The sequence below is a fragment of the Antennarius striatus genome, chromosome 16 (genome assembly GCF_040054535.1).
Source record: "Antennarius striatus isolate MH-2024 chromosome 16, ASM4005453v1, whole genome shotgun sequence".
NCBI lineage: Eukaryota > Metazoa > Chordata > Actinopteri > Lophiiformes > Antennariidae > Antennarius > Antennarius striatus.
The window spans coordinates 5,380,861-5,438,238 of NC_090791.1; the positions used below are offsets into that span (position 1 = coordinate 5,380,861).

Genomic DNA, 57,378 nt, shown 5'->3' on the forward strand with positions numbered 1-57,378 from the left:
CTCTCTGCACTAATCTTGTTGTGTTTGCTTTGTGGGAAACAGTAGATAACAAAAGGAAGGAAATGACAGCAAAGGATGATAAAAATGCAATAAAGAAAACAAGTAGCCAGAAAAAAAAAATTGCAGGTTCCCGTTGTGTTGGACAATCGATGAGTCCCTGAGTTCTACGTCAAACTCTTCAGGTACCATTCAACAGTTCTCATGAAGGGTGACGTGGCCGTGAGCCAAAATTCATACGAACACACAGAAAAGAAAAGAAAAAAAAGAAGACATACAGCCTCCCCCTCGCTCTGCTTCCGCGTTGGATCGCTGCTCATGTTGTCCAACACCATTCCGCCTGGGAAAAGATCTCGGCTGTCAGCAACACTGACCCACCAGAGCCTCGTGTGAATCCTGTGAATCCCTCCACCCCCCCATCCCCCTTGAACGAAAGTCTGCTTGCTGGTGTGTCAAGCTTTAAACAATTCACTGTGAAGGTTCATTGAGTGGACTAGAAGAAAAGAGGGAATGTAAAGATGGAGCTTAGCAGCAGATAGTTAAGGGGTGGAAAAAAGCACCTAATTGGCTGCTGCAAGGGGGAACCAGAGAAATTATAGCTGCTGCATGACAGTGAGTCAGAATCAGGCAATTTGAGGTAAGGAAGAGGGGGAAAAAAGGAGAAGCAGTGGACGACAAATAGGAAATAGAGGAGGGTCCATCAGCAGAACTGTCTGGACCAAAGATATCATTAACCTTGAAGCAGTGTCTGTGGTTCACACAGAACAGCGCCCGAGGAGATAAAAGACGTCTGCATCACCTACATCTTCAATTCACAGACCTCTCCACCAGAAGTGTGTCATGATCATGTCAGGCTACCCTGGAATAGTACTTTGAGCTGTCAGGAATTATGGGATGGCTTCACACATGGCTATGACAAACACATGAGAGCCTGCCAGCAGAACAGCCTGGACCATAATTATTTAATACTTCATAAATTAAATAAATATATATATATAGAAATAAATTCTTTGAAATCGTGTGCATGATTTGTCCCTGTATCAGTCAGGGATGCTCCACACTGCAGCACACTTGGATCCCGTGGATTCTGGGGGTCCACGGGATCAATGTGTAACCAGAAATAAGGCTTTTATTCCATATCACTCATGGCTCGACCTCATGGCTACAGATAACACACACTATGGACTTTTGTGAGATTTTGCTTCTTTTGTGAGGTTTTCCCTGTTGGTCTGCATCTTGGGTTCCCACTCCCACTCAATCCACTCATTCCAGTCACCTGTGTTGCTACAGTCACCTGCTACCAATCTCTAATCAGGCTCCACCTATTTAAGCTCGGCACAGACCACAGTTTGCTGCTAGACTGTCAACAACTTCTCCGGTTTCTTGGACTTCTTAAAGAATTTACTTGTTTCCTGGATTAAATTAAATTAACTTAATTATTAAATTAATTAAATCAAATTCATGAGTTCAGTCATCTTCCTCTTTATGGGTTAACATAAGTTACAATTAAAAGATGGATTCCCCACTATGTTATAAGACCTCACTAGCTGTGAGGTCTAAAAATGTTCTTGTCAGTTGTTGCAGACAGGTTCATGTTAGTGACCTTTAGCTGTGCCAGCACATTGTTTAAGGTCTTGCATCTCTCTGCTAGCATCCCTCCGTCTCTGTCTTTCCCCGGCGCTTCTCTTGAATTCTATCCGCCTTTTCTTGCCTCTTAAAATCAATTGTTATTGATTTTCCAGCACTCTCTGGGGTGGAGTCAAAAGAAGGGACAAAGCAGATAAAACCACAGGCGAATTGCTAAAGTAACTCCACTGTACCGTGGGGACTCGATATTATCATGAGAGAGGAGTCAGATGTTGGTTCGACTCCATATAAAAGCTCTGGAGATGAAGAATGTGTGACATCCTCTTCTTACGAGGGAGGCACAAATGATTCCTGCAGTGGATCTCAGCCAAGCGTCGAGGGGCCGTCGTGTTTTATGATCTGAACCAGCAGACGTCTGAAACGTTCATGGCACTGGACAATGACGATTATAGTCTAACAGCTGCTTTAAGGTGATCAACCGACTGGAAGTCAGCTGGGCGGTGGGTGATGATGGGGATGATGATGACATCTGGACTATTCTACTGTTGTTAACAAAATATGCTTCCCAGACAATCTAGTTCTGCACAGTCCTTGTGTGTCATGAAGGAAAGCATTTGAACTGTAAGAGCCCAAAAGCAGTCACTGCCGTATAATTTTTGTACTTCCAACCAAACATCTTTTATAAGAATTGATAAAAGACTTTATGACTTCAACTGAATAAAGTTTTTTGTTTTTTTTTCATTTTATGCCATTTTACACTTACGCTGTATTGCACTTCAGAGAGAAAATACTGCATTAATTATTAGCTGTTGTCATTACTCAACATGTTGCTACATGTGAAGTTTAGTGAACACACTTTAATGCTTTTAAAGTTCACTTTGAATGCAGGTTTTACTTGTGATGGATTGTTCTGGCATTGCTTTATTACTAATTACATAAAGATGTGAGACATCTTTCATCATCACTGATTTACATGTAATAGCTTAAATTTATTAACAGGATGCAGCTTCAAAGGAAGTGATTTAAAGGCAGTGCTGCTCCGCTGATCACTTGCCATGTGCAATTTTCTATTTTGACAGTTTAAAGCTTAGGTTTATGAATAACTGTGAATCAGTTTGTCAACACTGCCGTTTAAAAGACAGTCCAGGAATATATGTGTTTGTGTAATAAATGACATTCCATCGCAGTTTCAGCCAAATCTAATATAACATGATGAGTAGACGCCTCTGGGTAGACACCCCTTCCTCACTACAGCGCCACCTACATTCTGTAGCTGGGAGACGATTGAAATAATAATCCTGCCCTGAAATTTAGAGCTGTTTGTGTGTTGCAGCCTTGAAGCCTCAGATAACACAGGGTATGCAGAGACAATGAGTGGCAGGGTTGTGTGTGGCATATAATTATATAAAAACACGTGGCCACAGTGCAACATCCGACAGTTAAAGATAACTGTGATGGACACACTGCAGGCTGCACTTGAGATAATAGGCTTATCTGACTTTTTTATCTGAAGCTATGAAACAACTTGTATGTTTCATGTTCATTTGACATCACCTGTTTCCAATACAACATGAGTGAGTCTCCAAAACAGTGGATACTACAGCTTCATCCCTTACTGTATATGGATTCTACTGTGAGATAGCTCCCTCTAGTGGCACAATGTCTTCATGCACACAAACAAAACAACACAAAGACAACACTGGAAACGTTTCAATATTTTTTAACCAGATTTTTCATTTTGCACTTGCATGGGTAAACCAACAAAGTATATACACGTTTGTTCTTTTGGAGCATTGAAAATGAAATTTAAAAAATCCAAAGTGCATACATGGCAATGAAAGAGAAATAAATTAACATAGAAGACTTGGACAATGCCTCAAGAATTTGACACGACTGAGTATCAGAACATGTGTATAAAAAAGGAAAAGATTTTTTTTTTTAAAAAGAAGAGGTAAATGTTGGAACAGAGGCCCTTCTTTGAAATGAAATACTACAGAGCTTCGGGCAGGTTTGGATAATGCAAGCGTCAATTACAATTTCATGAAGCTGATAAAGCAAGGGATACAAGAGGTCTTTCATAAAAAATAAATAAACAAAAAAACAATGAATGCAAAGAGGAAATGTGTCATCAAGCAAAGTGATATTATTTTCTGAACAGACTTTTTATTCATCAAAAAAAAAAAGCCAAATCATTCATGAGTTGGTTTCATTTAAGGCTTCTGAAAAGAATCTGTTTGTAGTGTTTACTTCCTCAAACACATCTGCCCCAAAACAATTCTACCCCAAACTTAGTATTTTTTGTTCTTAAACATTACAACACTTGCGACCAAACAGCTGCTCTGCAGTATCTACAGACGTGTTATTGTTTCAGTGGTTATTGAAAACGTTGATTCAGTGGTAAAATTCCTCCCCCAGTTTGTATGCAAAGGTAGAACAGTGAAAACGTCTGTGTCACACCAAAAACTCAATCCTGAAGAACTTCTGCCTTTATTCATTTAACTCTTGACTAGTAAAGAGTAGTGGTAGTGTTTGAAAGATGCATTGTGTTTGCTGCTTGTTTCAAATAAATAGAATTTAAAAAAAAAAAAAAAATCGTGACTGAAATGATGGAAGTGGGAAATATACTACAAAATGTATTACCTTAACATTAATATTTTAATTGCATTGCTTATTATATGCTGCACTATAAAACTACAAATTTCCTATCTTTCTTTATTGCATTTTTCCACTCACATATTCTTCCATGGCGGCACCATGGCAGCATTTATTGCATTTAGCTTTAGTATTCTTTATAGGACGTGCATTTATGCTTGAGATACATCACACCTTTGATGCCTCTGAGAACATTTCGACAATGGTACATGAAATGATCTCTCGGAATTTAATGGAAGGCTTTTTCACAATAAGTACGCACATAATACATGAGGCTATTTAGTCACCACAGAGATTATCGCATTCTTAGTGTTGTCTCCGCTGGTGTACAACAGTAATTGTTAAACATCACACAATAACAAAAAACAGACGATAACCTACCAGTTTGATAGGAGCACCCAGAGAACACAGATCAGCAGAATTAAAAAACTTATTGAGAAATAAAAAATATAAACAGTGAATGTTAAAAAAATGCTGAAATATGACACTAAATACATATTATATAGGAAATATTTTTAAAAGTAACCTTTTAAACTGTACAGATGATATTCTGTTATTTACAATTTCTAAATATTGGAATGTTGTGCAAATTAAGCAATGGGATATACACAGCTGAGGACTCTTGCATAGTTCATGAATACATGCAATAGGGTTTTCATGCAATACTGCATTCCTTAGTCATTCTCATATCTGTACAAGACAGGAAATAAAAGACAGACAATAACCACAGTGAAGATAGAAACCATGAAAACCTATACCGGTTCATTTTCTCTCACTTTTTACATTGATTTCTAAAATATGGTTTGAATGGATACATATTTGGTTAAATTATGTATTTCTATGGACTCAGGTGTCCTTCCGACCTTTTCAACCAGACATTTCTTTTCTTTTTTTTTACAATTTTCAGTTGAATGGGATCTGAATGGGATCCGTGAATCCGTGGATCTCTAAATGAATCCGTGGATCTCTAAATGAATCATTCAGAATGAATCTCCGAATGAATCCTGAATGAATCCGTGGATCTCTGAATGGGATCCGTGTTAAACCGCTAGAATGTTAGAAATGAAAATGAATAAACTAAAATGCTCATCAACAAACGGGAGAATGTTCCTGTGATGTAATGAAGGCCTAGTGTACTGTAGACCTTGAGCACACAACACAGTAGTGTAGATTACTGTACATGGTGGACAAGAACACAGCCATTGTGAATGAATGGAAAATGGTCGGAAAAGCAGATTTGGTTGGGAATTTCTCAAATGATTTGTTAACAGATAAGCAATTATACAGCACGGTACTGTCTGTACTGTGTGGAAACCCTATGAAGTGAAAAGTGGGGGCGTGACCTCCAAAACCACACAAAGCAAAAGCTAAAATGACATAAAAGTAGAAAAGAATATATCACCATATTTAAACAACACCAAGTTATTTCTATCCAGCAGAAACTTGAACACTTGAACGTTGGAAACCTTGGATAATCGGTTTCCTGTTGTTTCTACGCCCTTGTTCATGTTCTTAACAGGTGACCAAATAAAACATAAAATACAACTGAGTGATTTGACTGAAACGAACATGCAACTCTGTATGGCCTTGCTGCTCGTTTCTGCCTCATTGGATATAGAAAACTAAGTAGTGGCTTCAGAAGCTGCAGCTTAAACCTGGAGCATGCTACATAGAAATAACGGGAGAAAATATTGTACAATTCAAAAACAAGTTACTAATGCTTGGATTTCAATGCATAACCACATTCATTCCTTGGAAACATACATTATGCTGGTATCTAATGTGTGAATATTACAATACTTTGGGTGATTCCACAATGATAAAAGCTGACTGTTTTCAAACAAGACCAACGGGCATCACAAAAGCTTCAGTCACCATATCCTGCCAGTGCCTCCATTGTTTTACTAACTCGGTCTGACAGTTGGCATGATTCAGACCACACGTCCATCTCTGGGCTACAGCAGCTCAAAAACAGTACAAACAGTTCTCTGATGGACTAACTCGTTCATTATGAATGTTCTGTTTCAGCCCGATCCAGAGAGAAAAGGCAGGGCACCTTATTCTCCACCGAGGTGCAGAAATGATGGTAAGAGCTGCCGACACACGGCTTCTGCTTCACTCAAGTGTGTGGTCACAGTTTTTAACATCAGCATTTGAAAATGTGTTCATTTGAGAAACATCAGTGCCAGAAAAGCATCTGTTAAAGCACCATGAAGGAAGGAGGCCATTTCTTCAAATGACCCCTGAAACAGAGATGAATGTGATCTCTCTGCATTTCAAGGCTAAGGCCTGTTGATACGTGACGATATGTGTCTCACTTATGAACTGACATTACCAATGAAATCAGAGTGTGTATGTGTTTGTGTGTGTGTGTGTGTTCTGGGAAAAAGAAGACGACTTGATCTTCACAAAGTGCAACAATACAACATTCCTACTCAGTGATGCATACAGTAGTAGACTACAATGTTGCCAAAGGCAAGTACTGTATTTTTTTTTCCATGAACAGCATTGAAAGGCGCTTAAAATCATTTTCATCTTGCTCATAGAAAGAAAAAAAAGATTATATACTTTATACATACTGCAGGTGTGTGTGTGTGTGTGTGTGTGTGTGTGTGTGTGTGTGTGTGTGTGTGTGTGTGTGTGTGTGTGTGTGTGTGTGTGTGTGTGTGTGTGTGTGTGTTTATATACTGTGGTTTGAAGTCTTTCATTCCACAACCTGCCATCCCTTTGAGAAAGAAGTTGCAAAAATAAATGTCTTTCAAAAAACTACTATTAAACAAAAATACATCTTAACACATAGAAAAAAATGTCTGGATGTCTGTACCGATTAATGCTGTCATCTCAAATCCTTTTTTGTTTTGGTACAAGGCCTGCCGTCACCTGTGTTTCTATCATTTGTTCATAATGACTGAGTACCAATACATATTTTAACTAGTCTTTAGACAAGAAACACTCGTTCCAACCCTTCTGCCCAACGCAGGAGGTGCACAGAGAAAGTATTGATAGCTGCAGGCTTAATCGAGGATAACGACCACCGAAACCTAAACACAACTATTTTTGATTGAAACTCTTAACTATGTGTATGTGTGTGTGTGGGAGCACATCGACACTGTTTCAGTATTTGTACAGAGACCACTTTTGATGCTGTGATTCTGTTCAGGCTGCAGTGAAGTGGAAGATGCTTACAGTACGGCAGAGAGGTTTGAGCATCGATAGCATGGAGGAATCCATCAGTTTTAAGTGTTGCTCTAAATGGTTGCTGCATAAAAAAGATGGCGCTCCTCTACTTTCTTATATCCACGGATAGATGGCTGCATGTCAAATCCAGTATTTCCATGAAAATATTTTGACAGCAAACAAAATTTGAGGTTCGCAGAGATGAAAAGATATACCATCTTATTTAATCGATGTGGCATCTCGTCTGAACGAAAAATAATTGGGACTTCAAGATTCCAAAGGGGATTTCTGTCAACTGTCATGCAGACCTCCAACATGTACTATCAATGAAGGACACTCATGTACCCGAAAACATCTCTTATATCAATCATCCTGCATCCTACTTTCTACCAAAAAATCAAAGGTGTAATGGGAAAGAATACTGCTTTGAAAACTAGACTTGGTGACAGCCAAGAAAAGTTTTCTCAGCGCACTATTCAAATTTAGCTGCCGATATTCAAATCTCAAAGCCAAGACATGCATCTGATGCCTGTGTTAAAAAACAACATCAAACGATGTCTCCTTACAAACACATCTGGTGCCCACTGAAACTTAGGCACAAAGAAAATAGCTGCATCGTCTTGGTTCACTGTGTCATGGATGTATCATTGAGGTCTCTGTGTTGTACGTGCAGGAGATTGCATGCTTGATGAAAGCTTTCGGGAAGACGCCATCCTTTCCAGAGGCTTCTTCCCGTTTGCAGGAGATCTGAGACTTACTTCGGATGAGGAAGACTTGGATTTGCCGACGTTTAATAGAGTACGACTGAGAGAACTGGGGGGCTTGGAAGAGGCCTTCGGCTCAGACTTTGTCTCTCCTCCATGAGTCTCTATGCAAGCTTGCGAAGACATGGTGTCTCCCGTCTTTACCCTCTCACTGTCCTTCACCTGTCCATTCTGCTTGCAGGTCTTCTCTGAGGCCTTTTTGATTAGCATGGTGCTTTTCCCTAAATCAGCCGACCGGCGGCTTTCCCTTTGTCGGAGGGCGCTCTTGAAGAAAGACAAACCCTTTTCCTCGTGTTTGCTGCTATGTTGCAGGTCTCTGGTGGATACACTGGGTGACCTCAGGCTAGTGACAGAAGAGCTGCTGCTGGAGCTCCTTATTAATCTCCTCTCGGGCCGGGTGCTTTCCCCACCCTTAGACAGTGAAGATCGGGCTATCGAGCTGCCTCTTGGACTGTCGACCAGGGGGCTAGTGTGCATAGAATCTCTGCTGCAGCTCCTTTCTACTAACTTTTTCCGGCTGCTCATCGTGCTTTTCTCCGCGACACTGGTGTTCTTCTTTGTTATAGGTGAGGGTGAAGCCAAGGACTGAGGCGGAGAGCGGAGACATGGCTTGTGTTGTGGCGTTGCCTCCGAAGGTTTAGTTGCTTCCTTTGTTTTGGAGGGAGTTCCACTGGATATGGAGCTGCTCTTCTTTACAGTCTTTTCTTTAGTATTGCTCAGCTTTTTGCCTTTCACAGGTGTACTGGTAGATGTCTCAGAAGCAGTGGCCTTATGGGTGGAGTACAATCGTTTTTTAGATGTTTTCTCTTGCTCGACTTTGTTGGAAATCTTTGTGGAGCCTGTGCTTTCAACCTTTGAGCCAAATCCAATGCTGCTCTTACGTTTCTGATCTTTGGAGGGAGGGGTTTGGGCGGGAAGAATGTTTTGGTCTATAGCTGTGATCTGGTTGTTGTTTTCAGTTGGCTCGTTTTTGGAGCTCCTCTTATCCACTGGTGTGGAAGCCCTGGAGTACATCATGTCGACAAACTTTTTATTGTGGTCGTGGTCACCCAAGCTGCCCTCCATCATAGACAGGGGAGACCTGCTGCCAAAGTAGCGTTCGTGTCGACTGTAGCTGCCAAAACAGGACGTGGAAACTTTGTCGTCCGAGGCTTCTCCGATCCTCTCCAGAGGAGGAGAACATCGAGAGTCGAGGGAGAAACGTGAGGGTGAGTTGGACCGCATATGAAGTTTTGCAGAGAGAGACCAGGAAGGCTTGATCCCGCTGTCACTGAAGGCCAAAGGGCTGCTGATCGATGACCTGGAGGACAAGCTCTGATGCTGAATGCTCCTCACAAATGGACGGACAGAGAACCCTCCTAGAAACAACAAAACATCTTCAAGATCCATTCTTATACGAAATCCTAGAAACAACAAAACATCTTCAAGATCCATTCTTATACGAAGGGCATTTCAAGTGCTGCTGGAAAATCAGAATCAATCCAACTAGAACAATAAAGATCATTATCATGCACTGCAGCATAAAATGCCTGGGAAAAAAAAGACAAACGGTATGAGTACACTGCAATAAAAGCCCGCATCGCCTCACCATCATCTTCACTGCGCTCTCCTGGAAACTCGACCGACTCCGCCAGCGATGCCAGAGAGGTACGTCTGGATGAGGCACCAGAGGCTAAGCTAGCAGGCCTGCTGCCAGGTAGCCTGTTGATCCAGTGGTCACACAGGGATGAACTGGTGGAACCTGTGGAAAAGACATAAAAAGGTTTGTATATGAAAAACATTCCCACAGATTGACTTGTGTTGTAGATAAACTCACAGCATCAACAGGCTAACATGGTTGCTGTTAGGACTGTAACATGTGTATTCTGTTTCCACACTTGGAATCCTCAGTGTTGCATTGTTGGTTGTTTTTTCTGCATTACAACACCTTCACCACAGTATGACACACTGAATATTAGACAAACAAATGGAAACAAATACCAACCAGCTACAGAGCTATTGGCCGACCAGGAGGGAATAACTGTCCTCCGTTGGTAGAAGAGAATGTAGGCCATCTGCTGACACACATCATCATCGGACACCGGTGAAACTTCACTGTCATCGAAACAGTACCACTGACCATCGATGGAGTTCTTACAGTAGGCTGCGAGTGCAAAGCAAAGGAGAATGGATGGATGATCTCACGACCGCGCTCCAATTTTCATATACAGTATAATCCCTAAACTAGGACACTCTTTGATATTCTTACCTGTGTAATGGCCTCCGTGCATGTTCCCATGGTGGTTGCAAACAGCATACAGGTCATACAGGTAGTCATCTGGGTTTCTACCCAGGCCATACGGCCGTCTCCATGGTGACCAATGTGATGGTAAACTCCAGCTGCTCTGGCTTCTCTTCACCACATGAGGTGCCATATCCATGCCCATCAGCGGAAACCGGACCATGTTCTGCATCTTTACTCGCCGGTCCCCCTCCTAAAATGATACAATCGGACCTGATCTGAACTCCAGCCTTCTGAACCACTTCAGTCTACAGTACTAATGGTGATATTACCCATTTTCAGACACAAATATAGAGTGTGTTTGTACTTCATGAAAATAGAGTTACTGTATATATTTGTTTCTGCAAAATGGAAAAAAAACAACAGGAATTTTTAACAAACCACTTTAAATTATCTGGAAATAATGGATCATTCTGCAAATATGGAATAAGCCAAGCATGTTTGTGAGTGAAAGACTTCCCAAAGTCTTACAGTCCAGTTTTTTTTAGCCACTAGCACAAACAGTTCATTTAGAGTCCAGTTGACTCGGTTTCAGCATGAGGCGACTACTCTGGTGACACATAAATTAACACAATCTGAGTCAAGCTGCCACATCTCAAATATCTCTCCTCCACCAAAATGCCAAAAACACTGGCAGTTCAGAGCTGGGGGGTCGCCCACTAGCGACAATCCTTCAACTAGAATAACATTAATAACTGAAATGAGAGCCAGAAGTGCTTTCCCATTAAGTAGCTGCTAACACTCAACAAAGTGACGACTACATACGGTGATGGTGATGCTAAAGAAATATATCATACAGGCTTTATAACAGTTACTGAGGAATTCTCACTGTTTGGCAAGTCAATGCAAGATCAATGGTAAATACCACCTAAGGCCCACTTAGTCAAACTGTAGTCAGCTGTAGCATGCTTTAGAAAATATCATGAAATCTTTCCAAATAACTAACTGAAAAAATAAGGGTCGCCTTTTTTCCCAATAGTTTCTACTTACGTTATCATGACATCAAAACGTGAGTCTGATACTAGAATCAGCGCCTCAGGACTGACCTCTGACCACAGACATCTCATCATTTCATCTTTTATTCCAGGGGAATGTCTCTGCCAAATTCACCTCGGGGAGTTGAGATAGAACACTCAAGTGAAAGAGATCAATATGAGGGCATTTGGGGCAACATGAAACAAAAGGTCACTAATGTAAAACAAACCCTCGATACTAAAGCATTTTGTAGTTTTGGCATCATTTTCTTTTACTCTAATAATTTAGCTACATTTTTCATCGTCCATCTGATAAAACAAATTGTTTATTTAAGGTACGTAATGTCATAATCTACGGGTTTACATAAATTAGACTTGTGTCTGAATCGAGAAGAAATTTGTCGGAATGTTCGTGTGGGTTCACAAGAATGACTCTTGCAATAGTGGCTGTGACAGCAGGGACATAAAAAGTGTTGGTTTGGTTTTAAATACCTGTCTGAACCTCTTGAGATGCAGTATGAGGACGTCAGGCAGCGTCCACAGACTGAGCTTAATGCGGCCCTGCTGCAGCTGCTTGCAGTGGGGACAGCGCCAGGCATCATCTGGGGCCAGCTGAAACACACATAGCACCAATCAAAGACAATCTCCAACCAACTGGCATCACGCAGGATGAGCTTTTTTTCCTCTCCCTATTATCCTCCAAGGCAAGCACAGGCGATTCAAACCACAATGTAAATGTTCATCGGTCCCAGGAATTTCTAGTTTATTCCAAACATAACTTTAGGAGTCAAATACACAGCAAAACCGCAGAGTGGCAGGTTTCTGAACTTCAGCACAAGAATGATAAACAGACGAGACAAATGTTAAAATACATACAGTATCTGGCAAAGCAAAGGACTTATTTTATATACTTAAATTACAGACTGTGGAATAATCGACCCTGTGTGTGTGTGTGTGTGTGTGTGTGTGTGTGTGTGTGTGTGTGTGTGTGTGTGTGTGTGTGTGTGTGTGTGTGTGTGTGTGTGTGTGTGTGTGTGTGTGTGTGTGTGTGTGTGTGTGTGTGTGTGTGTGTGTGTGTGTGTTTTTTCTGTATGCCTGCAGCAGCTCAAGGTGCTGTCACCATGTTACCTGCTCCTCCTTTGTGTAGAGCTGAAAGCACTGAGCGAGGGTGCAGGCCTGGGGCTGATGATGCTGCTCCCTGTGCAGATACACACTTTCAGCATCAGGAATGTATTCCTCTTCAGTGTGTCCAAACAGGCTGCAGGGAATATGAAACACAATCATCCATTTATTCAGCAACAATGGGATATTTCACGGGAGTTAATGCAGCTGTTGTACATATTACAGTGGCACAATACTTAGGACAGTAATAATAAATTATATTTAAAATGCTGCAGTTTTTTCCTTAAAGAACAACCTATTAATTTGCTTAAAGGAGACAATAAGAGCAGAAAGACTGAAACCACAAAAGTTCAAATATTAGTTGGTTGAACAAATGTATTTTACAAAATACAAATATGCAAATAATATGGTCATAAGCAGGGAAAAAAAGCAGGAGGGATAGAGGTATCCAAATAGGTGTAGTCCTGCAAAACAACCCTTGTTAAATTGAGAATGTTGCTGAACTTGATCAGAAGTCAGTTACAGCTGCAATTTTACTGAAACGTTGCCTCTCCTTTTAACTGTAAAACATTGCACTGAGCTTAAATGTCAAGGCGAAATGATGTGTGGAAATGGCATTCAACAGAATTACAGTAATTAAATTTTTGCCATTTATGAGGAAAGTTGCGAAAATGAGATGCTTAACCCCCATCTTCCAAAGGAATAGCTGTGATTGATCAAATGGAATTTGATGCATGCATGCAACAGTTGTGCAACCAATCTTGCTTTTCAAAACCTATGAAATTATTTCAAATTAGTCCAAATAAGATGTTTAAATTACTACAAATTACATGATTACATGTACTAGACTGCATATTTTCATAGGTCTTTTTATAGGTAATTTTTACTCACTAGTCCTTTGTCTCCTTGTCCCACTCAACCACAATCTTCACATGTGGTGGCCCCCCTTGTCCACAGGACTTGTATGCTCTGCAGTACGGATGAGATGTAAGCAGGTGTCATTCATAAATGACTTGAAAGTCAATGCAGGCTGGTGTGAAAACAGTTCTTCTGGAAGCTTTTTGACACATTTTCCCATTCAGTGACATATAATTCAAAGACGTGGTGAGTTAGAGGATGGGTTCATCCATCATATCACAAATATAAAATCACTTACTCTTCTAGAGGTTGCAGTGCACATAACAATTAAAAGCTGTAATATCAGTACATGTTACTCAATTGCAGCGACGGTAAAAACAAGTTTGGTTCCATTGTGATTGCTGCATCTGTAAGGAGCATCACTGTTGTGACTTGTTATGTTGTTGTGAACTTCAGTTGGCAAAAGTCAAAGCAGCATTTTATCACATAGCCTAAGTCATGTAAGGGCATGTCACCTGATGGGAAGAACACAGCCTATTGCATACAGCTGTGGGGAGAAGATTAAAGGGTGAGGTGAATGTAATTTTTATTTCTCCCATCACCAAAGATCAGAACTGTCTTCACCTTTGCATACTTGTGTTTGCTTTGATTTCAGCTGAGATTACAGTTAACTTTCACTAAAGTAAATACATCTGCCTTCAAACAGCCAAACCTCCCTTGCTGGAAAAAGAAAGTGGTGCTCCAGTCAATGCCAGGCTTTTTGTCACTGGCTTTTTTAATCATAGTATACTATACACACATTTGTCTATGAAAATCACAAAATTACATCTTGTGGAAAAGCATGAAACAGAATCCTGTTGAAGAAGTAAGGAGGTACTGTACTAAACAGCAGATCTGACCTGTCCACAGTTGGGTGACACAGTGGTCGCTCGTCCTGGGGGAGGAGGTAGGTGATGCCAACAACACCGACCACCCGGAGACTGAATGGTCCAACCTACACAGAGACAACACAGTCAAAGCTACTGTAAGACAGTAGACCAAGTACATTTTCACCACTAGTGAATTCACCCTCCTGCAAGATAAGAAGAACTGTCCTTGAGCAAGACTTTGGGTTTCTGGTGGAATGAAAAGGATTTAACACTAACAAAGGTTTATCTACAAAAGGAGCCATCACACATTGAAGAGAAATAATTTCAGTCTTTGAGAGGCAAAAAAAATTTTTTTTGTGTGTGTGTGTGAAACAAAAGACGGTATTTTAAAATGTGCATTTCCCAGCAGCCCTTTAAAAATCAACTGATGTGTCGGTTTGTAATGTGAAAGAAAAGCTGCTTGCTCTTCTTACCTGAATGTAGACCCCAGGCCTCAAAAGATAACGCATCTTCTCCAGGATCTCCTTCTGTAGAGTGTCCCATGTCACAGTGCGGTCCATGTACAGCACAAAAGGCAGGCCAAATCTGAAACAACATCATACACGGGGCATTTGATAACTTTTATGAGACAATTTTAAACACTTTAATACTCCTCGAATCAAAAACTAATTGCCTAATGTTTTTAGAATGAATAGACCTTTAATTGTTGAAAAACTCAGACGACAGACGTACCTCTTTCCTTGGTGGCCACTGCAAGCTCTGTTGCACACCAGGAGGATAATTTTTTCAGGTCCCATGTTTTTATTGGGTGACGAGGTTAAAGGAGTCATAGCCCCCTGCATGAAAGATGGCGTCCTGGTGATTTCTGTCCCGTACTTCAAGTTGTTGTGATTCAGATTTGCCAGAAGACTTCCTGTGAAGCATAGTCTGTAAATTCTTCTCTGATGATAATGTGGAGTCATACAGCTGAAGATCTACACAAAAAAGAAGGGCTTACCTCTTTTTGTGCGTATGTTTTCCAGCTTGAAGGTCTCCGGTGTTTCAAATGCAAATATGGAATCACTTTCTTGAATGATGTCGAGATCATCGTCGTCGTCACAGAATGAACGATGAAAACCATCATAGTACATTTCTGTCAAAACAAACTGTAAGAAGATAATAAGCACATTTAAAATTTAAATAGTGTCTATTGTCCTTTAATGTTTTTATACTGTTACTGAGAAATACAAGTCATCTCAATACCGCCACTTATCAAGCTTTAGTCCTTTTTTGCACTTGAGTTTTATACTTGCTCACTCTCTGGTTTTCAAAGGAGAGATCTGAGCCTGGACGTTGTATAACCTAAGTCTGACTGTGTCAGACCCTGAGAATATAAGAGACAGGAATAGCACCTGGTCCATTGGGATCTTGGTCTCACGTGACACAGCATCTCTGAGGCGATAGACGGTGCTGTTGAGGGGAACAGCAACTCCAATCCTCATACAGTGAGAGTACTTCCCCTGGTAGACCACTGTCACATATAAGGGCCTGAAAAACAGTTCAAAACTTGACTACACATAGTTTTGTTTTCCTAGAACATACATATTACACAGATATTATAATTTCCTACGTCATACTTTGTGAAAAAGAATTATACAATGCAACATAGTGAACATAGTGGTATTGTGTTTTTTGGTTTGCTGCTTTCTTCATTTGAGAGCATATTAGATATTGCTCTACCTATTTGCTGTTCTTCCACTATCTCACACCTACCCACTTCTACATACTACTAACCCACCAGGTTACATTCCCTACTCTGCACCCACGCCAGGATATTTGCTTCAGGGTCACATCAACTTGTAAAAACACAGTCTGAGCTTCAGTGACAGTTAACTCACTCATAGTGGAATTTGCCAAGAGGTTTGAAATGAAAGAACACAGAATGTCTGACAAAGGCTCGTGACATATTTTCACTAGTTACACATCCATTTTAATGGTGTGATTAGTGTTTACAGCTTGTTAACCACAATTATTTGGCCACAAAAACACAAATACCTATCAATTAGGCACTATTCCGATCATTTTGTCACACAACTCAAGAGAGACTGACTCACCGTGTGTGGGGGAGAGGTATCGGTAAGGAGATGCAAAGGAAGGGATCAAATGTATTGCTTTGCTTTTGGCAATGTGGGCAAGTGAGGGAAGACCTGTTGGCAAAATAAATAAATAAATACATACACACATACCTTCATGGAGGAAGATCATGTGAACATCCTTCAAAAGAGACAAGAGATTTTTATGATCACACCTGTACTGAGCCTGAAAGAGCTCCTGCACAAACGAACCCGCAGAGAGGGGAGGAGATGGCCCCTCTATGCTTTGGTCGTCTACTTCAATAGGGGGCTGAAAAAACACAAAACACAGATTTAAATTTCTACATAATAAATTGCTGAGGTTTATCAGCTATTGGGAAAGCCATCATGCACGTTGGTTGCATTGTGATTGCAGTTACTTTACAAGATGCAAAAAGTGACATAATTTTAAAAGCCTATAACAGAGTAATAAAATACTGTTCAATTTTCAGCTTTCATAACTCAAAAAAACTGTATGATAAATAAGTTGTTACAATTCGGTAACTGAACAAACGAAAACAACATACATTCGGTGATTCATACAAAATAAAATTTTGTAACATTAATGAAATTCAATAATTTGACCCATCACGAGAATTTTATACACATTATGAAAAAATACACTCAATGTAATGTATAACTATTGAACTATAACTATAGAAATCCTGTCCTCATTTATCTGTAAGTTCACCTTTATAGCAGGCCTGCTGTTGACTGTATTGAGGTCCTCGTGCACTCTGTCTAGGAGCCACAGTAGAAACTCTTGAGCATCATGTTGAGCATTCCCTTTAAACTGGATGGCATTTTTTGAAACAGCATTCTGCAACAAATGTTTCACCATCAAAATCTAAACACTCTTCATTTGTTGGCCATTAGGTTTCATTAACTACAGATCTATAACAGAACGTGTGATGGTATTTTCTGCATGCAAAACCAACTTTGACAGGCATTGCATTACCAGGATCGATTATGCTTTTACCTTAAAATCCCTGCTGTGCTGGGGGGTATACTCGAATGTCCATAAAGCCCGGACAAGTCCTGACAGTTGCTCTGTAACCTCTCCCTTGGCCAGAGGACCTCTCTTCTGCAGATATAAGCCATTTGTCTTTGGTTTCTCTTCATCCTGCTCCTTGTCTTTATAGTGCTCTAAAACCAGGTACTCAGCAAAGAGTTCGGTATTACTGAGACACTGCAGAATGGCATTCATGAAGCAGGTGTTACCGTGGTTTTTGAGACCTGACACTCCAGGAACTCTTTCTCCAGAGAGGAAACCTTCAAGGTCTCCATCATCTATGGGCACATCTTTGCTTCCAGATTTAAAGGTGGAAAACCCTCCATCATCTTTGTCATCCTCTGTTTGCACTTCAGATCCAAAGTGAGATAGAGCTGTTAGTGTCCTCAGGACTCTGCTCATAAAACTCCCCACAGAGCGCACAGAACCTCGCCTGAACAGCTTTTTGCCGAAGCCGGACTTCTTGTCCTTGGCTGCGGCTTTGCAAGACATGATCCCGCCTTTACACAGACGTTCAGTTCAAACAGATATGTTGTGAAGAACGACCGCCAGCTCACTGCCTGCCATCTGCTGCTCCATCTCAAATCGCCTAGCCAGCGATAACGCTAAAAAGTTAGCATTAAAGCGTTCAGTGCATTGAGCACTGAGTGTTTCAGCTGACATTAGCTAATGCTACTATGATTCTAGGGTGTCCCATTCTGTGCATGCAGCTGTATGCGGTTAATTACTCTAGTCATAAAACGTTAGCTACTCTTGCAGCATTTCTTTGCCTGCAGTAATGTCGGAAGGCAAATCGTGTAATGACTAAGTGTACCATAAACGTATACTCAGGTTAGTCGTTTCCTCATGCAACTTGCTCCACATTTATCGTACTCTTGCGGTATTCTGCCCCGCAGTAACGAATCAGCATCGTCGATGCTAAGAGTCAGGCTAGCAGTATTAGCTAAATTAGCTCATGCTGGCGCTAGCTACAATAACAAGAGAAGAGCAGCAGAAAACGCAACACTCCTTTTCGGTGGCAAGTACCTATCCAGAAGAAACTGGTGGTCCGCCATGGGATGCAGAAAGTGTCAGTCACAGCAGAGGTTGTAGGGAGGATTGCTTAACGTCATATTTGTCTCACAGTTGGAGGAACATTCGAGTAAGATATCAAATAGAATCGTTAGACGACTTCTTCTTCTTCTACTACTTTTCTTTCTTCTTCTTCGTCTTTTCCTTCTTCTTCTTCTTTATGTTTTTTGCACTGATTTTCTTTGTTTACCTCCCTCTACTGGACTGGAGTCAAAGGACCATGTTTGTTTTCTTATTATACAGTATTATATAACTGTATTACACTGGACTTCCAACCTCGCCACAACCTCCTGCTCCCACCACGACGGAGACCGTCATCACTGCAGACCTGGTGACGACAACGCTGAGGAGGCTCCGTCCCTACAAGGCGACTGGACCAGATAAGGTCTCCCCAAGACTCCTCCGAGCCTGTGCTTCGGAACTAGGGGACCCCCTGCAACAATTGTTCAACCTCAGTCTGCGGCTGGGGAGGGTCCCGTCAATGTGGAAGACCTCCTGCATTGTCCCTGTACCCAAGAAAGGACGCCCTACTGAGCTCAACGACCACCGACCGGTCGCTCTTACCTCCCACGTAATGAAGACCCTAGAGCGACTGGTCCTGGAGCTCATGCGTCCACAGGTGCAGGGTGCTATGGACCCTCTCCAGTTTGCCTATCAGGCCAAGGTTGGGGTTGACGATGCTGTCTTGTACCTCCTCCACCGCATACTCTCCTACCTGGACGCCGGGGGCTGTGCCGTCAGAGTGCTCTTCTTCGACTTTTCGAGTGCCTTCAACACCATCCAGCCCCGGCTCCTGCAGGATAAACTGACCTCCATGGCTGTGGACCCCTACCTCGTGAGCTGGATTACGGACTACCTAACGGACAGACCCCAGTACGTCCGTATGGGGGACTGTTTGTCTTCTATGGTGACCAGCAGCACGGGGGCGCCACAGGGGACCGTTCTATCCCCCATTCTCTTCACCCTCTACACATCAGACTTCAAGCACAACTCGGATACATGCCACATACAGAAGTACTCCGATGACACCGCGATAGTGGCATGTGTCCGGGAGGGTGATGAGGGGGGGTACAGGGCATTGATGGCTGACTTCGTGGAGTGGTGCCAACAGAACCAGCTCCAGCTCAACGTCTCCAAGACAAAGGAGATGGTTCTGGATTTCCGGCGGGCACCTCCCTCTCCACAGCCGGTGATCATCAAAGGCAGTGAGGTGGAGGTGGTAGAAAACTATAAGTACCTGGGACTGCAGCTAGACAGCAGACTGGACTGGTCACTCAACTCCAACTGTGTGTACAAGAAGGGGCAGAGCAGGATGTACTTCCTAAGGAGGCTGGCCTCCTTCAACACCTGTCCTAAGCTCCTTTTCATGTTCTATCAGTCCGTAGTCTCCAGTGTGCTGTCATACGCCATTGTGTGTTGGGGTGGGGGGGCCAGGAAAAGAGATATGGACTGTCTGAACAGACTCATCCGCAGAGCGGGCTCAGTGGTCGGGCTGAGCCTGAACTCTGTGGATATGCTTCTGGAGAGCAGGACCATGTCTAAAATTAAGGCTATCATGAACAACACCAGGCACCCCCTACACACCACCTTCTCCCAGCAGAGAAGCACCTTCAGCGGCAGACTGCTGTCCCACAGCGCCTCCACAGAGAGGCTGAGGTCCTCCTTCGTGCCCCGTGCCATCAGGGGGTACAATGACTCTCTCAGGAGGAGCGGAGGGGAGGTGGCGAGGTCAGCACGGGGTTGAATGGATTTAATTTAATTTTAATTTAATTTTATACTGTTTATGTATATATATATATATATATATATATATATATATATATATATATATTTATTTATTTATTTATTTATTTATTTATTTTTTATACTGTTTATATTTTAATACTGTAATATTTTTTAAATTTTATACTGTTTATATTTTAATTTTATACTGTTTATATTTTAGTTACAGTTTAGTATATAAGTCCTGTTAGTGCTGCATGTGTCTGTTAGTGTAGTGTATGTCTTGTGGTATGTCCTGTGATGTCAGTGTTTCTCTTTCTCCTGGTGTTTATCCAGTATTATTTTTTATGTAATGCCTGAGCAGGGGATATATACAATTTCCTCCGGGATTAATAAAGTGTCTATCTATCTATCTATCTATCTATCTATCTATCTATCTATCTATCTATCTATCTATCTATCTATCTATCTATCTATCTATCTATCTATCTATCTATCTATCTATCTATCTATCTATCTATCTATCTATCTATCTATCTATCTATCTATCTATCTATCTATCTATCTATCTATCTATCTATCTACGCTAGTAATACAGTTATATATTTAAGAGACACATTTTATATCGCCAGCAAGTGGATACCAGAATTATGTTGATGTTATATTATGAATATACAGTAAATGTCATACTAGGACATCAGTCATTCATTCATTTTCATGTACCGCCGCTGTATCCGCTGTAGCGGGTCACGGGGAGCTGGAGCCTATCCCCGGTGGCATAGTGCGTGTGGTGGGGGACACTCCGGGCACGAAGCCAGTGCATCGCGGAGCCACATACAAAGACATACAAACACGCACACACACACTCACTCCTACGGGCAATTTGAGACCGGCCAATCAACCTGAAGCGCATGCTTTTGGAGGTGGGAGGAAGCTGGAGAACCCGGAGAGAACCCACGCAGACACGGGGAGAGCAAGCAAACTCCGCACAGAGCGGGACTCGAACCAGGACCCGCCGTGTTGTGAGGCGACAGCGCTAACCACTGCGCCACCATGCCGCCCTTACTAGGACATCAATATAAGTGAAATTTCCACTATTTCAATCTTTATTCCATAAACTGGTAATTCAAATGTACCGTAGCATTTTACCATATCGTTTCGATGTTCTACAAGTCTTTGTAACACACAGCACCGTATTGGTGTTACGGTTGGCAATTGAGGGTCTCTGTGTGGCTCCATGGTGCACTGGGGTCGCGCCTGGAGTTTGCCCCCTTTGCGCTCTTAGTCAGCTGGGATAGGCTCCAGTTCTCCGCGACCCGCGTAAGCAGATGAAGCGGTTAGAGAAAGTGAATGACTGAATGAACAAGTATGAGACTGAGCATTAGGTGGCAGTAGATGTATCTCAGACCAGCTGACTACTGCAGCTTTGGAAGATTTAGAAGCAACCACATGTTGCTCATCCCTGAACGAAATGAGGCAAATCCATGCTGGATGCATTTCTGAACCTTTTCAACAGTTCTCTGAATCCTGTTTACATACTCGTATTCCTAAAAATGCATTCCTATCTCCGTGGATTTGGGCTGAGGGCACTGAGCCAGGGAGAAAAGAAGAAATAAAGGAAATATAAACAGTATTTCAGTGTGAGATACTCAAAAGCCATAACATGGGAATTAACTCTTCCACTTGAATTGTAGAAATACAACAGTCTTTTTCTAATCCCAGAGTGGGTACAATAAACACAAAGGTATTAGAATAGACTGAATGTAATAAAAGCATGGATTAGAGTCTCTGCAACATAGTGAGAGGGTGAAGGGAAAGGTGAGCTTTAGATGGAAAACTGTTCAATGTGTGTGTCAGGGTAAAGTGTGGAATCTGAAAATGATCCTCAGCAGAAAACAACATGACATGTGAAATCAGTACAAAATTCTGGTAGTGTAGTACTAGCATTAAGGATTTAATACATATAAAACAATCACAAGTGAGTTTTAGTATGTCACCCAATTTATAAAGACAGAAAGTAATCACATAAAAGTTATTCTCAGGTAAGTATAAGCTTCACTGTGCTGCTTTTGTGTTGTTATTACTAAATCCTTCACTAGTTGTTTGCTGTTGACGCTCCAAGTGGTTGGGGCCAGCTGGGGAGATTTTCTAATGATGTGTCCATGGAAACCAAGCAAAAGGTCACATGTGTCTTGTCACACAGCACACGAAAATCCTTCTGTTCAATTTTGCTGAGAATATGAAAAGATGCCAACACCTACTGACAAAAACTAGAACTTGGAAAATACATAGAAGCCATCAAAGCCAGTAGTCATCTCTTCTGTGTTAATTTTGAAAAAACAACCTCAATATCTGTTGAAACATTTCCAGAAGTATGAGAATTACATCAAAATAAGGCTGCATGCACCCGAAAGGTCTGCATCACCTCTGACACATCATTCTGGACCTATCAGAAGGGCGTTCAGTGACCCTGCATGTGTTTTCTGCATTTTATTACCTCCACTACGGGGGTTATCTTGTGACTGTGCTCGTTTGTTGCTTTGTTTATCTGTTTTATATCAGGATTACACAAAAATAATTTTTATGAAACTTGGTGGAAAGGTTGGACATGTGGGAAGAAAGATCTCATTAAATTTGATGGAGTGGATCCAAAGACAATTTGTTAAGGAGCTTTTTCCATCTGTTATACATAAAATAACAGATGGGCTTCTTTTTCATTTGAAAATTTTACAGAATGCGACATTTTTCTGCATGTTTATCATTTACACATAAATTTCTTGATTGGTTTTCAGTAACTTGGTGAAAAATAGCTGTAGACAGACCTACCATGGAGGGGATTCCTCATTTTTGTGTAATTTTGCTGTGTTGGAGACTTTGTAGCAGTCTTGGCTTCTTTGCAACAAGCTGTGAAGTTGGAGCATCACAACTATGCTGCATATGTCTCCCTCTTCTCTGCTCTATCATCAATGTGTAAAGAGTTACAGGTTTGTGCATGCTTGACATCTGAAATCACACTCAAATCAGCAATTTGACACTTTCCTGTATTTCTGTGTGGAGGTGTTGGCATATTATTTTGTGTCTGTATGTGTTTTGGAAGGTAAACGCCACCAAACGAGACACCATATTCACAACTATAATTATCTTCTTGAGTTGTCTGCCAAGTTCTTTGACTTGACATTTCCCAGGATTACATACAGTATAACGGCTTCACTCTTCTCTCAAAATGTCAGCTATTTCTGAAAATGTGTTTACTCCATGCAAAAAATCCAGAATGTTTTTGTTTTGCTTTGTTTTTATGAAGACTGATTGCACCACATATGAAGAAATGAATGTTAGAAATGCTCATTTGCCAATAGTTTACTGGATGCTGTTTTAAAATATTTTCAAAAAAATCCTTTTTTCACACAAAATTCATTTATCCACATGTGTCCCAAGGTGCTTCGTCTGCTTTTGCGGGTCAAAGGGTTTGCTGGAGCATATTCCAGGAGACTTACCGGAAATGGCCGGGTAGGTGCTCCAGACGCAGTGCCACCACATCGCAGAGCCAATTTGGAACTGACTAATTCACCCAAAGTGCATGTTACCAATTTTTCAAAACTGATCTTCACAAATGAAGATTCCACGTCTTAATAGACTCTATTTCAAAAAAGAAAAACACACAAAACAAAATAAAGTAAATGACAAACAACCTTAAAACTGCCATTATATGACCACAACATGATCAAGTTAACTTTGAAATGAATGAAAACAAACGTAGAAACAGTGGCACATCTCAACTGTCACTATTACTGTCTGAAATGCAGTATGTCTGCTAAGCATAAGGGATTTCATTTTGACTCAGAAGCAGCACCTAAATGGATTAAATACTATCTCGGATGTTTGATGTTTGCATTACAACTATACATTACATATAAAGCAGACATATGTCCTTTCTATAATACCTGGACATATGAGCCAATTTCTCACTGAGCAGCTGATCTTTCCATGACATCAGAAACGACTCTTATGTAAATCATTGTAGGGAAACAGTGATTACAAAATATGTTGACAATCTGTGGCTTTGTTGGAGCTGTTGATGGGTTCTATTCTCATACCCTACTGTATGATATAGGGCCTATGCTATAATTACCATGTGTGAAAAGATTAACATGCTTTCAAAGGGGAAATTCTCCCCTACAAGTATATAATTAATTTGTCTATCAGATGTGTCTATTTTAAGCATTTGTGCAAATGCCCTTTCATTCCTGTGTTCGAACAGGGGAAGGAGAAAATGCCTGACAACTTTTATGATGCAAGGGCTTAAAAGTGCTTATGCTCAGCCTTATTTGCATGTGCTGTAAATATTTTGTGGAAGCAGGTGTAAGAAAGAGATTTGAGTCAAATAATTATGTTCATATCCAGTGATTAGATATTACTTGCATATTTAATCTTCTACATTATTAATTAAAATTGATATTGTGTATCTTCAATGGTCAAAGGGATCTTGAGGGGGATTTTGAAAAGTCGAACATTGAGCTGAATAGTAGTTTATCTTTGCTTGCCTTTAGGGAGACTAGAATCTGCTTGTCTTGTATGTTTTGATGAAGATGTATTTTAATCACGTTGCCACATTGAAAAACATGTGAAATGCATTTTGTCTCATTTCTTTTCTATAAAGACACAAAGACCTAACAGCATAGTTTCTCAGTCTCCTGAGTAACTAACTTACATCATTATCATATCATTAAAGGTGTGTTTGGATGCAACTCAATTAAAGCAGTACATGAGCTAATGAGGAAGAACATAGCAAAAGTGTAAGAGTCCCTGTGTGACTGACAGATGAACCTACCCCTCCGTCGGAAAGGATTTTTCTCAGCGCTATCCCTCAGCAACAGTCAAATGGTGCCTTCAGTGGACTCTGGAAACTTCTAAATTACATTCAATCGAGCTCCTGCAAATGGTAAAAAAAGGAATACTCTACAGTAATCATCGTTATCAAACAAAGCAAACATAAGCAGTGAATCAATCATAGTATGATCTTGCATTAAATTTGTCAAAAAACATAACTGTATTCTTTACATAAGATAAGAATAACTTTGAAAATTGTTTTAACATGTAATTTTGTGCTCACTATAATGTTTGGATGATAGCTTTAAGATTGGTTCACAATTTCTTTCACTACTGATTTAAATAGTGAAAGAATGTGCTAGTGCACATGGGTTCAATAATGGGGTATGTCCCCCATAACAAGGGTCTAGAAATGTCTATCGATCAGAATTCTAAACCAACAACAAGTAGACTGAGATTCACACAGACACACGTCTTAAATCAAGCACTCGATCCCACACCGAGAGTCAGAACCATAGTGTTTGTTTCTTTTTTCTTTTCTTTCTTTTCTTTTTTCTTTCTTTTTTTTTTTTTTTTTAAAAAAAGGGGAGAAAACAGTCCGTCGTAAATCTCAATCCCCTTGAAGTACGAAATTTCCGACAGTAGTGAGGGTCTGTGAAGTCTCGCTGCACTTCCTTTGGCCATATTTGGATGAACAGAGCTCGAGCGTGCGCTCAGGAAAGCGTTTCTGGGGACCAAAATAAGGTTTTGTCTGCCGTCCGTAAACAGCGAATATTCAAACGTCGCATCCACCTGAGTTGCGCCACAGACGACGAACAGCGTCCTGTTGCAGATATCAGCGCCCAGAGGACCTCAGACACACGCAGCAGATAAACATCACGCTGGAACTATTAGGACACCAGGTAAACTGGTTTTTAATGACCGATTCAACGGTGTGAATAAAAATTCTTATTGCTTTATAATAATTCAAGAAAAAAAAACAAAACACGCAGCAACTGCCTCACACCGTCAGTGTTTAGGATGTTGCTTGATTGGCACCTGTTGATATGAAATTACCTGTCGTTCAGAAATTATTTGATAGATTTTGTTGACTGGGGTTAAAGTTGTTTTTATTCCCCTTTTAATGTTTCAATACATACCGACAAGTTCCAGTTTATTCAGATGCTGCATTGTTTATTGGTCTGGTATGAAAACTTTATCATAAAAATATTATTTACCGCAAACTTACAAGCCATATAGATTCTATAGATTCTTGAAATCCAAATAGTGAAGTGTTGGTTTTACTCAAGTGACGCTCGACAGGAAAGGGTTGTTTTCGCGATATTTCTTATTTAACCTTGATTTCCTATTTGTATAACCTAACAGTTTATGCATTTGAAAAGCCACAGACACCTCACACCGATCAAGAATGAAAACACACACGCACACACGGACACGCACGCACACACAAGTGCAACACATCAGCACCAAATCAGAAGACAAAGCATGCATTTTTTATTTTTTATTTTATTTTACCAACTGCAAACATCCAGATTGAACTTTGGAAACATCCGTCAGCAGGTATTTGCTGTGTTTGCCCTCGGTCTCCATGTTTCTAGTTACATCTGATATATGGGAGTAAAACTTGAGTTTTTTTAGCGCATGATAGGGATGTGATTTTCAAACCAGGAGCAACGTGCTGAGCTCCATGCTGTGTGTAAATCAATCAAATCAATTGTGTGTTGGAGATGCCTGTGGAGTGACATCTCTGACTCTGACAGCAGCAGCAATTTTTTACCCTCCCAGTGCTTTTTAATTTCAGCAATGAATATCGCGGTAGATAAAGAGATAATAAATAAAAATATTTTGCATTATTCTAATATAACATCATGCAGATTTGCATAAATGTTGTGACTTTTACCTGTTTGTTTTTTTTGCACACTAGTCATTATTCATGATTATTTAATGTTTATCTCTTATCATTTTGTTGATCAGTGTTCAGTGCTCTGGTAGTCTCTGAACGAGACTGCTTCCCAAATGTTTTCCATGTGCTAGAAATTCCCAGAGACATCTTCACGGGGTTAGTGTATGGTAATACTTGACAAATATAGTACTGTATTCCGTTGTTCAGATCGGAAGTACGCTATTAATTATAGTCTGCGTGGGCAGTTGGAAGACTTCAGAGAATCACTTGTATTGTAACCTAGTGTCTTGAAATGTAGACGGATGTTTTTGTGAACTGTGGAGGTGGTAGTATTGCCTCTGTATCAAGACTCAATGGCTGCTATTTTTGACAGCAGTATTACGTCTGGGTTGAAGTGTATTTGGGGTGACAATGAACGCATTATCTGCGGGATAATGAGTGAGGATTTTTACCATTGTTTAAATCTTATATTGGATGTTTGGTCGCCAGTGATTTCTGCTGCTGCGCCGTGAAGCAGACGGCCTTTTCAGAACCTCACAGCTGTTGGTTCCAGGGATTTTCTCCAGCAATCAATTTTCAAGGCAAAGTGCCCATCATGTGCCTTGGCAACATGGACACCTGAAGCTTTTGGGAATACACAGCTAGATGTTAAGTGTTGCTTCAGGCCAGAGTCTGCTAGATAATAGATTATGTGTTATCCACTGGTGCATGCAGTTAGATCACATGATGTCTAGATTCTCATACATCCAGTCCTTTGGAAAGGTTGTCAAAGAACCACCTAGATCCATTTAGTTGTTACATCCCTGAGGGACAGTCACATAATAACATTGATGGATGATGATGAGGCTTGTGGTTCTGTCTAAAAGGTTATGATAGTCATGCTTTTTAACATCAGCAACAGTTAAAGATATAACACAAATGTGTGTTCCCTCAGGCTGATGTGGTTAAATTAAGTGCAGAGGAGCGTGAAGGTCAAAATGCGCTTGTCTTGGTTGATTAAATTACATAAATCATCAATGTTATTTGCTTTCATCTCGATAAATCAAGAAGAATGTGGAGAATTAAATCCTCATTAGTTACACTGTAAGACAAAGAAATGTAGAACTCCCCCCCATACATCCCTGCTCCCTTCCTCTACCACACGTTTGGAACACTCAAGAACATTCTAAAAGAGGAAGCTTTCACGCTCAAACACAATCACTCAACAACAAAGGACTAATGAGTCAGGAAAGGTGCGTGACAGAAAACATTGAGGTATCTGAAACTGGCTGAATAGAGCTGAGCACGCTCTAAGGCTTCTTACTTTATTGATTGGCTCGCATCCCTATGTCTATATTTTGTCTGAAGTAAACATTGAAAACATCATGTGGGAAATGAAGAAGCAGTAGGAACACTCGCAGTTATGCTGGAGCTCAAGAGTCACGTTAACATGTTTTCATTTTGACGCTTTTAAAACTTAACCAGCTGGTGTTGGCAGATTGAGATGTCTGGTAGTAAATAATTTGTTTGGACCTAGATTGTTATACATTTATGTTTATTTCCATCACAGTAATGTTAAGACATTTTTACCTGTTGCTGCTGCTATCTACTGTACTTGGTAGTTTTGGTCTCTCTTTTTTCACAATTCTTTTTTTTGTATATGTGTGTTTGTATATTTATTTATTTATTAGCTGACTGCATCGTAAGATCAAGGATCCCTTTTCTAATCACATCAGAATTTCATTTACCTGTATTTACCAGCTCCTCTTCCTCTGCTGTTACCATAGAGACACTTCATCCCTATCAGCAAGGCGCCTTTGGCTGCCAGGCTCATTGGCTCTCTGAGGAGAGGGACACTGGTGAGCAAGTGTTTCCCTGGCACAACGTCGACACCAGTGTAGCAGGAAAGCCATTTACTTGGCTTTGACAGCACTTCCTTGGCAGTGTGGCAGCACCCACCGCCGGTGGCACGTCGACCCATTCTGTCACTTTGGGTTGACGGCTGAGACAGAGTGAAATCCAGCTGGGAAAGATCCACTCTTGTAATTGAAATGAGTTAACCTGGGAGACAGCTGCTCTGTAATTCCTGTTAGCTATCAACAGTCGACCTGCATGGAGTGAAAATGATGTGATGCCTGCACAGTTTTTGCTTTTTTCTCTGACACTAGTATCAAGTTGGAAAGAATTCTTACTGTTTACCACATCAGACAACTAACTAGATCACAAAGCGGTGAGCACTTCTTCAGCTTACAAAGCAGTAGATTTTTGCCATTAAAGTGTCATTCCATATTTAGCAGATAAACTGGAGGCATAAGAAAGTGGGGTTTTTCAGTACTGGTACATTTCATGAAATCTGCATCTTATAAAGCAGCTGAATGTTAATAAGCCTGATGAAAATCACTAGAATATAATTAAGCTTTTCCACTGCTTTTTGCATAATGAAATAACAGTTGTTCAATCATCTTCTCTTCCGCTTTAATATACTTCTCCTTTGATTTTAATGATTGAATGGATTATCATTAAAGGACAAAAGTACAGAAGTTCTAACTTCACTGTTTTCCACACAAAAAACAAAAGTGATGACAGACTGTCAGTGCAACAAATAACAAATTGAGAGAAAAACAAGAATATCCTGCGCTGAGCATTAAATCAGTTTTTACCAACCTGACTAAATTACATTTGATCTTTAAGTCGATTAGTGTACCAGGCAATTTGTAATCAGCATGTGAAGAGTGGAAAGGCAGTCGGTGCTGATGATATACCTGTGTAGGTATGGAAGTGTCTAGGAGAGGTGGCAGTAGAGTTTCTGACTGGGTTGTTCAACAGGATCTTAGATAGTGAGAAGATGCCTGAGGAATGGAGGAGAAGTGTGCTGGTGCCCATTTTTAACAACAAGGCAGATGTGCAGAGTTGTGGCAACTACAGAGGAATAAAGCTGATGAGCCATACAATGAAGTTATGGGAAAGAGTTGAAGCTAGACTAAGGGCAGAAGTGAGCATCTGTGAGCAGCAGTATGTTTTCATGCCAAAAAAGAGTACTACAGATGCAGTATTTGCTTTGAGGATGTTGATAGAGAAGTACAGAGAAGGCCAGAGGGAGCTGCATTGTGTTTTTGTAGATCTGGAGAAAGCTTATGACAGGGTGCCCAGAGAGGAACTGTGGTATTGTATGAGGAAGTCTGGAGTGGCAGAGAAGTATGTTAGAGCGGTGCAGGACATGTATGAAGACTGTAAGACAGTGGTGAGGTGTGCTGTAGGTGTGACAGAGGTCAAGGCGGAGGTGGGACTGCATCAGGGATCAGCTCTGAGCCCCTTCTTGTTCGCTATGGTGATGGACAGGCTGACAGACGAGGTCAGACAGGAATCTCCATAGACTATGATGTTTGCAGATGACATTGTGATCTGCAGTGAGAGCAGGGAACAGGTGGAGGAGAAGCTAGAGAGGTGGAGGTTTGTCCTGGAAAGGAGAGGAATGAAGGTTAGCCGCAGTAAGACAGAGTACATGTGTGTGAATGAGAGGAACCCAAGTGGAAGAGTGAGGTTACAGGGAGAAGAGATCAAGAAGGTGGTGGATTTTAAGTACTTAGCCTCAACAGTCCACAGCAATTGAGAGTGTGGAAAAGAGGTGAAGAAGTGTGTACAGGCAGGATGGAACGGGTGGAGGAAAGTGTCAGGTGTGATGTGTGATAGAAGAGTTTCAGCTAAAATGAAGGGAAAGGTGTGCAAAACTGTGGTGAGACCAGCGATGTTGTTTGGTCTAGAGACAGTGTCCCTGTGGAAAAGACAGGAGACAGAGCTGGAGGTAGCAGAGATGAAGATGCTGAGGTTCTCTTTGGAAGTGACCAGGAAGGATAGGATCAGGAATGAGTACATCAGAGGGACAGCACATGTTAGAGGTTTTGGAGATAAAGTCAGAGAGGCCAGACTGAGATGGTTTGGACATGTCCAGAGGAGAGATAGTGAATATATTGGTAGAAGGATGCTGAGTTTTGAACTGCCAGGCAGGAGGCCTAGAGGAAGACCAAAGAGGAGGTTTATGGATGTAGTGAAAGAGGACATGAAGGTAGTTGGTGTGAGAGAAGAGGATACAGAAGACAAGGTTAGATGGAGGCAACTGATTCACTGTGGCGACCCCTGAAGGGAAAAGCCGAAAGGAGAAGAAGATGTTGAAATCCCTCCGTTAAACTATTTAAGGGTGGCATCGTTAAATGTGGCGGTAAACCACAAACCAGTGACATTTCACAGGTTATGTCAGACTCAGACAAAAGAAATAACAAGGAAAGAACAAGCAACCGGAGGTGAGATATTGAAAAAATGTTTAATGAAGCTTCATGGAGATAACAAGAAATTTTATTTTGAAGGAAAAAATAAGTCTGATCACCTGTCTAGAGAAGTGTTCATCATGGATAGAAGGTAAAAACTGGTGAAATGGGATAGATGCAAAGATGTGCAAAGATAGATGTGCAATTTCCTCCGGGATTATTAAAGTTATGAAAACAAAAAAAGTTCCTGGACCAAATTTTAATATGTGCTTTCTTGAGCTGTACCCTGTCCACAATCCAAGTTTCCAAAGATCCAGTAGCTGCTGCAACAGAGGTAGAGAGGAGGTCGACAATCTGTCAAAACTGCAGATATGGACGAGCGCATCGGAGCCACCGTGGGAGATGATTCTCAAGACAGTGAACTCCAGGATGCGTCCCAAGACGTGTCTCAAAAATTGTCATAAAAACAGAAGAGAAAATATTAGATCCATTTTATCACCCTATTAAATTTGTAAATACTCGTGTTGTATCTTATGTCCAAAGCTGGGTTGTTTGATTCTGACATGCTTTTCAACTGGAAAACATTTTTCTCTTCTGGTGGTCTATTTTCAGTTGTTCCTTTTATAGGGGCCTCATTGAACATTATATTGATGTCTATGACCTTTTTTACAGCATTTTGTTTATCTCATCAGGTGAGGTCCAAACCTTGATGAAAATGTCTCTCCTGTCTCAGAACAATGTATAAACAATATTTAAATCATACAGTTTAATGGCAGATTTTAAGGAGTGCATTAGTACTTTAATGCCTCTTAAGGTAAGGGATTGTGACTGAATACAAAAGTGCTTATAGCTGGGGAGTATAGAATTGTCCTGAAGAGCCTCTCTGTTTAGTATAAAGGAGAATAAAGCCAGAGAGAAAGGTGCACCAGCTTCATGCCTCTCTAATTTAATTCAATGTCAGGGTTGTCCTGTTGGCTGATGCCTGGTGCGGTAAACAGGGGAGACCAAACAGACAAATAGCTGTTGCCCTGTGGGAAAGTTACATGAGGTTCAATTTCTGTTCATCCATTTAAATCTCCGGATAAGCTGGGCCTGGAAAGAGGCAACGTCTGAATAGAGTTTCAAAATTATCTTCTTTGAAATAAGAAGAATGTGCCCAGGGTATACATGTATAAATAACTGAGACACTGTGCATACTGTTGTGCAGACGTCTGATTTATTCTTAGCCAGAAACAATCTTCTTGACTTCATTATGTATATCCCCGTCTTTGATGGATTTTAAGAATTTGGCATCTTGTTTTAAGGTTTCAGCTGAAAGATTTGGGATTCGCGACAGTTGAGATTCCAGCAGCATGTTGGAAATGACTACATTAAATTAAAATAAAAAACCTGTATAGTGAAACAGTTTTTGCTATTGCATTCTAATTTCTATATTTGATTAACCAAGTGAAAGTGTCAGATATCTTGTACTTAAGCATCTGAACCGGAATTTTGGAAGTGCAGTGTCTCCCTGATGTGTCTCAGGACAGAAGCAACATGGAGAGGGGCTGTTGGTGGGTTGTGTCTGGAGCTGCTGCAGAGGATGCTGCTGATGCTGTAAAGGGATTCAGAGCACGGGGGCTGAGGGGGATTGTAGTCTGCGCTTGTTGTTTTGCACGGTGACTGAGAGGTTTATCCTCTCATTGTCTACCTCAGCTTCCTCAAAGTACGCCATGTTGCCTTTGCCAATAAGCCCATGCATTTCCTGGAGTATGGTGTACTGATATTCCTCCAGCTGCAGGAAGTTTTCTTTGTGGTGGTTAGTAATAAGGACATTCTTATTACACCTTGTCTTCTCCTTTTCTTCTCACTGTTTTTCAATGTTATAATTAGCAGTGTTCTCATCTGCTATCCACCCTGAGAGCTGTACTATACTTGTACTTGTACGAGCTCTCTGATGACTCCTTTCCACAAAGAGCACTCCAATGTCTCACTTGAACCGCTGGTATTTCTAACCTACATCCACTGGTCTTAGTTTTCCAGATATGTTAATGGTGCCAAAATGGATTTGTTAATTTTTCTCCTTGTCTATGTAAAATAACTCCTCTTTTAGCGTATTCAGGGATGTGCCAATGGTAACAGTGTCCTAAAAACATTTTCCAGCCATGTAGCAGAGGCTTGTTTTGATTTGAAAACATACTCAGAGACAATTTTCTCCTCTCTTTCTCATAATTTATGTATTGCATTTTTATACCGAACTGTGGAATATTATTTTTGCTTGAAGTTCAAATTTAACCTAACCTAACATAAAGATCATTGTGGTTAATGGAAAATGAGGGGGTTACTAGGAGAAACCTCACCTCCTGGTGGTCAAAATTGTCTTTCCATTTATTTTATCATGCTGTTTCTCATTCTTGCAGGTAAATATGAGTTGGTAAACACTGCGATTACACCCTTTTGTTTTTTGACCTATTTTAAGTGCATTTTCCATGGAGATTGACAGCAGAGTGCATCAACAACTCAGTCAAAGAATATTCTGGATTCAAAAAGCATACAAGATTAATCCATCGTTCAAGCAGCAGCTACTGACTGAGAAGATAGATTGCTCACTTCAATCAGCCATAACCCGAAATTGCAAGACACATTGTCAACTTTTTGGCTTGATGGATGTCTGAATACTCACCCAAAACCGCTGCTTGCAAACAATCAGCATCGATCCCAACTACCATTTTGAAAAAGAAAAAAAAAACACCTTGGTAAGCATAAACGAAGGTAATTCTAAGTACTGCAGTGCACTGGAAATACCACATTGATGATATCTGACAAAGAGGAAGAATCGACACTTCAGTTAAATAACAAGTGGAGAACGGCTGTCAGCCTGCTGAACTGATAACGTTCTGTCCTTTGGCTTAACCAATGATGCATTGTGAATTTCCAATTTGCAAAGAGCTGGAAAGCCGACTGCATGCTGCTCTCTGCTCTTGGCCTTTGGACCTGAATCATAGCAGTCAATATGATTCATTTCTACGATCAATTTGATATCAGCACCATAATGTACTTACAGTTGTGTATATACAATAAAAGATTTTAAAATGAATCAATGTTGCTTAGAAAATGGGCATCAACACAGGTTCTGTGTGTCCACAAGCATACTGTGAACATTGTCATTATTTTGCCTTTTGCAGAATGGTGAAATCAAAATGAGCTCTTAGCACACTGCTTCATTTCTTTCTTTTTCAGAGTACAGACATTTGCTGTCAACTAGTGAGCAGAAAGTCTAACAATCCGACCCTGTCTGACTCTCTCCTGAAGCCAAATCTCTATCAATCAAACGTGCTCTCTTGTGTCCTTGTCATTCCTGTTTTGTTGGTTTTTTTAGTTTTTTATTGCTGAGTCTCATCCCTCCTTACTGCGTTATATTTCACACAAGGACTGCTGGAATATACTTACTCTCACAGGTGGAGCCAACCCCATTTATAAGATCCTCGTTTCACAATTCAAATGCTGTAAATTGGTCATGTGAAGACAAAAGTGATTGGACGCTCTCAAGGAGTCTTTTTGACTTGACAATCTGCTCCACTTTCTTCCTCAGTTGCTAGGCAGATGTGTGAGCATTGCTGAGTGCCTTGTCGGGGCAGCTACTGACATGTATGCTATTAATGACCTCGCTGTCATATCCATGCCTTTTTTCCCTTGAATTACACAGTAAAATGAAATATTGTTCACCTCTAAACATTCTCACCATTACAGTGGCTGGAAATGTTGTGTTGTACGAGAAAAGCGTGGCTGTTAATATTCTGTTCCTGTGAGGGCTAAGTGACCCACTTTAATATTGAATGGCTGTATTCATATAAACCCAATCTCCTGTTGAGATTTTAAGGATTAAGTGTTCATAAAGGGTTATATTCTGCGTACAAATAATGAACACCCAAGTCTGACTTTTGACGTTATGAAGGGGCATTAAATTCAATAATCCCACAAATTATGAGTTTATTTTCACACAAAAGAGAACCACTGCAGTCTCAACTCAAACCACAGATATGGACTAAACTGCACTGACATTAAGGCAAATGTTCACTTGTTCAGTTTCCTTTACCTTCTTTCTTTACCGCTTTTCTTGTGGAAGATGCAAACAAGTGCAGCTTCACTGAATATCTGTAGAAAAGTTTATTTTATTCCTCAGCTCTTCCTCTGTGGGGACTTGTGGCAGCATGCAGTACTGATATGAGGTCGTATAATTCGGTTATACTGAACAGATTCCATGAAGCCAAAATGAGAGTTCACTTTATGGCACTCGCTCTGTTCAATCGCTTAGCAACGTAGTGCCAATCTCAGGAGGGTCACCAGATAGGCTTATTTATATGGAAAATGACCTGAGAACACCTTCCTGATAAATACTTATATAACAGCCCTTTTCACACTGGGAAGCTGCCATATGCTATAATCTAGGAGATGTTATTCATACCATGTTAAAATTACCGGTAAATAGAATGTGGGTTTTGGTTTTGGTTTTGTTTTTTTCATGTCTTGTAGTTTTCTGTGTTAATATCTGATTTACATTAATAATGTCTGGTTCACATTATTACACGTAAAATGGTGAGCAATTATATTTATGAACAAATCTTAGACTCAAGTGGATAAAAAAATTTTTTTTAGAAAAATAGGGTCACATCATAAGCTGTTCTGAGATAGATTGTTTTTGTATGTTAGCTGCATAAAATATGCCTTTTGCTTTTATTACTAATAATAGGAATGCATTATTAATTGGTTTCTTGCTGAAAGGCCACCATATGTTAGTATACAGAAGTGAAACAGATGGATGTATACCAATGTATGGTGGCGCCATGCTAACAGCAGCTAGGATGGTGCCAACAGTTTAATTAAACTAACTGTGATACTTGTGTAAATGCAAGGACTTGCAGATGCTATGTAAATGTGCTTCTCATTAAAGTGAATTTTTCTTTTCAAGCCCATATTACTCTACACTCTTCCCACAAGCCTTTCATGTGATGACAGTCATTTTCTTAATATTCTCTGTTTTCTTTATAAGCTGGCCTTTGGATGGCTTTATTTGATCCTCATTTATTTGATGACCAGGCTCATTAATTTCAGAAAACACACTGTAGTTTTCACTTAGCTCTATTTTCTTGCCTCTTACTTTAGTGATGCAATCGCTGTTGTGAAATTGCCATTATTTGGCTCCTGTGTCTCTCTAAGGCTTTATGATCCTCATAATTTGTACAAAGTGCAGTCCCAAAAATAAAAGTTTAGTGACTCTTAAGCTTATTAGGCTTAAAGAAGGATGAAAAGTCTTCCACACTTTGACTCCCTTTACTTTTTTTGTCTGTTGCTGTTAGTGAACGATCATGACGACATTGCTGGACTTGAAGAGCAGTGTGCTGAGGCAGGTGCAGAGGAGCCAGTCGCTGAGGAGCCGAAGGGAGCCGCCGCCCACCGCCGGCAGCCCCCTCACACACTGTCCTGACCCCTTACCTCGCAGGTGAATCACATGTGTGCATACAAACACGCTAACACATGGCCTTCAGGGGTTTCACAGTTACATTCCAACAAGCAAGCTGCAAGTCTGATCTAGTTCGGGTTAGGCCTTGTTTATGGATGTTTCAGTGATGTTAAAGTGAGTGCGATATTACATTACTATATTAATATTACTACAATATTACACGCGGAGTCAGGCTCAGGGTGGGATCACAAACACAATTTCTTGCAAATCTGTCTTCACAACATGGGTTTGTTGTCCACATGGTTCAGGGTGCACAACAACAGCACAGCACTGCTATTTGTTCTTTTGTTTGCTTTACTGTAAATAAATGTTGTTATATCCCAAAACAAGAAAGCAAATCTTTGTATCCTTATGTTTATGTCTTGTCTGTAAATTAATTTAACATTTAATTTTCATGTTTAGGTTTTGATGCATGCTTTTGTTTTTTTCATCTTAAATTGTAATAAATTGAATATCTCTAGATTTTTGATTGAACAAAAGAAGCAAGCTGATGATTTTTACCTCGTGCACCGGGAAATAGGTTATTTTTCAATCTTACCTTTTATAAACTAGATTTAAATCAGTGGTATTATATAAGTGGTAAACACTTAAATAAGTGGTATTAAAACTATTTCTACTGTATTTAAAATTTTATGGTAGTACCTGTTACGATTTACTCAAAGCAGGGAACCTCTATGTTGTATGTGAATTTTATTTTCATTTACAAAAAATGCCATCACAAGCTTTATTAAAATAAATATTTCTCAACAATATTGTGTTCATTTGTGTTCAATTATTGTCTGTCATTCATTATTATAGTGTTTTGTGTGAATACACTTGTGCATATACAGTTTATACGTTTGTCTGTATACATTTACATTGATGTCACGTACTACGTGTCTCAGGCTGTCATGACATACGAGTATTGATTATAAACCAGTGAGAAATAAACAATGTTCACATTGAATATGTGCATTTAAATATTATGTAATTAACCCAGCACTGATGCATTTTGCATCTTTAGTTTATTATCAGTTCATCTGGTTAGCTTATTGCTATTCATGAAGTGTATCTGTTGTTTTTGTACATATCTTTCATATCGAACGTAATTGTATTTTATAAGAAGAAGAAATTAAATACAATAAACAACTGAAAATGACTTTGATTGCTGCATGATAGACGATGTGTTATTTCTTAATTTCCTATAAACATTTCAATTTTGTTTATATCAATTCTTTTGGAGCAAAATATTCTTGTAATAAAAATCTGATATCATGACAGCCCCAATATATGTATCGTAATTCAGTGATCTTCTTCTATGTTTTCACCTGTCTCTGTTTGTTTGTGTGTTTGTCTGCTAGCAGGAACAAATGGTATGACCGGAGTTCCCTTTTTTGGGCATGTGTCCAATAAAAGATGTTTAATTTTTGTCAGAACTGAAAGTATTTTTCCACACTTTCTAAAGCAGCAGTCTATAAATTAATAAATAAAGATCTGTTGTGATTTTTCTTCTTTTTGAAAATATAATTTACTTTTTTTGTGTGTATTTTGTTTTCTTCCTTGCCTCCCAGCAACAAATAAAGTGGCAGGGGGTAAAATTAACCCATGTTTTTCATTCTTGTTGTGAAGCCTCATTGTAAGCCAAAACTAATAGTTTAAACCTGAGGTTTCTATAGCAACCTAAACACAGGCTGCTCTCATGATGTGAACTTGTAATGACGACCATGTCTATTTTTAACATGGAAGATAACCTCAGTTGCTGTGTTGAACACAGTTTGGAACGAAAAAGAAATATTACTCACAGAGGGGCAATTGTTCATGCACATATTATTGAATGCATATTTGATTCTGTCTCCATGTGATTTGGGATTAACATTTTTTAGCATCAATTTTTAACACAATGTAAGATATACCTCTTTTAAGTCATTCATTGCAGAGGGAGGTCAGTATCTGACCATGTTGTCATTTTCCCTTCCAGCCCCCTGGTGCTGGAGCTTTCCCACTGAGCCCCAGTCAGGCATGTAACCAGAGTGCTCATCATTAGGATGCATGCTACTGATCTTTGTTATGCATTCAGATAGCCACCACACTGCCAGAACTCTCATTTTAATTGGGAATTTGCAAATGAGACCGGTTGAATTTGGGCTGCTTCATCCACAGTTGTTGACCCAGTGGTACAGTCAGTCAGAGCTGAGCTCTCAGAGCGGAGTAGCATGCTTGAGCTGAATTTTAATGCAGTCCAACAAATTATGTGTTACCTCTATATGAGCTGGTTGTTGAGGCTATGAAAATGTACATGACACACAGGAGTTTAAACTAGCAATTACAGAGCATGAAACCTGATAATTATTTTATTTATATTTTAATTTATTAGTGTTTGCTTATTTCACAGTCACGCTGTTTCCAGTCATTCCAGTCCAATCCAAAAGTGTCTGTGGCTTTCCATTGTCTCTTATGAGAATCTGATACTACTTAGTAAGCAACATCTTAAAATATATTTATTTAGCAGATATTACTCAAACAACAGTAAATAATCCATTTGACATAATTTTTTATGCCATACTTGTGCAGACGCTTCCCTTTTTTTCATACCTTAAGATAATGGTTTCACAGGTTCCAGATGCATTTCCTTTTATTGCAAGTGGATAGTAAGTATGTACTACAGACTTAAACGCTATAAACTAATTGCCTGAAATAACATGAAAGTGGAATGAATGGAAGGTGGGTAGTTTCAATGTTACATTCTGCAGACAGTTATGCGCTGATACTCTGCCTCCAATGCTATTCGCAATAGAAACTGATCAATGGTAAAATAGTTTCCAGGCAATGTAAAAAAACCCCAACAACAACAGCCTTGTAACAACTGTTTATTATCTACGCTTCAAGTGGTCACTGCCATTAGTGTGCATATGCCTACCACTGTGAGGATGCCTATTAATCTAACACTGCACTCAAGTCTATTAGAACACATTGTGATGACACTATGATAACCTAGCTTTACTAGGATCTTCTTCATACTGTGAGCTGGAATCGTATTTTTATCTGAATAAAACTTCTAGCCTTAATATATTTAATGTCTGGACCTTCACGGTTAGCTTTTTTTTAATCTCCATCCCTCTCTTAACATACATGGCTTCTCCCAACAATTCTGTAATCTTGTAGATCTGGTTTACAATCTGGATCCCTTTGTGTATAGTGGAGGAACATTACGAGACATCCATGCTTGAGTATTTTCATATTGGGATTGGCCTGTTGTTTAAGATATAAGCAAAAGATACCTAGTAAAAATAAGTTAAGGAAAAAATATAGTGCTCCAAATTTGTACAATGATACCCAGATCGCAAAATCACTAGCATATCTTGACAGCCTTTAAAGAAAACACACACACACACACACACACACACACACACACACAAACACACACACAATATCCTAAAAAATATCCTAACCTTTAATATAGTACTTGCAGTTAGGGGTGACAGTGACAAATGTGCTGCACATCTAATCCCCAAGGAAAGAATATCCATGTGTGATATTTCACAGTGACCTAGAACTACGAGCACTACTTGAGATTCTGTTACAGTTTTGTCATCGACAATTTGTTGTTGCTTCATCAGATGATTAATTCTAATAAGAGATATAGACTTGTGTTTACTATTTTAGGGCGTCCTTGTCATGGGCATCCTTGGTTCTGCCAACAGCAATTAATATGTTTCAAAAGACAGTCTTGTTTTGTTAGTAGGCATACCAGTGTCAGTTTGTCTTTCATGCTTCAGAGTACAGTGATGTCTGCACTATTAATTACTACGTATCCGCTGCCATATCATATTGTTGTTTTAAGTCTGAAGTGAGGGTCACTGTCACCGTCACACTCCCAATCAATCGTGTTCAAACATGCAGATTGACAAAGCTCAGTGTTCCTGTTTTTATTTATGACTTCATTCTGATTTATTCTAAACATAATTGATTTGAATTCTGGAAATAATTTAGAATGAAATGACAGTTTGTAAAGGAACCTGTTTCCTAGCAACATCAAATCATTTTGTTATTCCAGTGGCGTGTGTGTGCGTGCGTGTGTGTGTGTGTGTGTGTGTGTGTGTGTGTGTGTGTGTGTGTGTGTGTGTGTGTGTGTGTGAGAGAGAGAGAGAGAGACAGAGAGATCTTGAGATAAAGATAGAGAGTTGAAAAATTTCCCCATAATTATTTTGAGATGGATCAAGTTAGAATTAGTTGGATTTGGGGGATATTTTTGCACATGAACATTTACAGACTCTCTTGACAAATCCTTAATCTGTTCCCCCAACAGATTGTGGGATGGATTTCTGAATGCTAGAACACCCTGAGCATTGGAAGGTGAATACAGGGAGAATTTAATGTCATCCAAATATTACACTCAAATTAACCTCAAGCAACATTTAATCAAATCAGAACTGTAAGCTCCAAAAACAACATCCATCCATCCATCCATCTTTCAACAAAGCATTGGAAACTTTGAGACAGATGTAATTCTCATCATCTTTGTTTAAGGTAATCCAAAGCCCCAGCTACATTGATTATATAAATCAAGTAAGGTTATGGACTTGATGGAGATAATTATCAAGGGTTAAGTGTTGTCAGCCGGGTTATCCTGACCTCGTATGATCCTTTCTGAAATCTGACGGTAGTCAAACCCTGAAGAACCAGTGACGAACACTAAAAGAAATATTTTGTCACAAGGAGGTTCAGGTGTGTTTTGCTTTATAGATCTGTTCAAAAGTTGTACCAATATCTGAAGAAGAAAATGTGAAACTTTCCAAATTTTCAGCTATCAAAACTTTCAATCACTACTGATAGGTTAGATGTAAAGAGGAACTCCTGTATATTTTTGACCCAAAATATTTTGAAATTTAAAAAAAAAAAATCTTTTTCTCCTTCTTTTTTTGAAAATCCAGAAACCACTGAACACAGCTGAAATAAATACTCGATTAGTCAACAACAAACAAAGTTGAAGTGTTGTCATCATGGGGCTTGTGCAAAGTTGCTTTTAGCATTTTGGACTATTCCCTTACATTTCAAGGGCCAAGAAATTAATGGATTAAGAAAATAATCACTAGCTGCAATCAGCTGTGGTTTGTGTTTGTTGTCTTGTAATTTTTGCTTGAAAGAAGAAAATAGTTTGTGCTGCAATTCATCTGTCTCTGACAAAAGATCATAATCATTTTAACTGAATCCACCTTTGAGGACTATTGAGTGACGCCATTAAGCCTGACCATCTTTCCCCCAGCATGGCTGCCATTAGTCCTCATCAATACCTCAGGGGTTTGCCATCCGCTTCCCACCACAGCGAGAGTCAGTGGGTGCTGGGATGGGCTGCCACACGCCTGCTCCTTTGTATAAGGTGACAGAGGCTGTAGTGTATAATATGATGGGTCTGGCTGAGAGCAGGAAGGAGACAGAATTCGGGAGGGGTAGGGGGTGAGGAGGCAGACGACACAGCTGATCCCAACAGCACTGCTGGAGGGGAGGATGGGCAGTACCCTGGTGAAAGGGAGGAATGACGACAGTAAAGGGTTGGGATATGGGAGGCGGGGGGGGGGGGGGGGGGATTCCCTAGATGTTCAGCCATCTACTCCCTCCCTCTATGAGCTTGTATCACCATGACAACTGGGGCCTGTGGGAGTCCAGGAATTCACTCACACCTGCAGTAAGCTCCAGCCATCATTTGCATTTTGCACACAGCACTACTCATCATAGTAGATTAACACGTTTCATGCAGAGAGCAGACATGTTGGGTCGCTGAGAGCTTTGGTCCAAATGTGCTTTGGTTATTAGTGCATGAGATAAGACGGAATTTGAGAGCTCATAAGAAGCTGAACCACAGGTGATGGGTCCAGCAGTTCAGCATAAAGAAAGGGGGAAATATATTCTAATTTGCAAAAGAAATGAATGAAATGAAATGAAATCAACTTTAATGATCCCTGAAGGGAAATTATCTTGGATCACACCAACGCAACTGATTTCAGACATACATTTTACTGCACATATTCTCATAAATGAACAAATTTGTCACTTTCTTGGAGATGAACTGTCAGCCTGTTTCCTCATCTTGGCAGGGTTTCTGAGGAGAGTGTGGAGTTCTTTGAGCGCGTGACTGCTGTCCTTCAGAAGCAGGACAACATGCTGCGGGCTGCTCAGGCTGAGGTAGCCCCCCACCACCCCTACCCCAACTTCTAACTTTCCATCTGCTACACACTTGAAGCATGTTTGTGTTGCATGTAGGCCTCAGCACTGTTATTCACCACCATCATGGATGGCATAGCATTTGAAGACAGATGGGATTGGTTGAGTTGGCTGCTTAGAAGACTGGCTGTTGAGCTCCTATTGCTGCCACCACCAGCGAGGAGATCATGCTGTGTTAAAATCCTTGATGAGAACCAGTGATGTCTGCACAGTCAAATTACTGTTAAAAAAAAAAGTAATAAAAAAATCATCAGCACAGAGAAAATATCCATATTTCGTTCTATGTAGATGACACATGCTATTTTCTTTGTTTGTTTGTTTTCAGTGTGTCTTTTTGACACAATAATGACAAAAATATCTGAAAATAATAGTCATAACTTCCAGTGACATCAGTTATCCACTCCTTGACTATTACTCATCTCAACCTAAAGATGAATGGCTTTTGTTTTGTCTGAACTGTTCCTATCCCCTCATAGTGTCAGAGGGGGGCCTGCACAGTGCCCCCGCCTCAGGAGTATGTGGACCAGTCCTTCATTCCTGACAGGATCAGTAGGACGGAGGTGAGTCGACTTTTATTGTTCTTTCAGCAGGGATAAAATTACAATAACAGAACAATCAGCACTGAGCAGGAAAGATGAAGGCAAAGAAACAGTTTGTTCATGAAGGGCTGCCATTAAATGGAGTGTTTTCATGTAGCTGGACCTGCTTTATGAGGAAGCTGTCTACACAGTGGTGAACAGGGTGGGAGTACCTTCATCAGAGCATGTGAAAAGTGACGGAGAGCTGTTTGAGTACCTGCTGAAGGTACTCAATCTATGTATCTATCTATATGTCTGTCTGTCTGTCTGTCTGTCTGTCTGTCTGTCTGTCTGTCTGTCTGTCTGTCTGTCTATCTGACTGCCCACCCGTCCATCTATCCGAATGACAGACTCTATTAAATCTGCACTAGTAACACTGTCGCTCCGCTGACAGAGTGTTATTTGTTGTGAGCAGACTGTAACTCTGAGCAGATGCTCTCATCTCAAACCTGATTAAACATGAAAGCTCCGTCAGAGTGTTCACTGATATGCAGCTTGATATTACTTTCATTCAGATGATGTCATACATAGGCTGGAAGCCACGCTTATGTCAGTAGCGCCTGCAGTCACTCTGACTGAAATAATTACTTCATTAAGGCATTTCATTCATGTTCATGCTTTCTGAGATGGATGTTGATTGTCTGATTTTTCTTTAATTGTCTCCAAGGTGTTTGATATGGGTGAAGAGGAACATGACATTATTCTCCAAAAAGTTCAAGAATCTAAGGTGAGACACAAAGAGCAGTAAGAGTAGAAAGTAATGAATATAATTCTACTTAGTTGGTAGTAAATGTGCTACAACACTGCTACAGTCCTTTTTGTTCCATATTATTGTGCATTATATGCATTAAAATGTCAGGTTAGAATAATAATGTCAGTGCAGATTTTGAGTCCTTACATTGAGTTTTTTAGTGCTGAGTATCGACTTGTTTTTTTACCAGTATTTTCAAATGCTCAGTTTGAAGTGTGAAGTGCTAACAAGGTAAAAACATGTCCTGCTGAGCATCAGCTGGAGAGCACAACTGATGTAGAACTGTGAGATGAAAGACCTCAAACTCCTGAAAGCCCCATTTTGTATGATTTTCTTCACTTGTGATGTTAAGAACTGTGAACTAAAATGATGGACTGTAGTAAAAGCTAACCACATTGAAAATGTGCTGGTATTTTATTATTTAGCATGTGTTGTGTTGGAAAACCAGACAAGCTGCTTTTTAACATTCTTTTTCAGCAGTTCATGCTACCTTTTGTTTAAAAGGACATAAAAGGGAGTAATACTTTACTCAATTCATATGAGTTGTTCCATTTACATTTTTGTTTTCACAGCGAGCCAGTTTCTCCTTGAGAGTTTCTGTTGTAAAAGCAAAGAATTTGATGGCCAAGGATGCCAACGGTGAGATATCTCAAGCATTAAACAACCTTTTTCATCCACAAAGCAGAAATATACAACTGTGTGAATCAGATCTTCAAACAGAGTTCATTCCTAAACAGTTGTAGGTCATTTTCATTGTTTTTAGATAGAATTTTTAGAAACATGTCAAGTTGAAGAAACTATTTTTTAATAACAACAACATGAGGACCGAACCAGAGTCCATGCTGTCCGTACTGCTTTAGCTCCATCAACAGATTTATCCATAGGATAACATTTTGTACGTGTCACCCTGCGGCCCAGGGTACAGCGATCCATACTGCATGCTTGGAATCCTGATGGGTCAGAACCCACGAGAGCTGGAGGAGAAGAAAGAGAGAAAGTTCAGCTTTAGGAAGAGAAGGGAGAAGCTAGAGAAACGTTGCAGCACCAAGGAGGCCTTACCTGCGCGGTGTATCCAGGTGACTGACGTGAAACCAGAGACTCTCAACCCAGTGTGGGACGAGCACTTTGTTTTGTGAGTAAAGCACAACTTTAATCGGAGACATGTGTGACGTACAGGATTCACAGTTTCATTTGTTTCACACTAACCACCAAAGCTGTTAGTTATGTGACAAGTTCAGCCTACTGTCATCTGCGTGGAGGGGTGAAAGCTGGAGGTATTAATGCTCAGTAATTACTCTTGAAAAGGACCATTCACTTAATCATTCACTTAATCTGACTTTGGGTTGTGTTTTGTTTTTTGTTTTTTTCAGTGAAATAGATGATGTCCATAATGACCTCCTACATCTTGACATATGGTAAGATGAATGTATTGAACATTACACTATACGGTATACTGCATTTGTTTCAATGTGAGAGCAAAAGAATGAGCGACATGTGCTGGTAATATCCTGACTGAATTATTATCTTTTTTTGTAGGGATCATGACGATGATGTTTCTGTTGCTGAAGCCTGCAAAAAGCTAAATGAAGTCAGTGGGCTTCGTGGAATGGGGAGGTACATGATAAATGTTGTGTAGCGCTGAAGTTTCATTAATATAATGTAATTACATGATTGATATATAGGCAGTAGTTAAAATGGGAGTCTGGCAGCAGGGAACCATCATTGTGTTATTATTTTTATTATTAGTATTATTATTATTATTAGTATTATTATTATTATTATTATTGTTGTTGTTGTTGTTAATATAATAATAATGTTGTTGTTGTTCTTGTTCACATCTGTAGAAAAGTACTGTTATTTATTACTTGTCGTTTCACCAAACAGACATGGAGGAAAATCCAGTGCTGCTAAAGCTTTGCATTCAGAGGCAACAGCGTTCAGCTGTTACTGTAAATAGACTAATAACTAGTAGAAATGTCCAGTGAAAACCTGAGGATGTCAATCACAACTACGTGGCAAAAGGGTTTTATTCATCTAGTGGCGAATGTGCACTTTTCCTGAAAAGAAAAATTTCTTCATAGACTGGTTGAATTTGAAAATGAAACTCATTCTTCCAGTACTGTAATTATAAATCACATAGGACATTAAATTAAATTTAGTTGATTATAGCTTGCATGGCACAATTGAACATGAGTTCAACCAGTGACGGACGTGATTTGTTTTTTCTCTTGTGCTTTCATTACTAGGTATTTTAAGCAAATTGCAAAGTCAGTGCGTGCCAATGGATCTGCATCATCAGGATCTGAGGAGAATGCAGATGACTTCCTTGGATGTATTAACATCCCCTTGAATGTAAGTGTTCACAATGGACAAGATAATATCTCACTAGCCATCGAGCCAGTGACAAATCTAATAACTGAATCTCCAAAGTGAAAGATGTCTCTGGACAGATACAGTATGTCTCCTGTGCTAATCTGGCTATTTGGCTTTTTGCAGGAGATCCCAGTTGTGGGCTATGACACATGGTTTAAACTGGAGCCTCGATCAAGTATGTCTAAAGTTCAGGGCGAGTGTCACCTCATACTGAAGCTCTTCACTAACCAGGTCTGTGTGGCACAGCAGTAATTCAGTATGCAATAATAATAATAATAATAATAATAATAATATACTTGAATGAAAAATTAAACGTAAAATACTTGCTTCTTCTTCCAGAGGGATACAGTTTTGTCAAAGAAAGACCCAAATGTCACCATTCACAAGAAACTATTGAGTCAGATCATAGAATACGAGCACACTCATGTCAAGGTAAGATTTTTCTGTGTATTTATTCAATAGCAATAGAGCTATATGTGGTAGTGCAAAGATTTAATAAAGGCCTTAGTTTCCTGCAGGATGGCCTTTTGGGAGGACAAAATAAGAAAGGGGATTTAAAGTTGATTAAGCTTGGTTTGTTAGGCTCTCTTCATTTTGTGCCCATATGAGAATGGAACTTATTCTGCCTTTTAAATAATACCTTTCTGCTCGTCTCATAATTTCTTGTATTTGAAAACTCCTCAGTCACGCCAGACAATCAACAGTTGTCTGACATGTGTTTTGTGAAGGCAGTCTGGATATAAATCAAGATTCGAAATGCCAGAAAGAGGATTTTATAGCAGGAGCAGGGCTGTAAAAGATGTGCTTGTGTCATTCCTGTCCGGATTTGTAATTTGTAATTTAAAAGAAATGCTAGTCATCTGTGTATAATTGCAGAGGGAGCCCTACAACTGGAACGGGCAAGTTTCCCCTCCAGCATGGACCATACTGACTCACCACGCTGTGCAAACTGATCTCTCTCCTCTTCAACAGGCCATTATGTGAGTATTATGGAAGAAATAAAATAGATTAGATCAAACATGAAAGCTTAAGCATAAGGTAAAAGGTGTTTTTAATAGCCGCTGGCAGTGCTATAGCAGCCACCATCGGACCCAGAGGGTGTGCTACTCCCTGCTGCTGCGCCTCCTGAGGACCATTGATGCAGAGTGGGACCCCACCGCTGTGAGGGGTGACCTGGTAGGCTCTCTGCCTTTGGCCTCTCAATAGGATAAAAACCCTTCATAACTTCGAAACAGACACCTCATTAGCTCAGCTCTTCACTGACATTCATCAAGGTTTTTGGTTCAGCCAAAAATGTCTCACATCCAGCGGGCTTAAAGCTATAACTGCGGGCCCTTCCTATGTTTAGGAGAGGCAGCTGTCAGACAGCTTCAGGCTGTACACAGAGCACTGCCTGTGTCTGATGAAGAACATGCGTCAGGTTTTCCCCTGCACCAGCGCTGCTGCCATCACACGTTACGAGCTCATGCTGAGGTAAAATCGCACTGCCATCACATCACATCACACACTCGCCTTTGTTGTTGTACCAGCAACAAACTTTCACCCTCCCCACAGATACAGAAAGACACCAAGTAGACCGTATGTGAGTTCTTACTCAAAAAAAAAAATCTTAATCATTGCTCATTACTCATTTCAATATATACAACTGATCATCATTCTTAATAAAACCCATAGCAGCCTCAATGATGTTATGTCTCCATTTTACCGGTACAAACAGGACCGTAACCATTATACGCACTAGTATGAGGGCCACACAGTAATAGAAAAATGGAAAGATGATACTTTCAGGGAATGACTGTGCTCAGGTTTATTTTAGTTGTGAGTTATTCATGATCATATATTATCTTGAAAATATTTAGGCATTCATCTTTTGAAGGACATGAATATCCATGTGGAATTATGTTTTGTAGTTTTTCAGCACAATTTCTCCCACAAGTGTGTTGGCCAAATGGAAAGTTCAACCCTAAGATCATGAAAAACATTTGTTGCACACATTTGATATTTGTTGTAGAGTTGATAAATTTGAAGAATGTGCCAATTTCCCCCAGGGTACCATCACAGTAAAGAAATAAGTAACGAGAAGAAATGTTCAGCATAAATGTCAGCCAGTAAAATCAACTATCAACTGAAGTTCAAGCTATTTAGTCACACTAATTTGAAGGACTTCATAGAAAGTTCTCCAGCGAGAAGTCCATCAAAAAGGGACACTTTTTGTACACCTCTCAGAAGGAAACGCACAAATGCACTCTCTACACCATTTGCTTGGTTTTGTTGTAAAACACTGTCATTTTCCCTGCCAGAGGAATTGGCTACATGCAAAATATGAGGGCATTTAAGACCGTTTGTCCTCTTCGAAATGAACTCCACCTGGACATCACCACTGCCGTCAAGGTAACAAAGCTTGATTTTTATCCTAGAGGTACTTTAGATTACTGTAATAAGGTGATGAACAACACAAAAGATAGCTGTGAAATCAACTATTTTATTTCTCTTAATGTGTGTAATAATTTCAGAAAGGGAGTGTGGAGTGGTACGAGAGCTTAATTGCTAAATATAAACCAGAGGACGGAGTAAGTATTTACTTTCTGATGTGCTTTAAGAACTCGATATTCAAGTAGTAACATCCTGTAATTTTAATGACTGTGGCTTGAGAATTGATTTGGATATGGATCAATATAATATAATATAATATAATATAATATAATATAATATAATATAATATAATATAATATAATATAATATAATATAATATAATATAATATAATATAATGTTTGATTTGATTCCTGACAAATATGAAAATGTTTATTTGGCTCTGATTCCACTTGCAAGTGAAGCACAACTAAATTAGTCAAATAAAGTGGAGTACAATTTACACTAAGTGTAAATTGTAAGTGGACTGGATGTGTAAAATAGCAGACCATGGTAAGACTCCACATCAGTACAAGTACAGTACCTCAAAATAGCACTTTGAGTAAATTATATTCTATCACTGTTGTAGAAAGTTTTTAGTTCAAAGGTATTTTGTTCTCTTCCTCCTTCAATTATTATTATTATTATTATTATTATTATTATTATTATTATTATTATTATTATTATTATTATTATTATTATTATTATTATTATTATTATTATTATTATTATTATTACTATTATTATTATTATTATTATTATTATTATTATTATTATTATTTTAAGACCACATTAAAGTATCCTAACCCTGGATCTGATATTGCAGACTCTGGAGGATCAGCTGAAGAAGCTGGTTCTGGTGGTTGATTTTGTGTGTGTTGACGTGCAGAGAGCCAAGAACATCTACAACAAACTGTTCTACAGGTGAATATCAATGTTGTCATCAGCTGTGTGGAAACGTTACCGCATAAAATAAAATACACATACACAATAAAAAAGACATGGCATGGCGCTAATACCAGGCACTCGACTATTTAGGTTCCTATTTAGGTTATTTTATTGTTGTTGGACAGATACCAATTCATGTGTGGTTTGTTTGTTGTCATAGTGCAGTGAAAGTGGACTTCCTCAGCATTACATACAGGCAGTTGGAGAAACAGGTATAAACTAAAATCATAATATTCTTTTTGAGACATGCATATCTGCTGGGCTGCTTTAAGCAAAGAGACTTTGAAAAAGCTGCATCATCAACTTAATTTAATTTGTAACCGTGTTCTCCTTCAGGTTGCAGATGATGTAAACGTGGCCATGGAGAGGGTTTGTGGTACTTTGGAGCAGGAAAGCTCCAGGCTGACTCAGACAATGGGAGAAACCATCTTTGAGCTCTTCATGTCCTTGAAAATTCTCAAAGGCTTTCGGGAGTTTCTTCCCCTCAAGTTGGTTTTCAGTTCATCTCTAACAATAATTCATATAGTAGCATGAAAGTATTTGAATGGTTGATATTTATTTGAAATGTCAGCAAGTACATGAATCTTCAACCTGCTCTGAATTTAAATCTTGTGAATTGTGTTCTTTTTGAACAGGGATGCTAAAATGTTGGCCCTAACAGGCTTTCATAACTGGTTCAAATCCTCCATTCATAAGTGGCTGCAGATTGTACATGACAGATCCTGTGATAGGATCCGTCAAGCTGTGGAAACAGACAAGGTAAGAGACATCTGCCACTGACATTAAACATGCAATAGGATGTAAACATGATAATTTTGATAGCATCATTTTTCATAGTTAAAATACCCAAGTTCATTGCTGAAAAAAGCAAAAAAAACCGTTGTTATATGGTGTATGCTGAGTTTTTCTTTGCTCTCTGTGCAGCTTGAGCCCATGCAGCAGGCCAAACACAGCTCCTCAGCAGTGGCAGTGACAGCATGCTTCAGCCAGGTACACGAGATCTGGCTCCAGATGGCCTGGCCAGACTCTGCGGGGGCCTTCATCTTTATCACTCGTTTGACAGACGTGAGTGCACATTCACATTCACACATCTTGCATGCATGAAATCACAACAAGTGATACAGTGCATACGCACAAAATGAATAAAAACTTTTTTTCTGGTGTCATAGTCAATCTGAACTTGACTGTAATGACAAGACTGGTATTTTATTTGTCAGAATTTTTGCAGTGAGGCTGTGTGCTACTCAGAGATGATGACACGCAAGATTGAGAGGAACCAGCTGGGCCGAGACCACAAGAGCTTCACTGTGCAGGTAGTGCCTGTGGCAAAACACATCTGAATGGCACACGATGACGTGGGAAGAAAATGTCACCACATGTTCTCCCTGGTACCTCAAAAGGCTGAGCCGAAGAGCAAATATGTTCAGGCTGAAAAAAAAAACAAGCAGTTGCAATTTCTTGTTGTCAATCATTTACACATGCATCCCACCCTTCCACCTCTTTGTAGCCCTGCTTCTTTTCCTTCTTTGTTTCTCCACCCTCTGTTTCTCGTCTTCTGCTCCTCCTCGCTTTCTGCTAGCTCTGCATTGGCCTGAACAACATGGAACATGTGCGCATTTTTCTGGGTCACCTTCCCCGTGACCTAGATTGGCAAGGCGTGGAGCGGGCCATGGAGGAGTCCTGCGGGTCAGATGGGAAGGACCAGGTTTATAAGGCTCTCAATGGCCAGCTTTTTAACATGGACCTGGACCTGCAGAGAGAAGCAAAACGTCTCATCTCACAGCTCACAGACAAGGTGCTGGGCACAAGCCATAAATGGCTATTAACTACACTTGAAAGAAAGACATGGTACAGATTATGCAAGGGCCAACCCATCGTCTGTTAGTTGACCTGTATGCTGGTGTGATTTGAGTTATTACCTTAAATATTGTTTTTTCCTTGAGAGACAGAGATAGAGAAGATGATTGCGAGGGAGTTCCTTCCTTTACCAGAGTGTTACCTGTTTTGCTGCACTTTAAAAATAACATGACAATTCACCTCTAGCTTTTCCTCTTTTGTGTGCATGGGAGTAAGAGAAAAGACAAAGTGCTCTGCTGCTTCCAACAGCGGAATCATCATCACTCTTATCTCTGTCCTGTTAACACAATGGAGGCAATCTATGGTTGCTGGTTTGTTGGTTCCTCCAGATTCTAGTAGTTGAGGAGCCTGATTTTGTGGGTTGGGTAGTAGGGCTTGGTTCCTAGAAATCATAATATGAATAATAATAAATAGTTATTATGTGTTAGTTATTATGTATGATTCCTTTTTACAAATCAATGTCACACTTTAACACTTGTGAAATGTGCTCTCTTTTCAAAGTGCATGCACATGTATTGAGAGAGTATCTTTTGCAGATGCTGCCTGAACTGCGTCGATATATCCAGCACATCAGCCTGTCTCCAGACTCCATCAACAACGATGACGTATGGCCTGCTAGTGGTTGTCTTATCCATTAATTCTTCTGTCAGTGGTGTTTACAACAACGGTACCTCACTAATACATATTAATGTGACAATCTTCCAGGCTGTGTCTCCACTTATGAAGTACTTACAAGACACCATGGTCATCCTGATTGAGTCCCTGGTGAAGGAGAACCTGGCTCGGTAATTACTTTCTCCTCCTCTGTATAATATATAAATAATATTTCCTTTATTTCCTATTTAACAGGGACAATGCCAATGTACTTTGCTCATTTCCATTTGGTGTGCCTGTGTTGCTACTGATAAAAGTTAGGAAAACATTCAGTCCAATTATTAAACACAAACACAGTTTGTGTTTAGTAATTATCACCATAACTCACCACGCATGTTGCACAAAATGTTGTATGAGCATTACTTTAGTATAGTTCAGTGATGAAATAGTGTGTCATCACCATACATTTGACTCGTGAAACAGGATACATTATCATCATAAATAGGATTTCATCTATTTGAAGTACCAGGTGAAAACCCTGACAAGGAAGGAGACCTTTCTCGTAATAATTACAACCCTCAGGCATGATTTATAGTGAAACTTATTATTATCGAGCTACTATCTGTAAAAATTTAAATGAGATGAAGATACAGGGGCTATAATTGAGAACTGGCAAACAAAAAGCTTGTGGGTGTCTCATTGTGTCTGTTTACTCGTAGAGTTCTCCAAAGCATGTGGGAGCTGCTTCTACGGATGATCCTGGAAGCAGTGGCAGATAACAGGGGCGTTCAGGTGGAGTTCTACAACCGTTTCCAATACACAGTGGAGGTCAGTGATTAATTTATTTTATCACGCCGTCCTCATTTCCATTCTAGTACAGAATGCTTAAAAAGATGTGTCAAGATTATCCTTCCAACTGCTGCCTCCATCCCTTCTTAATTAGCCCTGCACACTTGCCGTCACGCAATCATTAGCATGAATTAAATATGTATGTAATCGGTAGGTAATAGTCCCACACAAAAATTAGTTACCTCATGAATGACAATCAAGAGCCACTGTATATTTGAGTCATTTCAATTTAACCAGCTGGCAGAGGAAGTGACACATTTTCATGAAAATTCATGACATACCACATGGGTTTGCCATGTTTCCAGAGGTTTCATGCATTATGTTGAGACTAAATTGAACTACAGAGATAATTCCAAGAAAAAAAGATTAATTTTTATAAAATGCTTTAGACCCTGTTGCAGTTCTTGCATGCTAAGGGAGAGGGTCTTTCCCTGGAAGAAATGAAGAGTGGAGACTACAAGGTAGGCATATGATGTCTTTGCAGCAAGATCAATGTTTGAAACATTACAAAATATTGAACATCAAGTGTTTATTGACCGCTATGTTCCTCCATGTGACAAGACTCTCTCAGACATTGCATGTGCTATGTGAGTCAGACAGACATGGTTTAAACCTGCAACTTTTATTATGGATCTATGTCTCCCCATTTAAGGTCTCTTTTATATTTTTTTGTCCTGCCAACATTCGTGCTGCTTTAGGTCCTGGATGAGGAGCTCAGGCTGAATAAATGCTCCTCTTTTGAGCTGATCGAACAGTACTATCTGGAGAAGATTTCCCATCAGGTGGTTGTCAACTTAACCCCACTGACAATTTGATTGAGCTCTCAAAAGGAGAGACATGTATTGATTTAACAGCAGAGCACTCTGCCTTCTGTAGTTTTACGTCTAATTGGAAACCTGTCTACTTCTGGACTTTTCAAAGCATAATGTCAGTGGATGCAACGCAAAAACTGATGCATTCTTTACATGTTGTCACGTTGGTTCACATCAAATGCCGATAGCACCAGTCCTTGGTGATGAATGCTATGTTTAATATTTCAGAAAACACTGAAACATACCCGTTACGGTCGGATCAGTGTGAAATGCTACTATGATGCTCCAGAGCAGAGGCTGACAGTGGAGATTCTGCATGCTGCAGACATTATTGCATTGGATGCCAATGGTAAACTTGTATCAGTCAAAACTATTATGCAGTTTGTTGTTAAAAGTTGAGTTTTTATTCACTTTCCTGGTTTTTCTCCCAGGACTCAGTGACCCTTTTGTCATAGTGGAGCTCTGTCCTCACCACTTGTTCCCAATGGCCAAGAGTCAACGTACACAAGTAAAACTCAAGACGCTGCACCCAGTATTCGATGAACTCTTTTACTTGTGGGTATTCTCTCTCTATTTTCTTGTCTTTATTTCTGCAAATCGTAAGGCTGATTTGTGCCATTCCTGTGTCTTTCAGTCATGTTAGTCCGGAACACTACAGACACAGGTTTGCTTGTTTGACCTTCACTGTGATGGACTATGACTGGCTTTCCACCAATGACTTTGCCGGTGAAGCTGTGGCTCCTCTCAGCGACTTCTGCTGGCCTGGGAGACCGAACGCTTCACCAGCCGGCAAGAGCGTTCAGCCTGTCATTCTCCACTTGTCTCGCACTAAACCCAGTGGTACATATCGCTCTAGGCTGTATAAATCTTTTTATGGTACACAAACATAATATTGGTATTTTGAAGACCAGAGGGTGTAGGGTTCGGTTGCCAATTTCTTCTCAAACACAGCATGAAAAGCAATTCAATTTGTGTCAAGTGTAGAAACCACACTCATCTGTTTGCTCTCTCCCCTCCAGAGAAGCCAATCATGAGGATGCTGGACGCTCGCATCGGTGACAGGGAGGCTCAGGAGTTTGTCCGCAGGCTGAAAGAAATCGAGAAGTCAATGGAGGAGGAGTAAAAGCTGTCAGCGCTCCATGTATTGGTGTTTTCTGACCACGTCTTGCAACATGTGATTTTGTACTGGTACAACGTTTACAACATTTGAATTTTTCCAATGTATTGTTTGTTCAGTAAATATACCAAAATGAAAAGAAAATAGAAAGAGTGGAACGTATCACTGCTTTCTAACTGGGAGATAAACATCCTGTCACTGTGCAACCCTATACTGTCTCAGTTAAACTATATTTTAGAATTCAATGGATAGTTGATCCTAAATGTTACTAGTCTATATTTTTTGTAATGAGGTAATTGTTATCTTTGTTGTATGATCTTTGATATGATAGAATTAACTATTTTGTGGAAGTAGCTTACATATCCAATAGCATTCAGTCAAAGTCTAAATCTATACCTCAGATACGCTCATTAGTTGCAGGGGAATTTCACAGACTTGTCACATTCTACATGGACAATGTGAAGATAAACTGCATGAAAGCTTATTTAGAATGTGGAAGTGTGAACCCAAATAGATTTTCCTGACCATACAGTTGCATACTAACAGTCATTAGAATAATTACGTACATTGTTGAATAAATGATGAAGACAAGACTGGAAGAACTGCACTTTCTCTAGCTTCGTGTTTTAAGGTCAGTCAGACAGACGAGCAGCAGGGACAACAAACACATGCTACAGCTTTGGTTCATTCTTTTTCTTTTAAGATTGCTTTACACAAAGCTTGGTAAAACTAATTTTAAATGATTTTTTGAAATTAAAAATTTGAAACATTTTTATTCCAATTTATTCCTGCCTTGTAGGAATAAATTGAAATAAAAATGAAAAGAACCTTTTGTTGAGTAATGAAAATGCTCATTGGTAACTAAATAACTGTTGCTCATTTGACATTGGACGTGATTCATTTAAATGTTAGAAATTTAAATGCTTTCCCGAATACAACTTGAAATTAATGACTCAGCTATGTTACTAACACATTCAGTAAACAACTTGATTTTCTCACTCAGCATTGACCAGAAGTGTTTTTCATTCAGAAAATCATTTACTACTATTCTTACCCTTGACAGTTCTAATATAGCCTACAGTAATTTAAGACACACAAATCAAGTTTTGATTACCCAGTAAATCCTCATTTGATGGTATTTGGCCTAAAGCACTTTGGTTGGACAGAGCCATGACCCTTGAATTTTGACAAACAGAATTCTCTTATTGTCCTGCCATCTTATGATGTCATATATCTGTTCCTGACTTGCAGAGTAATCCCTGAGTGGCAACAAAAAAACAACATCAGAGGCAGTAGGCCACGAGCTGCCCCACTAAGAAATAAAAACAAAACTAACAACAGTGAAACTTTGCTGTATAAAATTGGTAGTCCAATGACCTGCTTCAAATAATTACTTTCTACCATTCAGCAATGACATTACTTTAGGCAGACACTGATGGTTCTTCACATGGAGAAGGTCTCCTCCAATGGTTGAGGTTTCAGGGACAGGATGAGTTGTATAATATTGCCTTGATCAGGAATCTTGGCTTGAATGACCAAAGCTCAAGCCGTGACAATGGGTTGCTTTGGTTTTGAAGCATTCTTGTGTAGTCTTGTCAGTTCCTCCACAGCCATGACTTTTCTCTTTTCTTTGGTGTCCTTCAACAAGAAGGCCCATCCAAGACCTGCAAGTCCCTTTTGGCCATCAACAACTTTATGATGTAGCAGCTTGCTGATTAGAAAGCTGACCTTATCCTGTCCTTGTCACTCCCTTCCGATCCACATGTCACATGTTTCTGCAGCATTCACAAGTTGATTCATGGACTTCCTTAAGTCCAGCGATGGTTTCTTCTGCTTGCATCCCAAAGTAATAGGATTTGAATCAGCTGAAGGGGCATTCTACCGAAGAGGCTTACATCAAAAAGACCCCTTCACAGTGAAATCCATCTCGTTTGCTACTGATGAGGTTACCAGTACACAGCTTGACAAGCCACATCACCATTTGGTACCTGGCAGGGATCTGGATCTCAACGATTCTGGTTCGGCTACCTGATAGCTGTTTCTTGGTTATGGTCATACTTTTCTTGTTATCAAGAATGTCCATTAGTTTGTCTTCTTTTCTTCATTTTGGGAGATAGGTCAAGGGTGTCTAGTGAGTTGGTAGCAAGTTACCTGCTTTCAAAGAAGACTTTTCCGTGGTCATCCAGTCTTCTCTTAATGCCAGTTGCCATTTCAGAGTAGTTG

At 39.9% G+C, this 57,378-nt stretch overlaps 2 protein-coding genes across 2 annotated transcripts; one reads left to right on the plus strand and one right to left on the minus strand.

Moving 5' to 3' along the window:
• Positions 1-6,975: 6,975 nt before the first annotated feature.
• Positions 6,976-17,969, minus strand: usp31 (ubiquitin specific peptidase 31). Its single transcript, XM_068337151.1, has 16 exons — positions 17,372-17,969; positions 17,084-17,212; positions 16,569-16,663; positions 16,375-16,467; positions 15,673-15,808; positions 15,279-15,426; positions 15,014-15,194; positions 14,755-14,866; positions 14,312-14,406; positions 13,446-13,523; positions 12,561-12,690; positions 11,925-12,044; positions 10,426-10,651; positions 10,162-10,320; positions 9,766-9,918; positions 6,976-9,535 (listed from the first exon to the last, which is right to left on the minus strand). The coding sequence occupies exons 1-16, from the start codon at positions 17,894-17,896 to the stop codon at positions 8,058-8,060; spliced, it is 3,858 nt and encodes a 1,285-aa protein (XP_068193252.1). The 5' UTR covers positions 17,897-17,969; the 3' UTR covers positions 6,976-8,057.
• Positions 17,970-25,516: 7,547 nt separating this feature from the next.
• baiap3 (BAI1 associated protein 3) lies at positions 25,517-55,275 on the plus strand. The gene is made up of 34 exons (XM_068337200.1): positions 25,517-25,926; positions 36,505-36,647; positions 42,740-42,827; positions 43,343-43,426; positions 43,563-43,670; positions 44,112-44,171; positions 44,768-44,834; positions 45,114-45,327; positions 45,566-45,610; positions 45,732-45,809; positions 46,442-46,547; positions 46,692-46,799; positions 46,908-47,000; positions 47,445-47,548; positions 47,627-47,744; positions 47,917-48,041; positions 48,869-48,959; positions 49,082-49,138; positions 49,805-49,902; positions 50,087-50,138; positions 50,263-50,414; positions 50,562-50,685; positions 50,851-50,991; positions 51,144-51,239; positions 51,506-51,721; positions 52,320-52,388; positions 52,489-52,568; positions 53,097-53,205; positions 53,616-53,687; positions 53,925-54,008; positions 54,267-54,387; positions 54,470-54,593; positions 54,673-54,878; positions 55,058-55,275. Exons 2-34 carry the CDS (start codon positions 36,514-36,516, stop codon positions 55,159-55,161), a joined length of 3,528 nt encoding a protein of 1,175 aa, XP_068193301.1. The 5' UTR covers positions 25,517-25,926; positions 36,505-36,513; the 3' UTR covers positions 55,162-55,275.
• The last annotated feature ends 2,103 nt before the right edge of the window (positions 55,276-57,378 follow it).

Bases quoted from the DNA above. Each gene is read 5' to 3' on its own strand.
- baiap3 (XM_068337200.1), top strand. From the start codon at position 36,514: ATGACGACATTGCTGGACTTGAAGAGCAGTGTGCTGAGGCAGGTGCAG. The intron at 42,828-43,342 runs GTAGCCCCCCAC...ATCCCCTCATAG, and splicing joins TGCGGGCTGCTCAGGCTGAG to TGTCAGAGGGGGGCCTGCAC. The intron at 48,960-49,081 runs GTAACAAAGCTT...TAATAATTTCAG, and splicing joins ACATCACCACTGCCGTCAAG to AAAGGGAGTGTGGAGTGGTA.
- usp31 (XM_068337151.1), bottom strand. From the start codon at position 17,896: ATGTCTTGCAAAGCCGCAGCCAAGGACAAGAAGTCCGGCTTCGGCAAA. The intron at 10,652-11,924 runs GTATTTAAAACC...GTATCATTTTAG, and splicing joins ATCTCAAGAGGTTCAGACAG to GAGGGGGACCGGCGAGTAAA. The intron at 9,536-9,765 runs GTGAGGCGATGC...TGTTGTTTCTAG, and splicing joins AGAGCGCAGTGAAGATGATG to GAGGGTTCTCTGTCCGTCCA.